The sequence below is a fragment of the Manihot esculenta genome, chromosome 7 (assembly GCF_001659605.2).
Source record: "Manihot esculenta cultivar AM560-2 chromosome 7, M.esculenta_v8, whole genome shotgun sequence".
Taxonomy (NCBI): domain Eukaryota; kingdom Viridiplantae; phylum Streptophyta; class Magnoliopsida; order Malpighiales; family Euphorbiaceae; genus Manihot; species Manihot esculenta.
Genome location: NC_035167.2, coordinates 13,430,486 through 13,502,574, shown reverse-complemented (window position 1 = coordinate 13,502,574; position 72,089 = coordinate 13,430,486). Strand labels below are relative to the sequence as shown.

The 72,089-nt window shown below is 33.5% G+C and overlaps 7 protein-coding genes across 9 annotated transcripts; 4 read left to right on the top strand and 3 right to left on the bottom strand.

Moving 5' to 3' along the window:
• Positions 1-5,399: 5,399 nt before the first annotated feature.
• LOC110607409 (secreted RxLR effector protein 161-like) lies at positions 5,400-5,858 on the top strand. Its single transcript, XM_021746514.1, has one exon. The coding sequence runs from the start codon at positions 5,400-5,402 to the stop codon at positions 5,856-5,858; it is 459 nt and encodes a 152-aa protein (XP_021602206.1).
• Positions 5,859-7,737: 1,879 nt separating this feature from the next.
• LOC110607407 (zinc finger CCCH domain-containing protein 1) lies at positions 7,738-16,464 on the top strand. Of its 3 annotated transcripts, none has more exons than XM_021746512.2 (5): positions 7,738-7,874; positions 8,325-8,417; positions 14,229-14,520; positions 14,654-15,483; positions 16,065-16,464. In XM_021746512.2, exons 3-5 carry the CDS (start codon positions 14,484-14,486, stop codon positions 16,167-16,169), a joined length of 972 nt encoding a protein of 323 aa, XP_021602204.1. In that variant the 5' UTR covers positions 7,738-7,874; positions 8,325-8,417; positions 14,229-14,483; the 3' UTR covers positions 16,170-16,464. The 3 variants fall into 3 exon arrangements, with proteins under 3 accessions (XP_021602204.1, XP_043813911.1, XP_021602202.1); XM_043957976.1 differs by having other exon boundaries at positions 7,744-7,984; positions 14,336-14,520; XM_021746510.2 differs by having other exon boundaries at positions 7,744-7,984.
• LOC110607408 (pentatricopeptide repeat-containing protein At2g36240-like) lies at positions 9,497-11,184 on the top strand. Its single transcript, XM_021746513.2, has one exon. The coding sequence runs from the start codon at positions 9,834-9,836 to the stop codon at positions 10,347-10,349; it is 516 nt and encodes a 171-aa protein (XP_021602205.1). The 5' UTR covers positions 9,497-9,833; the 3' UTR covers positions 10,350-11,184.
• Positions 16,465-28,330: 11,866 nt separating the features above from the next.
• LOC110607414 lies at positions 28,331-29,172 on the bottom strand. The gene has a single exon (XM_021746517.2). The coding sequence runs from the start codon at positions 29,111-29,113 to the stop codon at positions 28,436-28,438; it is 678 nt and encodes a 225-aa protein (XP_021602209.1). The 5' UTR covers positions 29,114-29,172; the 3' UTR covers positions 28,331-28,435.
• An 11,892-nt stretch (positions 29,173-41,064) lies between these two features.
• Positions 41,065-41,841, bottom strand: LOC110607415. Its single transcript, XM_021746518.2, has one exon. The coding sequence runs from the start codon at positions 41,834-41,836 to the stop codon at positions 41,132-41,134; it is 705 nt and encodes a 234-aa protein (XP_021602210.1). The 5' UTR covers positions 41,837-41,841; the 3' UTR covers positions 41,065-41,131.
• An 8,806-nt stretch (positions 41,842-50,647) lies between these two features.
• LOC122724038 (tropomyosin-1, isoforms 9A/A/B-like) lies at positions 50,648-52,494 on the top strand. The gene has a single exon (XM_043958270.1). It carries the CDS (start codon positions 50,693-50,695, stop codon positions 51,947-51,949), a length of 1,257 nt encoding a protein of 418 aa, XP_043814205.1. The 5' UTR covers positions 50,648-50,692; the 3' UTR covers positions 51,950-52,494.
• Positions 52,495-59,377: 6,883 nt separating this feature from the next.
• LOC110607410 lies at positions 59,378-59,881 on the bottom strand. The gene has a single exon (XM_021746515.1). It carries the CDS (start codon positions 59,879-59,881, stop codon positions 59,378-59,380), a length of 504 nt encoding a protein of 167 aa, XP_021602207.1.
• Positions 59,882-72,089: the final 12,208 nt, after the last annotated feature.

Here is a 72,089-nt window from a genome sequence, read left to right as displayed (position 1 = left end):
TTTCAAGCTCTTCTACTGGTTGAGTGCTCTACTCATTTTTCTCGTCTCTTACTTTCATAATCTCCAGGCGCACCACTTCCTCTCCTTCTCTCACCATCATTGCCAAATACACCACCCGTGATTCTTCTTGCCTTCCTTTCACTGTGGCCACTCCTCCCTCAGTGAGAAACTTCATGCATAAGTACCGAATGCTTGTGGCCACCTCAAATTTCATATAAGACTAGTCGACTTAGGATTGCATTGTATGTTATTAGCAGTTTGACCACCAGGAACTGAGCATACTGGGTCCAGGTGATGGGCAGCACTCCTAGAGTCGGCAATAGCTTAACTTCCCTTCTACTGGCAAGGGCACTCTGGGTTGAGTTTATTAAACAATTTCCATATGTGATTAAGTATAAGCATGGGAAAGATAATGTGGTTGCAGATGCTTTGTCTAGGAGGTATGCTTTAATTAATGTTGTGAGTTCTAAATTGCTTAGTTTTGAGCATATTAAGGACTTGTACATTAATGATGTTGATTTCGACAATGTGTTTGTGGCTTGTGAGCATGGAGCTTTTAACTCTTTTTATAGGCATGATGGTTACTTATTTAAGGGTAAGAAATTGTGTGTGCCTAGATGCTCTATGCGTGATTTGCTTGTGCTTGAATCTTATTGCGGGGGTTTGATGGGGCATTTTGGAGTACATAAGACTTATGATACCTTATTTGAGCATTTTTATTGGCCTTCTATGTGCAAAGACATTGAGAAAGTGTGCGCTTCTTATATTGCATGTAGACAGGCAAAGTCTAAGTCTATGCCTTATGGTCTTTATATGCCTTTACCTATTCCTAGTTCACCTTGGATGGATATTTCTATGGACTTTGTGCTTGGCTTACCTAGGACTAGGCGTGGTAGAGATAGCATATTTGTTGTTGTCGATAGGTTTAGCAAGATGGCTCACTTCATTCCTTGCCATAAAACTGATGATGCCATCAATTTAGCTGACTTATTCTTCAGGGAAGTGGTTCGACTTCATGGAGTGCCAAGGACAATTGTGTCAGATAGAGATACAAAGTACCTTTCGCATTTTTGGAAAGTATTGTGGGGTAAGTTGGGTACTAAACTCTTATATTCTACTACTTGTCATCCACAGATAGATGGCCAGACAGAGGTGGTGAATAGAACTATTGGTACCTTACTCAGAGCTATAGTGGGTAAGGATTTGAACACTTGGGAAGATTGCTTGCCTTTCATTGAGTTTGCATATAACCGTAGCATACATTCTTCCACGGGATTTTCTCCATTTGAGCTTGTTTATAGTTTTAACCCACTGACTGTACTTGATCTTGTTCCTTTACCTTTACATGAGCTTGCTAGTTTAGATGGTGCTAAAAAGGCAGAATTGGTGAAGTCCTTACATGAGAAGGCTCAGTCTAACATAGAGAAGAAAAACAAGGTGTATGCTGACAGGGCAAATAGGGACGGAAGAAAGTAGTGTTTGTCACTGGTGATTGGGTTTCGGTGCACTTCCGAAAGAAACTATTTCCAAATTAGAGGAAGAATAAGCTGGATGCTCGTGGTGATGGTCCATTTCAAGTCTTAGAGCGAATCAATGACAATTGATAGCGGTTGTCGAAGCCATAAAAAATAAACCTATTTTCAATCAACAAATTAATTTGTAGATAGTGGCAATAGGGTCGAACCACAGGGATTTAACACTACGGATTTTCCTAATAATAACTAAGGTAAACAAATAAATTAAAAAGAGGGGGGTTTGATTTGATGAATTAAAACTAAATAGCAAGAGAAAGCAATAATTTAAAAAGATGAGAATTTCAATGGGAGAAGAATTCTAGTCAAAGCATGGATCTATTTTAGTTTGTTTAGAATTGATCATTGACTCTTTAATACTCCTATTTATTTCAATAAATTAGTTTAGGATGTGGAAGACGCTTCTCACAATCCAAATTCCTCCTTAGTTCTAGTTTGATTAGGAAACGTTTGCTAATCAAACACTAGTTAACAAGTTGCCAAGAAACGTCCTTGGGGATTTTTACTTTTCAATTTTTAACTGCCTTAAGACTTAGAGAAACCTAATTCTATTCTTGCCAACCGCGTGGTCAAGTTTAGATTATGCAACCGATTATACTTGAGTTTAAACAACCTAAGCAATTACGAACCTAAATCATTCAAACAATATATTACTTAAGCAATTAAAAGCAATAGGCCTTAATTGATCTTAAAGGCAAAGTAATAATAATAGAAAGATCAAGTTGCATAAATATTGAAAATAAAGAAGAGTTTAATAATGGAGATTTAAATCTCCCAATTCATCACAAACTGAACTTTTCCAACTTCAACTAGAAAAGACAAGTGTTTAGCCACTCATGGTGGACAAAATACAAAAGAGAAGAAGAAAAGTAGAAGAAGAGAGTGGCTGCCGAATTTCTGCAGTGATTCCCAAGGTGGAGAGATGATTCCTTACTGGTTTGAGGCTGCCTCCTTTTATAGGTGAAGAGTCCTAATCCAATTAGGACTTGGAATCCTAATTTGAATTGGTCCTTTTGTGGTCTTTTACTCCTTCTTTCCTTTTGTATTTAATTATGGATGAATTCTTCTTCTTGAGAAAGTCTTTCTTGGAGTGACTCTTGGAGATGTCCTAGGATTGATCTTGAAGTGTTTGAAGTAGGATAGGACTTCAATGCTTTTGAATTTTGAATTTTGCCTCTTTCCCGCGCTGCTGTTCGCCTCTGCTTCAGTTTGATTTGGGCAGTTGATTTGCCCAAATCACTTGCCCCAATCGCTCGCGCAAGTCAGTCCCAGTTTTCTACTTCAGCTTGATTTGGGTAGTGATTTAGCCAAATCACTTTGACCCAATCACTTTTCCAGCTTTTTCTGCACTTTTTCTCCAACTTTCCATTTTCTTCCTTTTCTGTAAAAACATGACAAAAACCATAAATTAAGCTGGCAAATATGTAATTAAGCAGTAATAAAGATAATAAAAATGTGGCTAAATTATGTTTGATCAACAATGCTTATAAAATAGACTTGCCAGGTGAGTATGGGGTTAGTGCTACATTTAATGTGTTTGACTTGTTTCCTTTTGACCATGTTGCAGATTTGAGGACAAATCTTTTTGAGGAAGGAGGGAATGATACGAACTAGCAAGCACAATCACATGAGAATCGAGGAAGCAAGGATCCATTGGTGCTCCCTAGTGGACCAGTGATAAGGAGCAAAGCTAAGAAGCTTGAAGCAGCTATGAACTTACACATTCAAGAACAAGTAACACAAGAATTTACTGAGTTTGCCATTGGCAAATGTCTCGTGAAGCTTGAAGACTCACCTAAGCTACTCACCTTACTTAAGGTGTGTAATGGAGATAGCGCTGTCTAATTTATTCGGCATTGTTATGATGGGCTTGCTATATTTTATTATTTAAACACTTGTTTTATTTTAACTTTGTTTGGGCTTGTATTCTGGCCAAATTTTTTCTTTTAAGTTTTAGAGTGTTGGGTCATGTTTTGAGCTTATGTTTTAATACTTATGTGTTTGATGTGTATTTTAGTGTGTGATTGGGCTTGAGTCTTGTGTGTGGTTTGGCCAGCCCTAAAAAGAGTGTCTTAGAGTTTTATTTTCTCTCCTTACTATATAAGGATAAGAAACACTTGTAAGATGAAGCTTTTAATCAAAATTATCAGAATTCTTTTTATACCTTTGGCGTGTATTGCTTTGAGTGAGAATGAGGATTTTCTTTCATCAATTGCACCAAGAATCTTGGCTAACTTATTAACTATTCATTGTGGCGTTTGTCAGATTCTCATCTAAATCCTTCAATCATTGGTATTTCAGCTTCTCTAATTGTGGGGTGCCATAGGAGGTGGGTTTATCAAATCTTTGGATTCCATATCTATTTGTGCGTGTGGGTTTGAGACTTGTGCCATAGGGTTCCGCGTCAAATATGCTGCAGGGCAGAATGGAGTATTTGAAAAAAAAATAGAATAGTTATAGAGATGGAGCGATCAATGCTTGAAGAAAAAAGAATACCAAGAATATTTTGGACAGAAGCTGTCTATACAGCAGTCTATTTGCTCAATAGATGCCCAACAAGAGCAGTACATAATAAGATTCCTATTGAAGCATGGAGTGAAAGGAAGCCTTCAACACAACATTTGAGAGTTTTTGAAAGCATTTGTTATGTCCACATACTAGAAAGGAAGAAATACAAATTTCAAGAGAAGACTGAAAAAGGGATCTGTCTCGACTATAGCTCACAATCAAAGAGTTATAGAATATATAGCCTGAAAACAAAGAAACTAATTGTAATTCGAGATGTCGAGTTCGACGAGAATGCCACTTGGAATTGGGACAATAACAAAGTTGAAAGATAAGTCATTACTCTAAGAATATCAAGACTAGAAGAAAGTCAAGAAAAAGAAGTGGAGACTTCACCACAACAATCACCAAGGGTTGATTTACTTCCAACAATAGTAGATGAAGATCCATCTCCAGAACCATCACAAGCAAGTGCAAGCCAAGATGGAGATAAAGATGTACAACAAGCAAAACAACAACAAAGAAGATCTACAAGGTTGAGGAAGCCAAATCTGAAGTATGCAAATGTTACTACTGAGGTAAGAGAAACTCACTATTGCAAAATTCACCATAGAGCCAACAAGTTTTCATGAAGCAATCAAACAAAAGGAATGGGTGGAAGCAATGAAGAAGAGATTAAGATGATAAAGAAGAATGAAACATGGGAGCTAGTTCACAAGCCAAAAGATAAAGAAGTTATTGGACTAAAATGGGTCTACAGGATCAAGTACAATGAGAATGGTTCAATTCATAAATACAAAGCAAGATTAGTGGTGAAAGAATACTCTCAACAGCCTAAAATAGACTATTTTGAAATATTCTCACTAGTGGTCCGTATGGAGACAATTAGAAAGTAGTGCTTGTAGTAGCCGCACAACTCAAGCTCCAAGTATATCAATTAGAACTCAAGCTCCAAGTACATCAATTAGATGTCAAATATGCTTTTCTCAATGGAGAGCTTGAAGAAGAAGTATACGTTGAGCAACGCCAAGGCTACATCATTCAAGGAAAAGAAGATATGGTTTACAAGCTTAAGTATTTGCTTGACAACAGCTTCATCAAAAGTCCTAGCGAGCCATCACTCTACATCAAGGTACGAGTTTCGAAAGATTTCTTAGTCTTATGTCTTTATGTAGATGATTTTATATACAAAAGCACAAACACTAAAATGGTGGAGGAATTCAAGAAATCTATGATGGAAGAATATGAGATGACTGATCTTGGCCTCATGAAGTTCTTCCTTGGAATTCAAGTGAAGCAAGAGCCAGGACAAATATTTTTATCTCAAAAAAATATGCAGAAGATCTACTCAAGAAGTTCAACATGACAAATTGCAAACCATTAGCAACACCTATGACGCAAAATGAAAAGCTGACAAAGGATGATAATCGAGAAAGGGCAAATGAGACAACCTTTCGAAGCCTACTTGGATCACTCATCTATCTCACAAATACAAAGCCTGACATAGTTCATACTATGAGTATTGTATCAAGGTACATGAGCCAACCAAGCAAGGCATATTTCACGGCTGCCAAAAGGATACTCCACTATATCAAAGAAACCAAGAGCTATGGTATTTTCTATAAGTCCGAGGAAGCATCAAATCTCATTAGTTATATAGACAGTTACTGGACAGAAAGCATCGATGATAAGAAAAGCACAAGTGGATATGCATTCTTCCTTGGAATAAAGATAATCTCATGGTCATCAAGAAAGCAAAAGACAATGGCATTATCGTCAGTTGGAGCCGAATATATAGCAACTACAAGCGCTGTATATTAAGCAATTTGGCTAAGAAAAATTCTGCAAGATCTGCAATAAGAAATCAAGCCGCCAATGACTATCTACTGCGATAACATGTCAACTATTGCGTTAATGAAGAATTCAGACTTCCACAATAGAATGACGCACATTGAGTTATGACATCACTTTATTCGAGAGCTCGTTGATAAAGGAGAAATATCTATGCAATTTTGCAAGACTAAGGAGCAGATTGCATATATTTTCACCAAGGCAGTCTTAAGTTCATCCATTTTCGAGATCTACTTGGAGTTAAAGATTTTTCTAATTTAAGGAAAAGTGTTAAAAGTCAATCTAAAAAAATCTAGATAAGTAAATATAAAGGTCTAATCTAGACTAAGTACTATTATTGTAGAGCATTCTAGAAAATTGTAAATTAAAGTATTAGTGTAGAAAGTTTTTATGTATAGAAAATTCTTTAAAAAAAATTTCAAAACCGACTTATGGAAAGCGGTTGTGCAGCCTGTAAATAGGCTTTATAGGTGCAAAATTATAAGTAGAAAAACAAAGTACCCATTAGCTATATTATCTTATAGTCCTCCTCAATTAATAAAATTTTCTCTTTAGTCCACAAACTATTCCTTATTTCATTATTATCCAAATTTCTCCACCAAGTCTCATATACTTTTAATCATTAATTTTTCTTTTCTAAATACTAAAATTAACAAAGTAAGCACTCACATATTTAATTTTAATATGTGTATCTAAGTAAATCTAAGAGGTCTCAAGTTCTACTTTTCCAATCCCATTTTAAAAAAAAAAAATTAACAAAATAAAATTACCAGAATGTTTCTCTCTCTATAATAAAATTAGTTTTAGCGTTGATTATTGAATTTTATATATCTTTCTTTTTGCATACATGTTTATACTTTACAACTAATTAAACCGGCACCCGTTAGTGCTGACATTTACATATTTGATAAATTGGTATTGTATTTTTAGCTGGGAATGAATAACTTAAGGATGTGTTTGGTAACACTATATAATTTACTATTTTTTTTATTTTTTTAAGATTGAACGCAATTTTTTAATTTTTTAATTTACTTCTTAAAAATTATTTATGTAAAATATAAATTTATAAATTTTTATATAAAAATAAGTAATAAATTATTTTTTAGATATAATATTTAATATTAAAATTAGGATACAAATAAATAATTGCATATAAAATAATAAAAATTATTTTTACAAAATATATTATATTATAATAAAAAATTACTACTTAATTTATGTGATATATTAAAATTTATTAGTTAGTTTTTTAATTTTAAAAAATATATTTTAATTTTATAAAATTTATTAATTAATTTTTTTATTAATTTTAATTATTAAATATAATGAAAAAATCTAAAATACCTTAACATGAAATAAATTAGTATATTTTTATAAAAATCAACTAATAAATTTTTTTATATTACTGAAATTAAATTATAAAATATTTAATAACTAAAATTAATATAATGACTAATTAATATATTTTTTAATATTTTTTAATATATTTTTTAAAATTAAAAAATTAATTAAAAAATTTTCTGTAGAGACTAAATAATAAATTGTTTTATATTTATAAAATAAAAATAATTTTTCATAAATTAATTTAATGAAAGTACGGTTAAAGAAAAATAAATAAATTTAATTGATGGAAATAAAATTTTAAAATCATTAACATTAATCTTATAAAAATTGTAAATAAAAATAATAGTTTGAAAATTTTTAACAAGAAAAACAACAATTTTTGGTTTTCGATTTTGAATTTTTTGATTTCAAAAACTTTTTCTGGAGATAATAAAAATGCACATGTTTTTTATCAAATAAAAAATGAAAAAAGCAACACAATCAACTCAGTTCGGGTACTTGAAATTTCGCGGGTAATTCTAGCAACCCGTTCTTCTCTCCCTCTCTTTGCTCATATCACCGTGCTCCTCGCCGTCGCCACCATCTTCGTTCTTCCCTCACTCTCTTTTCCCCTCTCTTTATTCATCGCGACCGTGCTCCTAGGTATTCCCTCTCCCTCTCTCTCTATTATTGAGAAGAACTCCAGCCCTAATTTTCAATTTAAATGTTCTTCCATTTGACTTCTTCTGTTTGGTTTGGCAGAAATGCATCAAGTAAGTTCACTGCTTACACTTAGTTAATTGGTTTTTCTTTGTATTAGATTACAGTAGTTTATGCCATTCAATTGAGATTTGCTTATTAGATTATTGAATACTTTGAAATTTGATTATACGTTGATAGATTAGCATATCAGGCACTTTGATTATTGAATGCTTTGAGATTTGAAATTAGGCCACAAGAAATGTTGTTGTTAGAATGGAAACCACGTAAAGAAATTTAAATATTCAAAGTATTTTTTTTTTATTGTGGCCATATATATATATAATTCTTGTTCGTAAATTTTCTTTGTAACACTGATATTTGCTTACTGGCTGCTCGTTTGGGTTGATGCAGTGGTCCTCTGTTATGCAATTTTAGCATAGTTCTTGGTCTTGGGAAACTTTCAAATCCATCAAGAAGTGGGGCACTTACTTTTTGCAAATTAAGGTACATTTAGCATGTGGGCTTTCAATATAGTTCTAAGTAATTATATGGTTATGATTAATGATCAAGCTTGCATGACCATGGATTACATCTATGTGTTTAATGTTCTCTTTAGAAGGTTATTAGGTCTTTGGTGTTTAAGTGAAGTATTTGCTATTGAAGATTATACTTCAATTATTTATTGGGTGATTGTTATTCAAAAAACTTTTGATCTGTTTATTTATTACAATATATTATTGCAAGTATTTGACTATAAGTAATAAGATTTAGAAATACTTGCAAATATTTGACTATAAGTCAAAGAATGAAGACCTGGCATTGGCTTCCAAACGCCCTTTCCTTGCCTGATAAATGGAGCTTTGGCTTCATGTGATTGTCTATTATTCCAGAACTGTATGCTTCAGTTTGAGGGGGCTCTCATTGTCTGTTTTTGGTATCTCATTTTTCCTTTCCTTTGTCATATCAGTTTTGGTTGTGTGGATGTAATAAGCCAGAAGCTTAAATACTTGTCTGTTCTGATTTAGATTCTGTTGATGGATATGTAGAATTCTATTTTTGGATTGCTGCTTATTGATTACTGTAAATTGACACTTACAAGTTCATGAAACTCCAGATAGAATGACCAGAATTAATGGACAATAACTTGAATATTTCAATGAAAATTTGCTAGTCAGCTGTGGAAATATGAAAGATAAACACATGATAATTATCAGAACAAGTGGGGAGTTGCAGTTCCTGGAACCCATGTTGGGATGTGGGAAATGGGAATATAAATCTCATGAGAGATTAATCATCCTTTGGAAATTGGACACTTGTTAACTCTTACCTGTAAAACGAGTAACCTTATGTTCTCATGAAAGCACACATGTCCTCTTTTCTACACAAGAAGTTTAAGCTATGAGTGGTTTAATTATGTCTGCAGGTTCATTAACTGCAGATTCTGCAGGTTTAAGCCACTTGTGATTCTGCAATTGGGATTTCCATGTTGGTAAATACTTTTAGTTGATAAAATAAAATTATTGTATGAAATTATTGATAAAAGAACTGAAATAATTGTATGCAATTGGTAAACTTGTATGGGATCCATAAGACATGTAGGATTAACCTCCTCCTTCTTCTTCTTCTTCTTTGCTCATCTATCTTCTCCTTCTATTCTCTGTTTTCCCTTTAACATCTCCGGCCGCTATTACTATCCCTCCCTCTCCCTCCACCAAACTATACCTTTCTTTAGATCCATGGAAATTTTGTTTTGTAAGCATCTTTCATGGACCTCGCCACTCTTCTCTCTTTCATGGCATTCAATGCCTGCCCTTGTTCTGAAGGTATATTTTATTGTCCTAGGAGTGAACCCATATTTTAGTTTGCTATTAATGGTTATTGTAAAGCTGCGAAATTGGATGATGCCTTGCTTTTGAGTCCATGAGGAAATTGATTGATGGGAGGCCTAATATTGCTGTTTATAATATTTTGCTTCATGGTTGTGTCAAATGTGGGCAGCATGATAAGGTTACAGATATATGTAATAGGATGTTGAAGGATAGAGTTAATCCTGATGTGTTTACTTTTAATATATTGATTAGTAGCTATTGCATGAATAAGAAGTTTGAGATGGCTTTGGAGTTGTTCAGGGAGATGAGGGAGAAGGGGTGCAGTCCTAATGTGGTTAGCTTTAATACATTGATTATGGGATTCTTTAGGGAGAGGAAGTTTAATGAAGGGATTAAGCTGGCATATGAGGTGATTGATTTGGGGTGTGAGTTTTCAAGTGTGACTTGTGAGATTTTGGTTGATGGGCTCTGTAGGGAAGATAAAATCATGGAAGCTTGTGAACTGTTGATTGATTTTTCAAGAAGAGGAGCTTTGCCTAGTAATTTCGATTTCTATATACTTGTGGAGAAGCTATGTGGGAAAAGAAACACTGGAGCAGCTTTGTAGTTGTTGAATCAGTTGTGGAGGAATGGTAATGTTCGAAGCGTGATTTCTTTTACCACTTTAATAGAAGGATTGAGGAAATCGAGGAAAATAGAAGAAGCATTCAGATTGACGGAAAGAATGTTGAAAGACAGTATTATTCCAGAAGAAGGAAAATTGCAAAATGTTTTCAAAATTCGGATTATTATGTCAAGAAAAAAAATTTGAGATTAAAATGCAAAAATGCTAAGATTTGGATTTTTAATGCTAATACCCTTTAATTTAAAGACACAAATTGGGTCAAATTAAAATTTTAAGTGCCCAATTACTTTGTCAAAGATATTTTCTTCTAAGCGCAATCATTATCAAAATGAGTATCAATATACAATGAAAATCCTTATTAAGTTAGACAAGATGAAAAACAAACCATATGAATGACCTCAAAAACAATATTATCTTGCTCCGCCAAAGGTACTAGAAGAATAAAACTTATATTTATATTTAAATATTCAGAAATATCAAAATAAAATAACTAATGTATTGATTTAAATACAGTGAACCTGTATTATGAAGTTAATTAATCTACTATAATAATGGCATTGAAACATTGAAAATTATATAAGTTGAATGCAACATTATGATATTTTATTATTGCTTATATTGTACTATTTGCCTTTTCATAGTTTTAAATAAAACAAAATTTTTAATATTGTACTAGAAATATACTCTTGCGTTGCCTTTGGGTAAAAATTTTTTTCTTAAAAAGTTTCTAATAATATTTTTATTTGGGAGATTTACAATTTAGTCCCTGGGTATTGCCATTATTAACAAGTCAGTCCCTGTATTTTTAGATACCTATTAAAACGTCTTTATCTTTTCTTTCCGTCAATGAAATAGTCCTTCCGTCCTCTTTTCCGTTAACATTAAAATCCAATTTTACCCTCAAGTAAAACCCCTTATTTAGTCCTTGGATATTGCTATTATTAACAAGTCAGTCCCTACATTTTCAAAAATCTATTAAAACGTTTTTATCTTTTTTCATATCTATTAAAACGTCCTTATCGTTTCTTTCCGTTAATGAAATAGTCCCTATCTTTTCTCATATCTATTAAAACGTGCTTATCGTTTCTTTCCGTCAACGAAATAGTCCCTCCTCATCATTGCTTTCTATCACCGAAATCGTCCCTCCCTATATTTTTAGAAATATATTAAAACATACTTATCTTTTCTCACATTTATTAAAACGTCCTTATCGTTTCTTTTTGTCAACGAAATAGTTCCTCCTCCTCCTTCTCCTCAAAAAAGAAGAAAAAAAAGAAGAAGAAGATGATGATGATGAAGGAGAAGAAGAAGAAGAAAAAGAAGAAGAAGGAGAAGAAGGAGAAGAAGAAGAAGCAGAAGAAGAAGCAGAAGGAGGAAGAATTGATGAAGAAGAAAAAGGAGGAGGAGGAGGAAAAGAAGGGGGGTAATTTGGTCTTTTACTATATTTTTAACGGCAAAAATAGACGGAATGACTATTTCGTTGACGGATAGAAAAGATAAGGATGTTTTAATAGGTTTCTAAAAATACAGGGACTGACATGTTAATAATGGCAATACTCAGGGACTAAATTATAAATCTCCCTTTTTATTTTCATTAATTAAATGAGGTTGATTTAAATCACGGACTCAAAAAAATATCCATATTTCATGGGGAAATTTTTTATTTAGTCCACGTGTTAATTAGGAAATTTATTAGTTGGCCTCAATTTTAAAAAAAGACATTAAAACATCCCGAGGTTTTAAAAATTGTACTAATCAGTCCTTATGTTAGTTTTAACCGTTAAATGCTTTAGTATTTTGTCCTTGTAGTATGAAAAATCCATTAGCCGGTCTCTCAATTTTGTAAAAATGTCTACTAATTAATCCCAACGTATTGAGAGTATTTTTAGACTTTTCTTTAACATGTAAGAACTAAAATTAATGAAATAACTAATTAGTAGATTTGTTAAAATTTCAAGGACATTATAATATATTTTTCAAAATTGAGGAACCAATTAATGAATTTTTTTATCACAGATATTAAATAGTAAATCTTTACTATTTCATGCTGCAGAATTAGCATGCTAAAGCACATAACAAATGAACTATAATTTGGGAGCTCAAAATCCTACACTTCCAAACAATTTCAATTTGAACTAAATGTAGAACAAACGTACAGGATAGGCTACTCAAAAGAGCAGAACTGTCAACTTATTGAAGCCAAGTCAGTGAGTAAGGAAACAACCAAAAAGGAAAAAGAAATTCAGCATAATCATCAACTTAGAATGTGTTAGTAAGTCACTTTTCCATTCATATAAAGTACAGTGCTAGCTGAACCTCTTTACTCCTCATGAGCCATTGCACCAGAAATCCAAATCATTAACTACAAGATTAGGACTGGATGCAAGATTGAATAATTTGCTAAAAGAAATTTTCATGGAAAAAGGGAAAAAAGGTGAAAGCAAAATCTCAAAAAGGAAAATAATCCTTTACTTTGGTAATCAAAACAAAGTTGGTATGTATTCAACATCATAGTATTCAACAAAAGATTTAATATATAATATTGTTTGCAAATATAAAAGCAATACAATTATGATGATCTTACCTCCCTCCTCAAAATTAATTGAGAAGATAACTCTTGGCCTCTTAGACCTTGTAATAGTTTGGGTAGAATTCATCATTGTATCGCATACCACACCACTTTTTGATCCTGAAAAGGATTTTCAATACATATCATTACTTCTCATTCCAGTACTATATTATAGCAATAAGTTTGATGTCATATTTTCTGCAATCCGTGTAATCTCTCAAGTCTCAACTCTGTCACATTTCAATCTTCTCATACTCGCTCTCCCTCCCTTGCTGAATGTCTTTGCAGATATGATTTTACTAACAAATATCACTCCTCTCATCCTTTTATCTTGCCTGACACAAATTTACCAAATTTCTTATTAATTTCAATCCTATTGTATCTAACACCTAATATAAAATAAATTAAAAATTCCCGGAATTCACACCACCTACACTACAAAATTAAATAGGCGTTAAACCTCCCTGCATTATTTATGCAACAACCTGATCTCTCTAATCACTTTGTTAGTGGAATGAGATATATACATTTCATACCTTTTGGAATACAAATATTTAATTTGAAATATATACTATTCAATTTAATTTATTAGCTGCTTAAACTCATAGAGTCAACAATAAAGCATCTCAAACAAAGCCATTTGTTATCCATTTCTCTAAGAACTGGACTCAGTTGTGCCTCTCCATCACCCCTGCAAGAAAAATAAAAATAAATGAATTAATTAAAGCATAAGTCCAATTTTAATCCTATAATTTTGTTTTTTCTTCTTATTTATTGAAATTGATTAATTAAGAGGAAGAGAGTATATATACCACTATACCATTGCTTCTGCAAGCTGGGTGCTGCATAGGTTTGGTGAAAGATACTCCCCAATCCGCAAACATAAAAACTAAAAATCCCTTCTTTGACTGAATCCCTGGAAAAGGACCCTAAACCATGCTGACGGCTGCCCCCATCCCCATGCAACCCAAGTCTCAGCTCTTGCAGCCTTGGAAGTTCTTTTCTCCATCTCGTTGAGCCTCTCAGACCAATTTGAGCTCTTGTCGTGGCCATGTGATTCTCGTGTTGTAATTTCTAAGATCTATTGTACTTTTTAGCTCTTTGCTGATAGAAATTGTTTGTAAATTTTTTTTTTGTGTGATTTTGCAATTTTTGAGGATTGTTTGTGATTCTTTTGTGGTTTTGCAATTTTTAAGTTTCATGTTTCTGGATTTTATTTTTGTATTCTTTTTCTTGTTGATGATATATGAATTGCTGAGATTGATTATGCAAATTTGCTCTTTTGCTTCTAGAAATTGAGGATAGTTCTGTTTTCGTTTAACCGAACTGAAGCTGAACTGTTGGCGATTCTGGTGTTGCCTGCGCCAAGCTCTCATCTGCCCCTCCTTTCTCGGCACAGGCCCATTCACCCAGATTTGCCGTGGCTTGGGATTGAACTATAGCTTTAGAGTGTACTGTTCCAAACAAGTATAGTTTCGCCTATATTCCTTCCAAGTTCATCTTATTCAATTAGAGAAGTTGATATCTTTTGTTGTTCTAATCTGAACATGGCAGATTCAGGTGAATCTCAGCAGCCTGAACCAGGTGTATATATATCCCATCCTTGAAAACTTCTCTTCTCTTTTTTTTACATCTTTTTGTTTCCATTTGATGTCATTGTTTTTCTTTGTTGTTGTAATAGCTCAGCAGCGATAATTTTTGTCTTTGGCATTTGCAGTGTGTAATTTTTTCAGAAAGCCTTTGAAGAACAAGAATATTAGAAAGAGAACAGTTGAGGAAGATGAAGATGAGGATTCAAAATCTGGAAGCTCCTTGCTCCAAATTCAGAAAAAAGTCCCAAAACTTGATAATAAGTTGTTCTTTTCTACTGGACCTTCCAAAAGTTCAATGTCCACTGAATCTACTGTTGAATCTAATCGATCAGTCTTTCAATTTGAGTCTTCAAAGGAAATTCAAGTTCAACATGATAGTAGAGCAACATCAACTCTAGAAACTGAGACCGAGTTCTCAAAAGATGCTCGGGCAATTCGTGAGAGGGCTCTTAAGCAAGCAGAGGAGGCATTGAAGGGTAAAAATCCAAGCTCTGGTAATGAAAAGGTGTATAAAGGAATTCATAGGTATACTGATCATAAAGCTGGGTTTCGAAGAGAGCAAACAATTTCAAGTGAAAAAGCAGGTGGAGCTCATGGTCCTCTTAGGGCCTCTGCTCATATTAGGGTGTCAGCGAGATTTGATTATCAGCCAGACATTTGCAAGGATTACAAAGAAACTGGTTACTGTGGGTATGGAGATGCATGTAAATTTATGCATGATCGAGGGGATTATAAGCCTGGTTGGCAGCTGGAGAAGGAGTGGGAAGAGGCAGAAAAGATAAGGAAGAGAAACTTGGCTTTGGGGGAGGATGGTGGTGGTAGTATAGAACAGAGTGATGAAGATGAAGATGATGATGATTCATTGCCATTTGCGTGTTTCATTTGTCGGCAGCCTTTTGTGGATCCTGTTGTGACTAAATGCAAGCACTACTTCTGTGAGCATTGTGCTTTGAAGGTGAGTACTTTTTCTGTGAACACTGTTCTTTGAAGGAGGTGCTGTTTGCATGAATTTATGCTTGTTCTTGAGATAGAGAGAACATATAATTCAAAAATAAACAGCTGGAAGGGATAAATTCATTAAAAAACAGAATATAAATTGGACAATTGTTTAGTGGCAATTTGGAATCCATGTTGTTTCTGGTTATTGTTGTCCAGTGTTCATAGAAAACAATATTTTTAGAACATATTTATTTCTGTTAATTGATGTCTTGAGAAAGAACAAATTGTGACAATACAAGTTCCTTGATTTTAAGATGCAATTTTATAGCATTGGACAACAATCACCAAAAAAGAGATACCATTTACATCCTGAGGATATTACTATTGTAAGTAACAAACAACAACTAACAATTTGGAATTATTGTAGAGTTTTTCTTCCTTTGTCCTAAGTATTGCCTATCTTTTCATATTTGGTAGCCTTTTCTATCTTTTGCGGCGGGTCATAATATCTTCTTTCCATTTTGCATTGTGCTTTTATGTGTTAAATTCTTTTTCCATGATTGTAAACTGATATATTTGCTCCCTTCTGATTCACAGCACCATGCAAAGAACAAGAAATGTTTTGTGTGCAACCAACCTACACTTGGCATTTTCAATGCAGCCCATGAAATACGCAAAAAGATGGCTGCTGAGGGTAAATGATACATTTTCTGATCCAAGATCATGAAGATATGAACATGTTTTAATGCCATTTCTAGGTAATTCTGTTTTCATAGGTTAATGTTGAAGAGGAAGTTTATTTTTCAGGATTCTTTAATGCTCGCACTTCTCATTTTGAAACAGCCACCACCATAGTGTGGTTTTTTGTACTTAGCCTATAAAGTAACTATGAATGTGGTAAACTGTAATGATTGGATTAATTATCTTAATTTGAATGATATACTTGTAAATAGCTCTTCATAGCATGAATTGAGCCTTTTTTTTTCCTTTGTTTTCATCTACTCAAGTTTTGGTGTTTGCATTCCCTTGCCCTTTTGGGAGGGGAAGGGTCTGCCTTTTGTTTTGTTTTTTGGGTAGCCTTTCTAGGGGAGGTTTCCCTCGCCTGTACCAGTGGTATAGCTGTGTTTCTTCTTTGTTTCTTTGGTCTTGTCTATGTTTCATAGATTTTGGGCTTGCATATGGGGAGGGTTTTGTTGGTATGTGGCTAGAGTGTGGGTTCCAGAAATTTCCTTAGGGGAGACTTTGTTTTGTTTGTTGGCTAGCGCTTTAGGGAATTTAGAATCCAAGATTCTTCATGCTTGGTTTCGCTAATGGCTATATGAGATTGAAATGCCGGTAAGCAACCCATCACTGTTTGTAGCTGTACTTTTTCTATGAAGAATCTGGCATATATGTAGCCTGTTTGTCCATTTTGTGGTTCTCTTGGATTGTGTTCTTTGTTTTACAAGAGTTTTGGGCGGCATCTGTGGATGTTGGCTTTCCTTCTATGAAGCATGGTTTCAAATTGCGGCCGCGTTTGCGAATAATAGAAACATGCTACATGCCTGTAACAATCATGATGTAATGTAATGATGATATGTCATTCGCAAATTATTTTTTAAAAAATTTATAAAGTTCATAAAATTAACAGATATTTACAGATGCAATCAAATAATTTAATAATAAATATAAATATATCAAATAAGTATAAAATTTATAATTTTAAACATCATGTATAATACTTAACCTCAATTATCACTAGAATGAACAGTTTAGTAAGTTCCTGATCCACTTTGATCTTTTTCATAAAAGTTATTTAATATTTCAAATTTTAATAATTTTATTCACTATAAAATAAAAATTAAAAGGTATTCAAAAAAAATTTCTAAAAATTATTGAGAAAAATTGAAGTTTTGAATTTCTAATCAAAGTCATTTAACATTCTAACTTCTTATTATTTTGTTTTTGCATTAATTACAAAATAATTCAAAAAATATTTAACATTTGTTGAAAAAAATAATAAAAACTAACTTTTCTGTCAATAGCTTTTAAAACCACTTTAAAATTTAGAATTCTTGATTCTTGAAGACTTGAAAATAGAAATATGCAACCCTTGTTCCTTTGTAGTGAAACTTAGAGAGATTTAGGAGAAAGTTGAGAAGAGAGCTTGAGAATTGAAAGAAATCTAGTGTATTTTTCTAGTTTTGGCAATTTGGCTTAGGAAAATGAAGTGATAAGGCTGAAAGTAGGTTTTCAAGCCTTCAATTATTCAAACATTAATGAAGAAAGCTGTCCCAATAAGAACATAACATTTTTTGCAAATTCCTATAAAGAAAAGAAAGTAATGGCCGTTAAGTCACGGTCTGCAACGGTCGTGACTGTTGTGTAACAGCCATCACTCATACAAAATGTTATTGCTGGTCTTTTTCAAAAATTGTAAATTGTGCCCTTATTTAAAACCATGCTCTGAAGCTGTTAATGATGCTAGGGTTAGGGTGCTAGTGGTGGTTGGGGTAGTAGATGGAGCTAGTGGGCTTGGATCTCAACGGTGCTTGTTTCTTCCACAGTCTTTTGGCCCTGGTGGTTTCTTGGTTCAGATTAAATTGGGTTGGATTGTGTTGAGCTCCTATGTACTTGGTGTTTTGGAGTGGGTCAGTTGTGTGTACTTTAGATTCTAACTGCACTTATAATTGTTACTCATGCAAAGATATAGTCCCTTCAAATCGTTTTGCAATTATCAACTAATCTATTTATGGAGAGAAATATTGGATTCTTGATTGAGCACATGGATGAATTGTCAATTGAATAGTAGAAGGTTTGAAGATGAAAATGATGCTCAATATATCTTTCTCATGCGACATTGGCTAGTTTGCAACAATCTTCTAGTTTTGAACCAACGGCCACACAATATTGCCTTTGAGGATATTCATTTTAATGAGTCCCCTTAATCAAGTAATTATAAAATGCAAAATTTATCAGCAATTTCTTAGGTAAGTTCATAAAGATAGACAATGTTTTTAGAAACCAACCAAGCAATGAGGCACAACTAAGAGTCCGATCAATGATCAATGGAGGAACTTTTTATTACTAGATTCCATTTCAAATGATATGATAACACAATAAACTAGATATCACTATGGTATGAAAGGCTTTCTAACATTTTTTTAATTGTAAATCCTTATGACATTTCAGTAACAATTATTCATTTTCGAAAATACAATTTGTCGTGAACTCCACTAAAAAAAGGATGACATTTGGTCCTTGGATGTGAGCCTCATCTCTAAAAAAGGGTTAAGTGATAAACATGAGACCCATCATTAATCTCTCACTAGTTGATACAAGACTAGTAGGTCCAAATGAGTTGAGGCTAGATTCAAATTTAGCCATCTCAATCCATAATCTCAATTCTTAACAATGGATGCTATAAACCCAGTTCACCAATAGAACAACGGCCAAAGCTCTATTGGAATTCTCAGCTAGTGCTATACACTCAGGCACATCAACATTTAATGTCTAGTACGATAAAAGATAAAGAACAAGTTTCGAAGGCTTTTAAACAGAAGGTTCTTATCCAACCCATCTCTCATGTGTCAGTTTTGATCGATAAGTCTTTGATATTTTAATCATCTCTTCTCACCAAAATCCCAACCAAAGAAGAAATTTCCCAACTTTTTAAGTAATATCTCTACTCGATCGACGATGACAAATTGACCCATATCTCCTTTTCATGAGTTTCCATAGTTGATTGACCATCAACAGCTGAAGGTATTTAATGCTTTGGTATAAGGGCATCTATATACAATTTTTGAAGAATGCCAATTTCACGATTCTCATGGAAAGAAGACTCGTCAAATACAACTTGGGCTTTCCTTGTCTTCATTTTGAATCATAAGTGAGCCGGCTGTGACAATTTTACTAAATCGAAAACCTTATAAAGTCCGGTTAAAAGCTCCACAACATCTTTTCTAATAGAGATAGGCCTGGAAGCCCAAAACTAGATGGATCATTCCTAGGTGTGTAAAAATAACCCTGCCTAAATGGACTCCTTCATTTCTATTCCTTCTTTACACACCGATGGGGTCTCTTAATTTAAGTCTAAAAGTAATTTTACAAGTTTATGGTGACTCCTTTCATGTTGGTGCCTCAATCCAACCTCAAAAACCTATTAATAGAGGCAGTAACAAAAAGCTGAAGCAACTTCAATAGCTCTTTAAGCTCGAGAATAAAAGAATGGTTCTAGGTCCTAAAGCATTGCTACTAATGGATGAGCTTATTCAGATTGTAAGTATTCTCCAAATCAAGTCAAGACATATGTGGATAAGGCTAGCTAGAACTAAGAATGTCGAAAATACTCAAATGGTGATTAGAGAGATTATGAATATGATAATACAATCAGAGCTATCGAGTAGCTGAATAGGAGAAAATAACAAAAAAAGGTTGTTGAAGTTCTTGTTCTAAAGATTGCCAAAGACAAAAAAAATTTGTTTTGACGTTTCTCCTTCCTCTGAGGTGGCGGCGGCCAACCGGGAGTGGCTTTAACAGGACAAATGAGACTCCTTAGTTGGAACTATCATGAGTTGGAGAATCTCTTAATAGTTTACAAGCTAAAAGGATGTGCAAATCCCTCTCTTCTGATCTAGTTTTTGTAATCAAAACAAAGAATAGGGATATTTTTGTATGAAAAAATTACAATCCTATTGGTTTATAATCATAATTTTAGTTGGTTCCTTAAGAACCTGTGGAGGCTTAGCGTTAGCTTGGAATGATTTTTTTTTTTGTCTATCAATATTATCAAAATATGCCTTCTTTTTTATGCATGTATCTATTATGGATTATTTTAGTAATAAAAAATGGTAAGTGTTTTTTGTGTATGCCAGTTGTATTGATAATGTGCATGCAGACCAATCTTTATTCCTATTGGATTACAAAAAGAATTTGGATGATGAATTTATTATTAAAGTTGATTTTAACAGTATCCTACACTCCTAGGAAATGAAAGGGGGGAACAGTTTGATTGTAGTTTAATATGGGTTATTTAGATATTTCATTCATGTATGATGGTCATGGACTTGCATTTTAAGGGGCATCATTTTACTTAAAACAACCACCAGAAAAGTGAGGCAAATATTAAAAAACATTTCGACTATGCCTTAGCTTCGTGTAGTTGGCTAAATTGTTTATTGAGCAATTGGAAGAAAGGGGTTTTGACCACAAACCTAGTTTGATAAGTACTTCCCCTTCCCTTTCAAAGGTATTTTGAGGCATGATGGGTGACTAATCTAGTTGTTTTAGATACTATATATTTATCTTGGAATGACTATGGATGGGGGCACACTCAAAATTAAAAAGTTGTAGAAGAGCTTTAGTAAATTAGAACAGACACGATAGATTGCTCACCTACAAGAGCAATTGGATGCAACAAAGGATAACTCCTCATGGGACTCAAGTTGATTAGAAGCATTTAAAGAGAGTTGTTTGGAGAAATTTAAAAGGAAGAGAAATACTGGGAACAAAAAGTCAAATTAAATTAGCTTAAAATGAGAGACTAAAATATAGCATACTTTTGTTCCAAAGTCCTCAATAGAAGAAGACAGAATTTCACAACCAAGCTACAAGATGATCATGGAAGATAGAAAATAGAATTAGAAGATATAAATGGCATAATCTCTTCATATTTAAGCAATATCTATTCATCCTAGCATCCTAGAGATCTTCATCAAGTGACTTTGAGTATTAAACCTAGAGTGTTGAAGGAGATAAATAATACTTTTATTGCTCGTATTTCTTTGGAAGAGGTGAAGAAAACCGTTTTTTCTATTGATCCTAGAAAGGCACCAAGAGAGGACGGTATTACAACTTTATTTTTTTTCAAAAATTCTAGAATGTGATTAGGGCGGATGTGTTTGAGGCTGTGCTAGAATTCTTTAATGGGATAGAATGCTCAAGAATGCTAACCACACTATGATATCCCTTATTCTTAAAGTAAAAGCAGTGCAGACTATGAAAAATCTTTGTCTGATTGGTTTATGTAATATGTTATATAAGATTGTGGCGAAGATTCTCACACTCCGGCTCCAACTTTTTATGGACTTTATTATTGGGGCAAAGTAGAATCCATTGACCAAAAGAAGAATAATTTTTTTATAATATTTTAATCTGTCATGAGATTCTTAAGTCTTAAAATGAAAAAGAAGGTTTAAGTTTTCTAGTATGACAATAAAACTAGATGTGAGTAAAACCTATTAAAGTGTAGAATGACCTCTCCTTTAACATATGCTTCAACACTTAGATTCTCATCATAAGTGAATATCTTGGATCATGCATTGTGTTACTTTGATGTCCTTTTTCTTCTAGGTTAACGAGCATTATTTTGGCTATTTATCCCTCATTAGAGGCTTAAGACAGGGGGATCCCCTATCTCCTTTTTTATTTCTACCGATATTTGAAGGCTTTTCTCATGCAATTAAGAGCTCCAAAATTTCTTGTCTAAAAGCTTCTAGACATGGTCCATCAATATCTCACCTCCTCTTCACTGATAATCCAATTCTTTTCCTATGAGCATCAATGGATCAATTAGAAACTATCAGGTCTACTTTGCATCTTATTTACAGGAAAATGGTTGATCAAGTAACATGACCAAATCAGCTATCATTTTCAATCTAAACATTCATCCTTCCCTTAAAAGACAAGTAGTTGGTGTTTTATGAATTGACAATCTAGATGTTTAAGATCAGTTTCTTGGTTTGTTGGCTTATATTTACAAATCCAAGATACATATCTTTGATCCTTTCAAAGAAATTGATAACAAATGTGTAAGATGGAAGGAGAAGTTGCTCTCCAAAAGTGGTAAAGTTCTTATGCCATACCAATAAATGTGTTGTCTTGCTTTCATTTCTTTCATCATTATGATCTAAAATTAATAGTATTGTGGCCAATCTCTGGTGGGGTAAAAAAATGGAATGAAAAGAAGCGAGAATAATTTTCCTAACACATTCTTTTTTAGCTCGAGTTTTGAAAGGAAAATTTTTCTTCTTCATCCTTTCTTTAAGCGATGTAAGAAAAGTGGATGTCATGGGGTTGGTAGAGCATTTTGTGGGGGTAGAGAAACCTTAAACATGTTATTCAATGGCATGTGGGAGAGAGCATTGTTTGCAAAAAGGAGAATTGGGTTTTGCAATCATTTCCTCAAAAGCCAAGGGTTTGAGCTACTCATGAAAGTATAATCATTTGAATCTCTCAGTTAATTAACCAATTATGGAATAAAAATATTTTATTGAGAAACTTTGAAAGTCAATATGTAGATAATATTTTAGTTATTCCTCTTAGCACCTTTAATAGAGAGAATCATTTCATTTGGCGCTTCAAAAGAAGAGGAGAGCATTCAATTTATTCGAATTACAAAGTAGCAAGGAGGATGAGGCGAACTAATTGGGAAAGGAGAGAGAGATATGGGTTGAGTTCCACAGCTTAATCAATTAACTTTTTGTTGCATTTGTCAAACATTAAGATTTTTATCTTTAATGTTTACCTTGCAATGAAGTGCTTCATAGAAGGATTAATCACTTTTTCATGGATTGCTCTTTCTCGATATCATTGAATCCTTGGACCATTTATTCTTCTATTATCCTCATGTGACCATGGTATGGTTTAATTCTCCATTGAGACTTTGTTCTCCCCAATTATTAAGTACTTTTATGAGGAACAAAAATTGTTAGAAATTTACAATGATTTTTTTTTTCTGTTCTCCAATGCAAAAGACTTTATTCAACTTCTTGTGTTTTTTCTTTGGCATATGTGAAAGGATCGTAACGACTGCATTATTAGCTAAATATTAGAATTAGTGGAAGATGTGGTTGCAACAACAATTAATACTTTGGATGATTTCGGGAGGCGTTGGCTAACACAGGGATCAGTGAGGGACAATAGGTACCTCCGCTTTAAAGTTGAAGTCACCCTTTACTAGATTGTTTTAAAGTTAAATTTTGATGCTATCATAGATAAACATTCCATATTGCTATAGTGGTTGTGGTGTGTGATCATAATGGGAGATTTCTTGACTAATGCTGCCATTTATAGTATTTCACTATGGATCTCTTACTTTTAAAGAGTATTACATGTCAGGAAACTTTGATTCCTACTAACAATAGACATTTTACAAGATGATTGTGGAAGGTGGTTTTTCTGTAGTGATTGATGCTCTTAAAGATGTTTTTATCATATATGGTAATTCAAAATGGTGAAGACTTGAGTTTCACCTTTAACAAGTAGTTAATTTCTCTTTAACCAAGCAACTCATAGCTTATATAAGAAATTCATTAATAATAATGCATTCAAATGTAATTTTGCTTTGTAGAAAAATTTTGTAATCATTGGTTTGCCGGTCTAATGGCTTTTAATATTATCTTCACATATTTAAAGAAAACTTAATTTATTTAAAATTTATTATTAAGAGTGAATATTATGTTTATGATATTTAAAAAATATTTTACCGAAGATGGATTTATTACTTTAAATATTTACTAAAGACTTTTTTTTTTTTTTTTTTAAATTGAGAGGTTTGTGTTTTACCTTCGTAAAATTAATAGGTGCTTTTGATAATGAAGATTTTACCAACTTAATATATATATATATATATATAGTCAAGTTTGGAAGAAAGGGAGCTTAATTGTTTAAATTTTAATTGATAAAATTTTGTTTAGGCGAAATCAAATGATGATGATGATTGAAATATATCAATTGAGAGGAAGTTTTCCCAGTTTATTTTATATTAAAAATTAAGGGAAAATGTTATTAAAATATTTTAAAATTTTACAATTTTTTACAATTATACACTAACTTTTATTTATTTATTTTTTTTCAACAAATCTAAACTGAACGATTAACTTGATCAAATTATAGAAAAAATAGGCTTAAAGATTAAGGGAATAATATTTAGTATAAATAACAATGAAAAATAAAACATTCAATGGTGAAATTATTTAGAAAGTTGGACAGTGAAACATAATAAATTTATTTTTCTTATGAGTATGTGGGAAGGAGATAAATCTGGACAACTGGCTGACTCTCATTGCCAACTTATTTAAAAAGTGACTGGCAGATAATAATTTAATTTAGGCCAATAAAAAAATTTAAAATTTTATGAAATTTTAAAATTATATCCTAAACTTAAAATTTTAGATAATAAAATCAATTTTTTCATAATTATTTTAATTTTCGTTATTAGTTTCAATTTTAATTAATAGTCTCAATCAATTTTGACTAAAAATTTTTTAGTTAACATGTTATACTACATAAAATTTTTCTTTTGAAAGGATTATTAAATAAAAAAGTTTAAATATTTACATTAATTATAATTATATCCAAAAATTTAAATTTTGAATAGTAAATTTAAATCTTTTTTAATTTGTCACCATTATAATTAAAATTAAAAAATTAAAATAAATTTGAAAAGTTAATGAGATAATTTTTAAAGTTTTATTAATAAAACATGTCGTTTTTTAATTTAAATTTTTTATTGAAGTAAATTTATTTTATATTTATAATATATAATATTAAATATATTATATTAAATAAATATTTATTGTAAATAAATTTTTACTATATAAAATATTTTATTAAATATTTATACTCACCATTATAAATTATATACATATTTTTAATGTATAAAAAACTATATTTCATATTAATAATCTTAAATAAAATAAAATATTATATATATTTATATATAAAGTCACCCGTATGATTTTGATAAAAACTCAAATTTCTTAACTATTTTTCGTAAGTTTGAAATTTAAAATTTTATTTTACATACTTATATATATAAAAAGTAAACTTATAATATATATTAATTTATTGATCTATCAGACAAAAATTTTTATATTAATAATATTAAATAAAATGAAATATTATATATTTTAGTCTATAATTTTTTTATATTTTAAATTTTTATTAATTTATAATATGTGTATAAAAATGAGAATGAGAAATAAATAGTGAGAATAAAAAAAAGATATTATTAAAATATAAATATATATTTATGGACTATTTTATCAGTCAAATAAAATTTTAAGGACTACATTATAATTTTTCATTAACTTTTCAAATTTAATTTAATTTTTTTAGTTATAATTGTCACAAATTAAAATAGGTTTGAATTAATTATAATTTAAAATTTAAATTTTTGGACATAAATATAATTGACGAAAGTGTTTAGTTTTCGTTGAGTCACACTTATCGTTTCGGATTGTGTTTATAAGTTTATAATATTATTTGTGTTTTTGTGCTGTAGTGTTGGTTGGTGATACCGTCATTTATGGATTGTGCATTTTCTGTTTTGCACTCCAATGAAGGATGAATGATATTGCTGCACGTGTTAAACAGATCTAGATGATAGATGTAGGTGGTTTGAGTTGTGGATTATCTGAATTTATTTAGGCTATGAATGATTTTGATAGTAAGTTGGTTTGAATTGTAATTGTATTTAGTTAGCCTATTTTTTCTTTATTAGACTCTTAGATTGAATTTGTAGACCCATTTTGAATTCTGTACTTGTCCAATTGAGCCTTGCAAATCCAAATCTTAATTTGTATGGTAAACAAAAATACAATTTATCTCAAAATATATGCTTTTAATTTTTTATTATAAACTAAATTAAACTAAAAAGATATCATTTATATCGTATATCTTTCGACAAATTTTACATAATATTAAGTGTATCAGCGGCAAAGATACTGTTTATATATATATAATAGGAACCAATCATTTTAAATTTTGAAATTATTAGAAAGATTTATTTATATAATTACAATTCTACTTCCTTAATGATTAAGAATATTTGCCTTATAATTTTTTTTTTTTTTTTAAATATAGAGTTTAAAAGTATTATAAGTGAAGCACAGAAGGAAAGTAGAAAGAAAATAAGTTGAAAATTTTCGCATTAGCATTAGTGCATTTTGTTTTTAATCTTTAATGAAAATCCTAACTTGGTCACTATGCCTATGGGTACTTTTCCTTGGCAATTTAATTTAATCCTTTAAATTTTAAATTTTAGCATAATGTTTAAATTTAAAAATTAATTGTAATTTTATCAATTTTAAAACTTAATTTTGGGGAGAGTATGTACAATCCTACATTGATTTTATTCTTTATATATGGGTCCTGCATGAAACTGGTTAATTAATTAACCAAATATAATTATTGTAAATGCTTAATTAATTAACAAAATATTATAATTGTAAATTTTTAATTAATTAACCAAATTTTATCATTGTAAAATAAAAAAAAATTCTAATTTTACTATAAATTCTTTACACTCCTTATATTTTGATAAATCTTTTCCTTTTCCTGGTCCATGATAGATCTGGTTTTCTTTTGGGTCCCTTCTTGCTGGGCTCCCTGATGGGTCTCTCCATGTTTTACCTGGTGAAAGGACCTGTAAAATAAGAAAGAATGGTCAGGGGCCTACCGGGGGTGCCTCAGTGGAGGCCCTCCGACGCTCAAGTCAGATTTTATGGCTCAGAGTAGTATATTTAGGCAAGAGTTGCAGAAAAAATAAAAATGGTGTCCAGGAAGGAGAAAGAAGAAGAAAAGAGTCCCCTCTGCGTGGCCTCTACCGTGATATATATATCTGTCTCTCTGCCACAATGCTAGCTGTCTTCTGCCGTCTAGCTCCGTATGTACGGATGTGTCAGGCGCCTGCTCCACGCGTAACGGCAATTAATTCTCCTCTGATACGCATGCGGAAGGACCTACCAGCGGGGCATCTTGGTCATTTTCCCCTTTTCGGACTGGGTTGAATGGTAGGGCTGAAGTTGAGTTTGGTGAGGGCCTGATTACTGGGCCGAGAGGTTTGGGCCGGCTTGATTGAGGAGTCTAGGCGGAGTCCGGCCCTGTGACTGAGCGGGCTGGACCTGACTCTCGAAGGGAATATTGAAGTTTTCGGATCATGGACTGTTTTCATGAGTCTAGCCTTTTAGACCGGGGTGAAGAAATCCAGCGATCATCATATTTTATAAAAAATATTTTTTAATAGAGATTGAAAATTAAAAATTTAAGAGAGTAGAATTTAAAATTTCTTAAATTTACTTAAATGTATTTACCACCAGATTATATATACGAAGGCAATTATATCAAAATTTAAAGAATTAAATTAAATTCTGAAATAACATAATATTTTAATTTTTTAATACAAATATGCCCATTTTATAATTGGATTTTTGTTGTTATTTTTTAATTCTTAAAATTATTAAATGTCATGTGTTTTAAAGGAATAATAATACTTACATGCCTGCAGCATGATAAAAAGCGTTTAAATATTCAAATGAAAATGGAATCTTTGAAATGTCTCGACAAATGTACTTTTAGTTTAATTATGTAGCTCATTCAAATCATTAATTTTTTAATAATAAAATATTTTTAAAAAAAATTATTATTTAATGACAGAAAAGCTTAATTTGTTTTTTAATTTTGAAAATTTATTAAAAAGTTATTAAGATTTTATAAAGTCAAATAATTAGTCCTTTTATTATTATAAAAAATTTAAAATATTTTTAATATAAAAAAATTAATTAATAAATATTTTAATAAAATTAAAAGATCAAATAATAAATTATTTTATATATCAACCACTAAATAATAAAATAATTAAATTAAAATTAACGAAATTACTAACAGATTTTTAATATATTAATGCGTTTTAATAAGAATAGTTGAAAGTTATATGAATTAATGATTTTCTATCTAAAAAATAAAATAATAAATTTTTCATAATTTTATTATTTTTTAACTGAGACTTCTAGCTTTACCATTGAATATGAGAGATTCTAGTTAGAAATCTGGGTTTTCCATTGGCATGGCCTTATGTTTAATTATTAAATTCACAAGTAATTTAAATATATTTCATAAAGATTGCACAAAGGTTTAATCAATACATATATTAATCATGCAAACAGAAATAAAAAGTTTTTATTTTCTTCAAAATCCAAACAACCCTATTGTGCATATTTAGCCTTGTAATCACTCCAAAGCTGATCAACAGTCTTCCCTAGCAGATCAACAAAGTACTGATCACCATAACCATCTCTCATCTTCTTGTTAAGTTCAGCCACGAACCCATTTCTCAGATCATTACAGTAGTCCAAAAACCTGGCTGTAACATCATACCCTTGATCCCACCTGTCACCCTGTCCAGGCTGCACCCAGTGGCTCGGAGCATAGTTAGCCTTCAACCTCACAAAATCAGCAACTCCTTCAATCAACCCACCTGGGGTTTGCCCATTACCATTCCATTGCCAGATGTGGGTCATTTCATGGTAAAGAACACCTGTGTATTCCCTTTTCAGATCACCCGTGTAATTTCCGATGTAATTTGCGCTGAAATGGATTTCGTTGTTTATAGCATAAGCAACTCCATCCATGTCGTCGATGAACAAGCTGACCTTGTCCACAGCTTTTCTGTCTTCTGCATTGGGTTGTTGAAACACCCTCCATATGAAATCTGTTGCTGCAGATAGCGTTTGTTTGCTGTAATCTTCACCGATTTCAGCGGCGAAGCGTGCCCCGCCGGCTGTTGAGCCGGCGGTATTGGTGACTGTGTACTCGACGGCTTGGTTGCCTTGAATGGTTGCTAGGATTACTAGCGTAGAGAGGAGGAGAGCTTGGCGAAACATGGTCTAGAGTATTAATTTTCTTTTTCAATTTGCTTGAGATTTTGCTTGAGAAATCTGTTGTTCCGCTGTGCTTTATATAGAGTTGATAGATTATTTTATACATGAGGAGCTGGAATCATTCTTCAGGGAAAGTCGTCTTCATGGACCCATAATTATTTATTAGAGAAAAAATATCTGAAGCTTTTTTTTTTAAATAAATAAAGCTTTGAATGAATAGTTTACCGGTCAAATAATCAATGAATCCGGCCCAATGGAAGGATAAAATTAGCGTAAATAAATTAAATTATTTTTGAATTATTTAAAATTTGGTTTAATAAAAATTTAATTGAGTTCCATTTCAAAAAAAATAAAAATTTAATTGAGTTTTAAGTTTTAGAACTAATTTATATATATATAACTAAAATTATTTAATTTTAAATTTATTAATTTTATATTAAAACTTATTATAAACCAGTAAATAAATTAAATAATTCAACTATTTAAAAACTATTTAAAATTAGATTCAATAAAAATATGACTCTTTAAACTCGCTTACTAAATAAATCAAATTTGAAATAACTAATATTTGATTCGAGTCTAAAATAATAAAACTCAAAATAGACTTGAATTTGAAAAAATTTTAATAAATAAAATTTAAATTTTTTTAAAATTCGACTCGACTTGATTTATTTACCAAATATATTTTGAGAAATAATTTATAATCTTTAATAATTTATAAAAGAATTATATTCTTTATATTATTTTTTATTATTAACTTTCCTTATAGCAATTTATATAAATTAAAATGAAAATTAAAAGAAAAAAATTTATTTAATGGTTGACATATAATTTAATTTGAAATTAAAGAATTTAGTTTTTATGCAATTATTAAATGATAACTAAAATATTTATTAAGAAATTGAAGAAGTACTTATTAGTTAACTGTAGAAATATAAATATTATAAAATCTCCTTTTTTGTACCATATTTTAAAATTTATTCACTTAAATGAATTCATATAACTATTTTTTCTCTTAAAAAAATTATTTTAATACTGTAAGGTAATGTTTTAAAAATAAATATTTAAAACACAAACATAAGCAAGATATAGATATAGCTTTTATTTCTCTATATAAATATATTTTGTTATTTCTGTATATTTATGTGAGGAATATAAAATAACAAACTATCTGTGACGGCTTTCTCTGTCGCTGATAGTAAAAAATCCATACTGAAATTTATAGGCGATGGATTTCCAACGGATTCAAATTTATCACTTAAAATTATATCGCTAATTTTTTCAGTTGCGATAGATTTTTTATGAATCTAAATGAATAAATTCACGACGGCTTTTTCGATGAATAATTTCATTAGAAATTTTTACTATGAATATTATTCATCGCTAAATTCATACAAAATTTCAAATTTATCCAATAAATAATTCATTATTAACCTATCAAAAATAACTAACGATGAAAATTTTTCATTAAAAATATTAACACATTTTAAGAAATATTTTCACCAATTCATTGGAAATTCATCGAAAATCTGAGAAATTTAACTTTTAATGTCTTAATAATAATAGTTAATTACTGTTAAAAATATTAATTATCACTTTAATTTATTCGTATTGAAATTATTTTTAAAATTATGACATTTTAAATTTATTTCACTTAAAATTATGATTACTAGTAAACTAATTAATAAGAGTATTAAGATTGAGTTTTTTCCTTTTATAAAAATACTCTTTTTTTTCTTAAATTTGGTTTTTCTAATTAAAAATATTTTTTCTTAATTAAAATTTTTAAACATGTTGAACACATTAAAAATGTTTTTAAAGAGTAAATTCAGCCCTGCTTTTAAAAAAATAATAAAAAAAGAAAATGATTAAAAAACAATATGCGTTGTGAAGTTCCAAGCAATTTAAAAATCTAACAGATTATTAAATAATCAGTTTGTTGATCAATTTATAATCGATTAATTTAATAATAATATTTTTCCCTTATTTGACATTTATTTATTGTAAAAAAATAAATTCAATATAATTCAATTCATTAAAAGAATCTTTTAATTTTAGAATAAATTTTAAGATAATTGAATTCGATTGAATTCATTTATTTTAAATAATTAATAATAAATTTAAATTAATTTATTTTATTTATTATCTCTATTATTTTTAAACTCATAAATACTTTTTATAAATAATAATTATTTTTATCCCATCGAATATCATTATTAATATTTTCATAATATTTAAAATCTAAAGTTTGCATTATTTTTTATCATTAAAATATAAATTAAAATGGATACTATTTTTTAAAAATTAACAAAATAATATAATAAATTTTTAATTAATATCAATTTACTAAAAAATAATTTATTTAAATTCTTTTAAAATTTATCATTCCAAATAAAAGTTTTTAGAAGTTTAAAATGTTCTATTTTTGTATCGTAATAAGTTTATAATAAGGCGATTTCCAAAAAAATTCCCCAATGTGATAGTATTTAGTAATATTTCTAAGTATTTTAGTTCTTATTTTTATCTTTTTTTTTTTTTTTTTGAAATGGAGTTCTTATTTTTATTTAAAAGAATTCTTAAGAATAATATTTTATATCTACTTCTATTTGAAGTTAATGTTTATTTTTCTTTAATATGACCTTACAAAATAGAGAATAAAAGCTTGATCAAGATCCAGAAATTTAAATTAGGAAAACTTAATTCTATTTTTTCAATAAAATTTTTTAATTTTATTTATTTCAAAAAAAATTTAATTTATATAAATATTAAAGATGCAGTTCTCGTTTTAAAATAACAGCAAAAAATTTACATTCATAAAATTTTATAAATTGAATTAATTTGGCCACTTTGTATTTTTATTTTAAATTTGAATAATTTAACTTATATTAATATAAATACTATTTAATTTTATATGTATTTAAGATTTAAAAAATAAATAAATAATTTGATTCATAACTTATTAAATTCATTTTTTTTTAATTTTTTTTAAAATTTAAATTTTTTGTAAAAGCTATTAAATAGTTTAATTATTACTAGTAGAATCTTTTTTCTTAAAATTTAAAATTTATTTTCATAAATTTAAATAGTTTAGTATATAATTTTAATTATATAAATAAATGTAAATAAAACTATCACTTTTTAATAATAGAAAGTTATTTTATAAAAATAAATTAAATAACAAATGTATAACTTACTTTATAAATATTTTGAAAAGAAAAAAATAATTAAAATACTTAAATTTAAAATCTTAAAAATTAGAAAAAAACAATAGATTAGAAAATAATAAAGAAGTAGGATGGATGTAGTAAAAATAATATTTAGACTTAGTGGTTTTATAGGACATAATTATTATCAAATTTCTAAATTTTTAAAAATTTTACTAATTTATTTCTATATCAGAATCACTTAAATAAAATTTATTATGTCATATAAAATTAAAATTTTCAATAATTTATTAAAAATTATTAGTTAATTTTCTCTGTTTGAGTTAAATAAACTAATTGACATTTATATTTAAATTTATAAATATTAAATAATATAAATATTTCAAAGATAAATTAATAAATTTTTAAAATTAAAAGTACGAAATAAGTTAATAGATTTTTAAAAAAAATTAAAGAATTTAACTTTATAAAGTATAAAAAGACATTTTAATGGTATAGTTTTCAAATTTTTAAAAATTTAAGAATTTAATAATTATTATTTATTTATAATTAATATAAAATTACTTAATATTGCTTGAAAATTTTAAAAAGTTGAGGGGTCATGGCTCCTTGCACCTAGAAAATGTTTATAGATGTTTCAATCATTATTGAAAACATTAAATATATATATGTTTTCGTAATTTGATAAATTATATAAATTGCTAATTTCTTATTAAATCTCAATATAGATTATGAGAATGTATATATATCTTTAAATTTTTTGTTGCGACATAGTGAATTTAAATCTTTTTAAGATATCTAAATTAAATTTATTTAATTAAAATTTTATTTAATATCATCGTATATACATATGGAAACATTATTTTTAACCTATAAATAATAATTAATAATATATATATAAAAGTGAGAAGGAACCGAATTTCCAAAACTAGCCTTGATAATTTTGTTTTATTGTTGTGTAAGGTTAAATTTAATTGGTTATTCGAAATAAAATTATTTTAGTTTTTATATTTAAAGTATTTTAGAGTTTATATAGATTTAATATTTTTAATTCTATTTGTACTTGAATTTGTTTTACCTATTAAAGTTGAATTTTTATTAAAAAAATAGATAACGAAAATTCATTATTTTAAAAAAAAAATAATAATGTATCCGTCAAAAGAAAGAATATTATTAGATTTAATATTACAAAATACTTATTATTTTATTTTTTTTATACAATATTTTGGACATATTATAAAGTTAAATAAATAAATTATTATTTTAAAGAAAGAAATTGTCATATAACTTAAAACATATAAGAAATCTTATCTTTGTTGGAAAAATAGTAATATATTTTAAAAAATAAAATAATAATTTTAAAATAAAGAATATAAAAAAAAATTAGAGATATATATAATAAAACAATAAATACAACTAGTAGAAATAACATTAAAATAATTAGTTTATTAAAATTTGCAAATACCTAATTAATAAAAAATTAATGTGAATTTTCATATAAACTTAAATAATATTGGGATTACTCTCCCATTGACTTTGACCAAGACTTATTATACAAATATAGAAAATTTAAACATTTAAATTAAAATATAAAATAATATGAAATATTGGATATTTTTAATTATTAAATTATTAATTTACATAAATAATAATAATAATACACATGACATATTAATTAAATTATTAAATTATTATTAAATTTAAAAATTTATAAATCAGTTAAAATTATAATAAAATTTAAAATTAAATTTCTATTTCTAAAAAATTATGTTATAAAAATCAAGACATTTTTTGGAAGATTTATGTATGGAATATCTTTTATCAATGAACATAATATTGACAAACAATTAATAAAATATAACACAAACAAATGCAAGAAAACAAGAAAATAAAACAAAACAATAAAACCAAATGAATAAGACATGAAAAATAATAATAATAATAATCTACAATTACCTTACCCACAAATTCATCTATTGACTAGTAAATGTGTCTAACTATTATTGGTTGACTTCAATTGCTTAATAGACATGAAAGGTTGGGTCTAAGAAATCGGCTCCACGCTATAATATTCAAAGTGCTAATGTAAGAATGGATATGAGACTTTAGGTGGAAAAAATATATATATAAATAAATCAAATAAAAAAGAAAAAAAAAACTTTTCAACGGCTCCACTCCCTATGTTCTTTTCTTTAAAAAAAAATAAAATTATAAATACTATTTGGATAATTTATTTTTTAATATTTAATTTAAATACTATTTATTTTAGTTCAAATTTGAACTAATTATATATTATTAATGTGTTTTGCAAATTATTTATTTTTTATTTTTAATGATGCATTTTAATATTTATTTTCTATATTTTAAATTTTTTAAAAATTGTATAAATCTAAAATATATGCTATTTATTTGAAATGTTAAATCTAAATTAGATATATAAGTATCAAAAAATAAATAGAGAATTATTAATAAAACTAAAATGAGAATTATATGCCAATTGGCAATCTTTTAAAGCTTACTATTAAGTGAAGAATTATTGTTGAGAATGCCATATGGCAATCTTTATTTTTTTATTTTTAATGAAGCATTTTAATAATTATTTTTTATATTTTAATTTTTAAAATTATAATATAAAAGGTATTAATTATGTAATTTTTAATTAGTCAGCGATGTTGTATAGCAGCTATTATTCAAGAGAGTTCATGTTTGATTTGTTGAATTTTCAAAGAAGTTATAATAATTCTATCTATATATATAATTTCTTTCCAGTTTACTTAAAATATCAATTAACATTCTAATTCTTTTTTATTTCAAATTTTTAACTTATGCACACTTTAAATTTTTATGAGTTAAATAATTATATTTTATAAGGTGTATATTTATATTTTATAAAATTTATGTTAAAAAATTATATTTTAATAAAATTTAAATATAAAAAATTAATGAAAAAAAATTAAAATGATATTTGATTTGTTTATAGTGGATAGAGGTTAAATTATGTATTTACTCTAAAATAAATCATAGGAAGATTGAAGCTCTTCAAAGAAAATACATTTTTTTTATAAAAAAAGTAAAAACTTAAAATAAACATATTAGCTATATACGAGTTGATAGACTTTTCTACACACTCAATCTTAAATTTTTCGTTTGAAACGATTTATTTTGTAGAAAAAATTTAAATAAATTATTATAAAATTATGCATAATTTTTTTATTTTCAATGAAACTTTTTTATATTAAAAAGAAATTCTTTCATTAGAAATAAACAAATTGATAAAAAATAAATATAACGATCCTAATTTGGGATCGCTATCTGCGCTAGAGTTTAAATAGACTTAAAGTTACCAGAACCCATAATAAGTCTAATATATACATGATACGTCTGATAAAATTCCATTATATTCTTAAGACATCTATAAGAATATGATCATAAAATAAACTAAGTAGGTTACAAGCATATTTGTAAAACATAAACATGCACAAGGACTGCTCATCAAATAGTCAATGCATATATCATACACATACCATATAGTTTGATAAGAACACAATCGTAAGAAACTAAAATTTTTATATACATTAAAGATCACTTAGAAATTAGGATACATAATTAACACTACGGGCATTACACAATTCTGATCCATTAATCAAAGATTATATGTCCATTACAAAACTACTATATAAAAGAAACATACTCTAAACTCTATGGTCCCCAACTCCATCTCTGAACCTGCAAACTTAGGGAGTTAGAGAAAAAGGATAAGATATATGGATAACCTAGTGAATAGAAATATGATATAAATCAATTTAATATAAAAGGTGTTCATATGTATGCTCCATATCACAAATAATTCATATCATGATGGACTTGTCATTAGTAGCCTTATCTAATAGTTCCTATCCTACAATGAATACTCCTCAAGACTTTCTCTTTAAAACATAAACATAATCTATAGTGTCAATGACGTAGAATGGGTTAACCTTGTCTCTCTCTTAACATAATGCTAGGGGCGTAGAATAGTTATTAAACTAGACTTCCATATCTGTCATGCCATAAACATTTTACATACATATCCTGATAGTTGGTGGGTCATCTAACATCCATCTAACGTCAAAAGGTAAGAAAATATAATATAGCATATTCGTCATTCTAATGTAAGCAACTTATAATAATTCATAACATTCATGATGTATAAACATGCTTAAAATAAGTCATTTAACTTTAAATACTATTTATTTTAGTTCTACTCACCTCTTGTAGAAACACTCTGAACTGAAAAATAGTTACCTCACTGTTGGCCTCGATAGTCTTCCAAACCCGGTCCTACACAGATGAACTCAAATAAGGGAGCAAAACATAAAATCTTAAACTTTAGAATTCTTCCATGAAACCTCTAAAACCACATAAGAAAACATATAAAAAAAGGACTGAAAAGTGGTCAAAAGACTTTTGGCATCACTTTCGGTGGTCTAAAGTCCCAAACAGATCCAAAATATAACTTTCAGAAGCAATTGTAGCAACAAAACATTACTGTCTTAAGTGTAGGTTCGGTGACTGAAGGTGGGTTCGACACTTGAACGTGGGTTTGGCTTCATGTTAAATCTGATTTTACTCTAATCTGTTTTGCCCAAAACATATCCAAACCAACACAAAAGCTTAAAAACCACTCAACATCAACTCAGGAGTCTCAAAATAGCTTAAAACAAGTAAAAAGAACAATATGCATCCATCGAACATTCAATATTCAAACTTACAAAGAAAAAGAATCAATCCCAAACTCAAAATCTCTATGCAAGCATCTAAAGTCCATACTCTCATATGCAAGAACATAAATACGATTTTTATACTTTAAAGTCAAGGAATCTAAGGATAGACCCTTACCTCCTGATGAATTTAACTCAGATAAGACTTTAAAGAGGAAGAAGAGAGAGCTTTAAAGGAATCCAAACTCAAAACTAAGCTTGATGTTTAAATCCAATTAAAACCCAAATAAACTAAGAGTTGAGTTGAACTCACCTCTGCCCCAAATAGAGAGAAACTTCTCTTTATTTTTGTATAAAAAGCTTTTTAGAGGTGGACTGTAAAAATCACCTTCTACGACCTAAGGTGCTACATTTAGTAGCCTAACATTAAAATAATATTTTTCAAACACCTTAAAATCCATTTAAATTATTAGTAAAAAAAAAAACTCTTTTTATCCTTTCATAAAAATTTTTAGTTCTAAGATTCTGAATTCTAACAGAATTCCGTTGGAATTTTGAAATTTCGATAAAGAATTTGGACGGATATTACATTCTTCCTTGAATATTCAAACAACATGCAAAAACACGCAGAATTAATGTAACACTAACACATAACCAAAGAACACATCAAGCACATAGAATTATCTAGATACTTACTTCAAAAGTGATGAGTATACTAACTAAGCATGGATTCTCTAGTTTCATATGTACACTACTCCATATTATAGTAATTCTATAAAACCTTCATTATCAGGATTTCTTTGTTTCTCAACTTTTTTATCTAAGTGTCCACAATCCGTACTAATTGCTCAATATATGTGAAATATTCTAGAATCTCCATATCAAATTTACTAAAAACCTTATTCGGATCAGACATGAATTTTCTTAGCATAGAGAAAAGTGAAAAATCAGAAGGATTTTCTCTATAAAAGCATATAAATTTAAATTATAAGATACATTTTTAATCTTTTTCAAGACTTTAAAGGATTTTCAATGTATCTCGAAATTAGTTTACCTTTCTTTCCAAAGTAAATAAGCCCTTTCATGAGAGAAACCTTAAGCAATATCACATCTCCCTTCTAGAAGTCCACTTGTTTTCTATAGATATCAATATAATTTTTCTATCTACTCACAACAATTTTGAGCATTTCTTTAATGATGAGCATCACTTTGTTAGTGATCTTTACTATCTCAGATCTTATTAAAGCCTTTTCTTCTACTTTTTTTGAATAAACAAGTGATATGCACTTTCTTCTATATAAAACTTCATAAAGCACCATCCTGATACTAGTATGATAACTTTTATTGTAAGCAAACTCTACCAATAGTAGATTTTACTTTCAAGAGCCACCACAGTGTAGCACACACATGCTCAATATATCTTTTATCGTTTGGATAGTCTTTTTTGACTATTTATCAATCTGGAGATAGAAAGCAGAGCTAAAATCTAACCTAGTGTCCATAGCATTTTGCAGTTCCATAAAAACCTGGAGATAAATTGGAATCCCCTATCCAATAGTATAGAAATTGGAGCTCCATGCAACTTGATAATCTATTCTATACAGATCTGTGTCAATTTATCTACAAAATAACCAATCTTTCCTAGGATCTATCCAGTATCACCCATATTGAGTTATATCCATTGGACATCACTAGTAACCTAATTACAAAATCCATAGCTACGTGTTCATATTTTCATTATGAAATCGATAATGGGTTAAGCATTTCAATTAGCTTTTGATACTCTAACTTCACCCTCTAACACACTTGACATGGAGATACAAACTGGGTTGTCTCCCTCTTCATAAAAAGCCACCAGTACACCTTTTTCATATTCTGATATATTTTGGTGGCTAAGGGTGGATATTGTAAGGAAATCCAAAGATCACTGCAACCCAAAATTACATAGTGAAAAAATAAAAGATCTTTGTTTCTCGTTTTAAGATTTGAGTCTTCGTTTAATTCGAAAGTAAGAATAAAAAGACTAACCTTTTAGACTTGATAAAAAAAAACTGTTCCGAACTGATGGTGCTGTTTCTGAAATGAACACACTCAATGGTATCCACACGAATGTTTTTGTTTGGAGTGCTAACTCTCTCAACGGATGGATTAGCTATGTGCTCCCAATTTGTAACCCGGAAAGACGATCACTCAAAAACAACCTTCTCCCACGCAACTCAAAGAAGGTGTTTTATGATCACTCGTTTTCTCTCAGTCTTTTCGTTTTTCCACACTTCTTTTTATAAAAGAGTTGTGTTCATAACCAAACGTCACAATATCACATATACTAATATATCTATGCGATAAGTCCTTTTCAAAAGAAAATAAAAAGATCTTTTATCTGTAACAGTTACAGATAGTCTGCAGATCTTTTAAATATTATTATCTTATAATAATAACAAATAATTAATATTAATAATAATAACAAATAATTAATATTAATAATAATAACATCTTTATTATTATTAATTATACTAACGGACTCTTAGCCCATTAATATGACATACTATCTTCAAAGGAGTCCAAACTCAAAAACAAGCTTATCTTCAAAACCAATTGAAATACTATAAATATTTGAAGAATTTTGAAATAAAATAATCTAAAAATACTTAGAGTTAAAGTTGAATTCACTTCTGTCCGAAAGGAGTCAGTCAGAGAGCCTTTTATAAGCAGACTGTAAAAGCCATCTTCAGTAGTGTAAGGTGATAACCTTGGTGGCTTAACATTAAAATTATATATTTAAAGTTCATTTAAAATTATTAGTAAAAAATCCATTTAACTCTTTTCTAAAATTTCTAATACCAAGATTTCATTTCAGATTTCAACAGAAATTCCCTTTAAAATTTGCTTCTCTTTACTACCACACATATGACCCTCCTCTGCCCCTTTAGGCAGGAACTGTCATCCCTTTCCCTGCCAATAGAAGTGGGTTTACACCCTCCCACTTTTGGGTGGGGTTCGCAGATAAATAATTACTTTTGATTATTTTGTATAGATCAATTCCTAGTGTGAGGGTGGTTATTTTGGATCTGTTGTTCTTTGTTTTTTTTTTTTTTTATATATTTTTTATTGTTTGCATACAGGTTGTAATTATAAGTGAATATGGAGAGATCTTCACCTACATACATCGGAGGAGTGGTTGTTCTATTTGGACAGCTTCCTTCTCAATTTCACCCTCTTCATCTGTTGATTTTCAATTGGTAGAAGATCTATCTTTAACTTGGGAAGGATTCCTCTTATGTTTGAAGAGGAGTACCTCAAGGATCTTTAGCCATTTCCCTTTGGCTGAACGATTGATCTCAAGATTAGACATTGCCAACGAGTTCTCTCCTCATCTCATTTCTCAGCTTAAGTGAAATTTTGGGTAAGTTTTTTTATTTAATTGATTTCTAAGGTTTTATCAAGTGTGGGCTCTAAAGGTTGTGAGCTGCTTTTTTCTTCTTTTCTTTTACATGATAACATGGTGTTTCTAGAGAAATCTTCCTATCTCTAAGTTTGGATTAGAAAGAATCATAGGCTTGAGTTCAATATTTATGGGCTTAGGCTTTCGTCTTGGACTTTATATTAGCTTATATTTTATAGAATGTATGTGTGAAACTTCTGACTTAAAGCTGTATAATATTAAGAATATACTTCAAATCCTTTTCTAATATGAATGTACGTGTGTATTTTAGAGATAGGCAAGCCTTATAACTTCTCAATAATTTGCCACCTACTTCAATAAACATTACTTAAAAAAGTGATATGTGGCATACTTCTCTTTTTATTCTTATTTATTTGAAACTATTTTTAAATTTTAAATGCTAAAATCTTATTATTTAGCAAAATTTAACAATAATTATCTAAAATTTCTTTCCCACTCTCTCCATATATTAAAAATTGTCCATTAACAATTGGAATAAAATTATATTTAATTAATAAATTTATTATTAAAAAATTTAACATTATCAATTTAAAATATAATATAGAAATTATTATTTTTTATTTATATTATTGGCAATACAAACTTTAAATTATTTTTTTCCTATCGTTTTATTTATATTTTAGCTTTCAATAGCTTTTATTCATATGCACATCAGTAATACTTGAAATTAACCCATGAAATGCATGCTAGCTAGTTAATTCTTGCCATACTTGGCCTTGTAGTCCTTCCACAACTGATCAACACTCTTCCCAAGCAACTCAACAAAGAAACTATCACTATAAGTATCTCTCATCTTCTTGTTAAGTTCTGCAACAAACCCATTTCTAAGACCATTGCAGTAATCCAAAAACCAAGCTGTAACACTATAACCCTCATCCCATCTGTTCCCATCACCCGGTTTCACCCAGTTAGGCGGAGCATAGTTAGCCTTGAGTCTCACAAAATCTGCAATTCCTTCAATCAACCCACCAGGAGCTTTGGTCCCAGCAGATCCATCCCACTGCCAGATGTGTGTCATCTCATGGTAAAGGACTCCATTGAAATCCCACTTTATATCACCTTTGATTCCATTGATGTAAATGGCTCCAACATGGATCTCGTTGTTGCTTGCATAGGCGATCCCATCCTTGTCGTCCACGAACAGGGACACTTTGGCTACTTTCTTCTTGTCTGCTTCTGTGTTTTGCTGGAAAAGCCTCCAGATAAAGTCGGTTGCTGATGCCATAGTCTGTTTAGTGTAGTCTGCTCCAAGCTCCTTGTTGAAACGGATGCCACCTGGGGTTGTTTCAGCCCTGTTGGTGACTGTGTACTCTACTGCTTGGAGGCTATGGAGGGTTGTTAGAATCAAAACAAAACAAAGGAAGATGGTTTGGTAAGCCATGGTGTTTTTAATTGCCATGTTGTTCTTTTTGAGAAATGCTTCCTTGTGTATGTGTAGAAGGTTAATAGTATAAATAATATTATCAATATCTAAAAGTTTCTTTTTTTAAAAAGAAAAATAATGTATTTCCAAAAAAAAATGTTTAACTCTTTCATTTAATAGAAATATATTTTTTTTACTAATCAATTTGTTGAATCGTTCAAACATTAAAATTTGAAAATATTTTTCATAAAATAATGAAAGCTTATCCATCTGCTTTATTTATTTATTTATTTTTATTAATTTGTCATAATTACCGACCTAACTGAAGGATGCGTCAACTTGTTGGACTATTAGGATTTGATTGTGACCGGTGATATTTGTCCCGACAAGAGCAAATTCCAGGAGTTTATTTATTTATTTATTTATGAATAATTACTTTTGTGATCTCCTGATTTACTCTAACTAATTAAATATTTTTTATAATTTTAAAATTATATTAAATTATTTTTATATATTTATTTTGTTAATTAAAAAATTTATTAATTTTATCATTAATTTATTAATTAAAATTAAAAATAATTTAAATATTATATATTTATACTTTATCCTAATTAATTAGAAATGTTTTTAATTTTAAAATTATATCAAAATATTTTTATATTTTATTTTATTAACTAAAAAAATATTTATTAATTTCTATATATTTTTATCGTTAATTTATTAATAAAACTAAAAATTTTTTTATATGTTCAAATTAGCTTTTTATTAAATAAAATTCATCGTTGACTCATTATTTACTATTCACTAATCTTATTGATTAATTTGTAATTATTTATATTGTCAACACTTAAAATATATATTTTTTTGAATATATACTTTTAGCTATTAGTTAGATGAGACTTTTATGTTTTAACTTAAATTGATATTTATGAATATGCAATTTTTAAATATCATAATTTTATAAATAATTTTAATTATTAATCAATATTTATTGATTAAAATACGTTAAATATTAATTAAAAGCTAATTAATAAAAAATGAAGTACATTACTCAAAAACTATTCTACTATATTATATAATTAATTAATTAATTATTATATATTGTTATCACATATTGTTTATTTCTTAGGATGTAATTTAGGCCTTTATCTTGGATTAAAAAATAAATAAACACATCGTATTTATATGTACGTATATAAATCTGATTACTTCTTTAACTTTTTTAAATTTAACTTCACTAATTCATTTAATTATCATATTAAAAAATACTTTAAATTCTAAAATATTTTACTTTTTGTTATTATTGTACAAGGATGAAAATTTTCTAATTTTAAAATAATAGGAATTAAAGTGAATAAATTTTATAAATAAAATGTTAATAAACATCTAAAAATGACTTAGGTTTAATTTTTTTTATTAAGAAAAATTTTGTTTCACTATTTTTTTTATTGTTCTAACTATTAAAAATATGAAAAATATTTTACATATAAATATTTTTTGCAAATTAAACATAGTCTAAAATAAATTCATGATTACTCTAGAATTTTCCAAATTGTGGTGTACAAGTGCATCATCACTCTTTTATCAGGAAAAAAGATAGCGAGAGTGGAGGTTCGCCAAACTGATTCAAATATAAAATAAATATATATTTTTCCTTAATTAACTCGGTTAAGTTTTGAAATTTGATGCAAATGAAATAGTGTATTTCGCTTAAGGTAATTAAAGTCTTTTTTTTTTTTTCTCTAAAATTAGGTAAAAATCAATTGCCTTTGAACAAATTTTGAAGAATAAATAAATTCTAGTGTTCCTTTTGAAATTGAACTTTCTAAGCCTAAATCTAAGTAAAATACAAATGGCGTTATTGGAGACCGTGTCTAAAAAATAAAAAAATTTAAAATATATTTTAATTATTTGTATTTTTACATTTTAAATACTAAAATAATTTTTATTGCTGGTTAGAGCCTGAAATTTCATATTATTAATATTTTGAGAATAAAATTATTAATGACATAAATTATGCTGATGTTGTATGTTAATGTCATCGTATTTAAGGTAGCAGACTGACGTTTTATTATGTCAATAATTTTTCGTTTTATGATTTAAAAGTAAAATTTTAAATTGTAAATAAAATAATTCAAATTTTGATGAAAAAGTTCAAGGTAAAATTTATTTTGGAGATTTTTCAATAATTTAAATTTATGGTAAATATACGATTTTAATCTCTTCAAAAGATGGGGCATGGACTGATTACTGATGTATTTTGTATTTAAATTCAAAATTAATATTTTGAATTTAGATTAATTTCTTAAAGAGATATGAAATTCATATGAAAGACTGTTTTCAAGAGGTATATATAAAAATATAAAAATAACACTTGAATTCTCATGTCTCTTGATATTCAAGGTAATTTTTTATATTTTAGATTTAATTCTTTACATTCTAAATCTCAATAAATAACCGATTATGATTATGAATATAGATATACAATGAACTTAACCATACACTCGTTTAAACTCAAAATTATAAATTATTATTCAACCAGTTTCATAATAAAATCAAATGCAAAACAATGCTATATTTGAGGATGCAAACTGTTTTCAAGAATGTTGATGACAGTAGATGACAACTATAACACAAGATTACACATATAAGAGATCACCTCTAAAGTCCCAATAACATTTTCAAGAAAATATGGCCATCAGAGAATTTTAAAAACAAAATCTCTAGAAATCATATCATACAAAATGTCCTTAGCATCATGTATTTGCCCACGCTTCTTGTAGATAACAACATATTGCCAATGAAAACTGCATGTAATACTAAGTTTTATGACAATGTGTTTGAATTTTTTTTTTTTTTTTTTTTTTTGTTGCATTTAAAAACCTCACTCAGATAGAGACGGTAATTTGGTTTTACAAGTCATTTGGTATGGATGCAAAATACAATTAAAAGTTATTATAAGTACAACCATGACATGATAAATGAATTCTAAATATGAATATGACCCTTTTATCATATAGGTTAATATTAAATTTTATTTGATTAATTTTACATGATATGAGCTCATGATCAGATAGAATTCATTCATTCAATATAATTTTTGAAACAATTTAACTCATTTGATACAATTCCATATGAGACAAAATATCATATTTAACACATGCATTCTAATATTTTTATTCTTTATAAAATAACATATTTCATTAAAAATTACATAATAGTTTTAATCATACAAAAAATTTAATAATTAATATTAAAAGCATAAAAATTTAAAAAATTAAAAATGCAAGTAATTACAAAATAATGTAATCTTCCGCCTGTTACGCAAGTTTTCAAATTAAATAAATTTTAATAAATGAAACAAGAATAAGTATTATAAAGTAATAAATTTCTAATATAATAAATACTTAGGTTCTTAATTATTAATGAATAATTTTCCAATGACATTTTATCGTTTGTTGCATCAAAATGGGAGGGGTCATAGATTAGTATGTAAAACAAGTAATAGAGCCTATACATCATAAATATTTTAAATCAAACTAGTGGATCAACTCATAGTATCACACAATTATTAATATATCATAAATGGGTAATACAGTTTACTCTACCACGAATAGGTCTTATTGTAATGTGAAAAATATTCTAAAAGTAATATTTTTTATGTCTTATATATGGTTTATATCTAAAATTACTAATCTTATCTTTAATAAACAAAATAAAACATTGATAAAAATGAACTTGTAATACTCAACTAAAATTTGATATCAGAATTCTGAATTTCTAATAGAAATCTCTATTTAAATTTAGAATAACGAAGCCAAATATTCTAAACAAGGGTAAATAGTCTTTTAAAAATATTTAAATAGGAAAATAATATTTACCATCTAATAGGTACCTTTTGAATAGGTTTTGGTTAATCAAGATCTATAAATTTTGAATGGAGAGCAATTGCTTAGGAAGGTCCTTTGAGTCATTTTAGTTAAGGTTTTGAAAGTTGAATATCAATGGATACTAGATGGAGACCTGCGCTACGTTCAGCTATTGCTTCTTTTTTTTTTTTTATGTTTATTTTATAATTAAATCAGTAACAATTTTATTTATAATTTTTTAAATTTTATTTTTCATATATTCTAATTTTAACTGCGATTATTTTATTTTTTTACTTGAAAAGTATTTTACTATTACTTTCTGATGATCTGAGATCCAATGGAATAGGGTTTTACAAGGGTTTCGTATTACACAACAATGGTTAATACAACTTTCTCAGACTCCTCTCCAAACTTGGTTTGTCTGGGGACGGTGCTCCCCTTTTATCCTTTCTGCTTTGCTCATGGTGACGTGTAAAGGCCTCTCCGTGATTGGGACACGCGTCTCTGGCATGCAGATTTGGGTGTACGAGGGTATCAGCCGCCTGCTCCATGCGTAACGGCCTCTGATTCTCCCCATGCGTACATCCGTACGGATCTGCCAGGCTGTCTGAGTTGGGTCTGGACACTGGGCTGGGCTGAGAGTCGGACCAGATACTGAGCCCAAGAGGAGAGGGCTTGCTTGGCGCGGGTTGGGCCGGCCTGAATGGAGGAGATGGGTGAGCCCGGCCTTTGAAGGCATATGGGTCCGGCTTGTCTCACGTGTGTGGGCCTCTGCTTGATGGGCTTTTGGCTATGGTCGAGGCCCTGGTTCGGGGTTAAGAAATCCAGCGGTTATCAATTGCCCCTTCACCTTCTCGGCAGTTATTGCTCCGACTGTCGAGGGGGTGAATATCAAAAACCATTAATACCGCGTCTGTTTGTGTTCAGATGCCTCCATAAAATCCTTTCACCTTTCTGGCGTTGCGCAGTCTTTGAGTCTCATCTGCCTTTTCCATTTCTGGCTTTTCTCTATTCTTTCTGTTCTTCGCGGTTTTTGCTTTTCTGTCATCATTATCTGGGCTTGTCTTTTCTTTCCTTTCCGAGGGACGTCTGGCCTGGCTAGCTTAGAGTCTAGTATAACTCTATTTTGTGCCTAGGCCTCAGACTTCGAGTATATATCAACGCCAGTTTTTCTTCGTTTTCAAACTTTCTGTTGGTATAAGGGTTGCCCTCGTTGCAATTTTCTGTCTGCTCCCTTCTTTCGGCGAGATCGTTCTGCTTCATCTGTGGAGGATCCATTTGACGCCTTCTTTAAGTGGCTGGAGGTAATCCTGGGTCTTCGTGTTATTTTGTTTTTCTCTGATAAGGATTTGTTCTGACTTGTACCTGTTTTTGAACTTTTTGTAGTGCCTGAGATAAAAATGGGTCAGTTCAAAAATTTTAAAGATTTAAGGTTACCTTCAGGGGGTCTGAACGAGGCTTTGGAGGTTCTGCTGCTAGGACAGTCGCTGGGTGAGGCTGTTCGGCAAGTTGCTGAAACGGTTTCACCCAGGTCGACTGGCCGGCCTCCTCCTCTGCTTTTTGTTCGGGCTCCTGAGAGGGTGCTGGCTCCATATATGTTTCAAGACGTTGAGGGTTCTAACTTGTTCCATTGCTCTTCAGAATGTTTCGTTGATTTCCCTGAATGTGCGTGGTTGTATCAAGCCTCACATTCGGGTGTAGGTTTGCAACATTCACTTGTTCCATTGCCCTTCAGAATGTCTATCTATGATGGAACAGTGAAAAATGTTCAATACCTATATCCTGCGTGGCCTTGGTGGGAAGTACCAGTATTATGCGGAACCAAGGTCCACCGCGCCTTCTGCATCGCATTTGGGCAACCGAATGCCGACCTATGGGTGAAATGTTTTCCGTGAATCAACGTCAGGAGTTTCCCTATAGTGTTGAGACAGATCCTGGCTTTTCTGCCGAACTCACATATCGAGCTGGAGTATCCTCCGGACTGAAGACTTGAGTGCTGAGGTCGGTTAAGGCGATGTAATCGTAGATGACAAAGTACCCGGATATGTAAATCCATTAAGAATAGTCTTCCATTCTGTAATGTAGGTCCGGATATGTAGATTCTTAAAGGATAGTCTTCCATTCTGTAATGTACTTTTCTTTTAATGAAATTCCTATTTTTCGTTCATACTTGAACCTGTTTCTTTCTTTGTTTTGGATGAAGTACTGGTACTGTCTTCTTTGTAGGTCTAACTAACTGAACTTTATTTCTTCCGAGCTAAAATAATACTTGGGAACTCCCGCTTTTAGTCGACAATCCGAGCTCCGGACTGACCCAACTTATTGGGAGGTCGACTTGCTCCCCCGAGATATGCTGTCCGACCTACGAGCTCGACCTTAAGATATAACTGACTGGGAGGTCGGTTAGCTCTTCCGAGCTGTATTATCCGGTCTATGAGCTCGGCTTTAAGACTTACTCAACTGACTGGGAGGTCAGTTAACTCCACCGAGCTGTACTATCCGACCTACGAATTCAGACTTATCGGGAGCTTTGTGCTTCTTTGGTTGACCGAGGTCTCAAGTTACGCTTTCCGAACTGTACCGACCGATCTGCGAGCCCTATTTGTTCGAGCCAAAATACTTAGTCGTGAGCTTCTGCTTTCGATTTTCTTTTTTCGAGCTAGAATACCGAGCTGTGAGCTCTGCTTTTAAGTTGAACTCTGAGCCTTTAGCTCTGTATGACTCCGAGGTGTCCTTAGCGCCCCGGTCTCTCAGTATTTATTTTAATAACAATCGCGTCAGAACTTATAATTTTCTAAATAATAAGCAAGTCTGACCTGGATTGTGCTCCTGTTCGCTTGTACTGTTGAGTCTCTTCACAACTTGCCCCTTTTATCCCCTTTATTGATAAAGAGGTAAATCTTTGTGGGCTAAGTTACTTTGACTGACGAGTTGGGCTTCTTATGCGGCGCGTGGGCCCTTGAGCGCTGGGCCATTGTGGTGGACTTGGCCCCTGTTGTGTGCAGAGAAGCCCAGCGGTCATCCTTTTTCCCCTCTTTTTGCCCCCTTTACCTTCCCATCGGTTAGCCAACCGTCGGGAGGGTAAATTTCGAGGGTAATCAATGATCGCGCCGCTCCAAGACAAAACTGTACAGATTAGAGTGCTGTTTCATTATTTGGCTGTCATTTCGAATTCCTTCTGTCTGCTGAGGAAAACAACTCCTTTCTGCTCTCTGTCTTCCTGCCATTCCTTCTGCGTTTTTACCTTATTTCATTCTCAGGTACGCTTCCTTGTTCTTCTATGGCGATTTCAGAACTCCCTGATGTTGGTAACCTTGAGTCCCACATTACGCCTGCCAACATAACTAAATACCTTTCTCGGAGGTTTTTGGATACTCCTTTGTATCTGATTCGAGCCCCTCACCCAAATGAGAGGATAGTCCTGCCTTATCCTCCTCCTCCGGGTTTGGTGGATCCTCAAGAGTATCGTAGCATAGTATTTTTCTTGAAGCAGAAAGAGTTTGGCCTACCCTTGCCTTTTACTCCTTTCTTTGTTGAGGTTTTTGATTATTTTGGGGTAACTCCTCGAATGTTATCCCCAAACTCCATTTTGTTCATGTCTTGTTTCGAGTCTGTTTGCCTGGGTTGGGGTTTTTCACCTACGGCCTGTCTGTTTGTGACCTTCTTCCGCCTTGTAAAGGCGGTCCAGAACTTCTACTATTTTTCCCCTCGTAGGGGATTATCTCTTCTTACGGGCTACAAGGATTCCATAAAGGGGTGGGTAGAGAATTTCCTCGTAGCCGAGCTAAAATTAGGGACTGGCCGGTCGTGGGAGGTAGACCTACGTTGGGGAGGGATTGATCCGGGCTCCAACGACCTGCCCAACTTGAGTATTGTTGAACAAGTAGGGTTGCTTCGACTGACTTCCGTTGATAGGAAGTATGACGTCGAGAAGTGTTTATACGTGTCCAATCGTAGGGACGTCCGGTCCATGGGTATAGCACTCTGTCCAGTTATGTGGTTTCTACTTTGCTTGTAATATCGGGATGTATGCTAACTTTCATGATTTCGCATTTTTGCAGCTTCGGAAGTAAAAATGGACGAGATCAAGTTTCCCAAGAACTTTGTCCTATCTCGGGACAATATTCATGCAATCTATGACGCCTTTTCAGCTGGTCGTTCAGTATCTGAAGCTGCTATGGAAGTGGTTCAAGCTACTTCCTCCAAGAAGGTTAGCCGATCTCCAGCCAAAGTTCCCTCTCAAGTTGCAAAGCCGAGCTCTCGCAGCTCCAAGTCATCCAGGCCATCTGGCCGTGGCGGACAGAGCTCGACTTTGGAGTCTGCTGAAGGGTCTAGGTCTGCTCCAGCCTCCTCAGAGGCCGTGAGAGAGGCTTCCTTGGTTATTACGGAGCAGACTTCTGCTGTCGAGCAGGTGGAGCGGGGTACTGCCCACTCTCCTGAGAAGGTATCTGGGGGTAAAAACAAGGAGGCCTCCGGGACGGGGTTGGAGATTGTCCTTATAGAGGACCGAACTCCAGAGGATCTTACCCAAGATGCCCCTGCCCCTGTGAGGGCTGAACCTGAGGGTTCTGAGGGCGTTTCAGCAAAGACCGGGGAAAAGCGCCCAGCTCCTGCTAGAACGTCTGTCCCATCGCCAGCTAGGAAGAAATCCAGGGTTACTACAGGGTCTGCCCCGGCTCTTCCTCCCATTGGGAAAGGAAAAAGTGCTGTTGCCGAGCTTCCGTTGCCTTCCTCTGGCAACGCTTTGAAAGCGTCGGACATTACCTTTGAGTCTCCAGCCAGTGCTGTTGCTGACCTTCTCAGAATGCAGATGTTCGGCGGGGTTACACAGGCTTCGGATCCCCGTCTTCTCGCCCTGACTGGTCTCTTAGCCAGTTCTACTGAGGAACAGGTATCATTCCGATCTCGTTCTCGTGAAGAGCTCGGGAACACAATCAGGGAGATGTTACTGATGGTAAGTCATTTTTCCTGTCTTTTCAGTTTGTTCTGTTTTGTTTGCTTGACTGTTGTTCTCCTGTGCTAGATGACGGGTCTTGTCACGGAGGTGGATATCCGTGATCGTTCCTTCCGGGAGTCTGTAGACCGCCGGATTGAGGAGGCGCGTCAGGAGGAGAACATATCTGCAACTAATGATGTAAGAGGGAATCTGGCTGCTGCTCGAGAACAAATCCAGACCCTCCAGGCGGAATTGAACTCTTCATTGGAGGCCCTTAAAAAGGCTGAGGAGGAAACAGCTGAGACAGCGAAGCATACCTCGTCTTTAGAAAATGAGCTGTCTCGGACTCGCAAAGTTCTCCAAGAGTCGGATGAGAGGGCAACTGCCTTGGAGGCTCGCTGCAAAGGAGTTTCGGAGCAACTGTCCTCTATGGCGAATGCCCTTCAGGAGAGGAATGAGGCTTTGGGCCAAAAAGCGGAGGTCCAGCGCCAGTATGATGCCTTAAAGGCAGATTTTGATGGACTTCAAGCTCATATGAAGGAGGAGAAAACTCAGAAAGAGGCAGCCCTAGCTCGGGTGCAGGTCCTCGAGCAGGAGTTGAGTGCAAGTTCTGACCGTATCAGAGATCTGGCTTCTTCGGCTGAAGAATTCAAACTTCGTCATGATCAACTTAACCAGGAAGTCAGGGCTTTGGAATGCAAAGCTCAGCTGGTACGTGAGCAATGCATAGCGGAGTATCAGGAGTCTGATGAGCTGAAGGAGAAGATCATTCAGGCCGGTGAGTTGGCTGTTCAGGACTACAGGGACTCTTCTGAGTTTAAGGAGTTTGTAGCTGAGGCCTGTGAAGCGCATCTTGCTAAATATTTAGCTTCTGATGAAATGAAGAGGGCTATTGTTAATAAAGCCCTTCATTTTTACTCATCCGGCTATAATCGTGGTTTAAGAGAGGCTAGGCAGGCTCCTGATATCCCGTTGTCAGAGCTTCGCAAGCGGGAGGTAGATTCAGATGGCGAGCCGGTAATGTATGGAGAGGATGATTTCCCTATGCCCCGGGGAGATTGCCGTGTTGGTGGCCGGGCAACTGTGTCTTCCTCGGATGAATCCGAGCTGGAAGAAGAGGACGTGGAAGTCCTTGGGTCGAAGGATGACGACCCTGTTGCTGAGGAGGAGGACCCCAACCTTGGGTCAGAGATTGCTTCTGCTGCTAACGTTGAGAGCTCTGATCCAAGGGATGCTGAGCTTCCTGCAGATGTCACTGCAAATAGGGATAATGTGGGCGAGGGAGTTTTAACTGATGTAAGTCCTTTAAGGACTATCTATCCTCCTACTTCGCCTGAGAGGTGAATTGTAATGTTTTGTTAATTTTTCATATGCCCTGTAATGTGTTTTTATAAGTGCTGTATTGACTTTTAGCTTTTAGCTAATAGTGTGATCAAGATCTTTGGAAAACTGACTTGGGCTTTGGATGTAACTTTTTTCTTCTTTATTTATGCCTTAGACGGTTTAGTCTCTATATGAAGAGAATTTTGGTTTTTTCGTTGGCCCTCATGCCTTTGGGTTTTTAAGGATATATGTTTATCCGAGCTGGAAGCCCGTTCTTCTGCCTCGGCTAAACTTTTAATCATTAGCATGCATTTTGAGTTCGGCACCCTTTTGCCATCGTGCCCCCTGCCTCTTTATGAGGTCGGAACATGTTTTTTACTGGTAACTCTTGGTTCCTTATTTCTACTTAGCCTCTATTTTGAGGTCGTCGTTTACTTGCTGGGGTGCCCCGAGCTTTTCCTCGAGGTCGGAACCTTTACTTGGTATTTTTTCGGGCTCTCCTCTTTTGTGAGGTCGGAACCGTAACTACTGCGAGGTCGACACTGTTATGCCCCGAGTTTTTTTTTTTTTTTTTTTTTTTTTTTTTTTTTTTTTTTTTTAGATCGGATCTTGAGTTTTACGAATTTGTCCCTGCATATGATATGGGAAAGTTTCATTTTTCGGGGAGGCTCTTAAGTCCTTCACCGACCATTTTTGTTTTCAGGAGATCTTACGAGATCCTGTCTGTTTTTTGCTCCGGGGTGATCTTGGGGCCCCACCGGCGGCCTTTCGCTTTTTTCCGGGAGTTTCTAGGGGATCCCGGTCTTCTTTATTTTATCCGGGAGATCTTGGGGATCCCGGTCGTTTTTTATTTGCCCGGGAGATCTTGGGGATCCCGGTCTTCTTTATTTTATCCGGGAGATATTGGGGATCCCGGTCTTTGTTTGGTTACCCGGGAGATCTTGGGGATCCCGGTCGTTTTTTATTTGCCCGGGAGATCTTGGGGATCCCGGTCTTCTTTATTTTATCCGGGAGATCTTGGGGATCCCGGTCTTTGTTTGGTTACCCGGGAGATCTTGGGGATCCCGGTCGTTTTTTATTTGCCCGGGAGATCTTGGGGATCCCGGTCTTCTTTATTTTATCCGGGAGATCTTGGGGATCCCGGTCTTTGTTTAGTTACCCGGGAGATCTTGGGGATCCCGGTCGTTTTTTATTTGCCCGGGAGATCTTGGGGATCCCGGTCTTCTTTATTTTAAGCCCTGCTCTTCCTTTGGAATTTTATTCACAAGAACAGTCACACGTTGTAAACAAATGTATTTTTTAAAGAATACAACGTTTTTTTCTTTACAAAATTTTTCAGGGAAAATACCTCTTTAGGTGCTGGATATTCCAAGCGTGAGGTTCAGGATTTCCTTGCATATCTTCTATTCGGTATACCCCTGGCTTGACCACTTTCGCCACTCTGAAAGGTCCCTCCCAGGTCGGTGCTAATTTCCCTGCAGCTGCTCTTTTCCCCGTAGCTTCTAGGTTTCTTAAGGTCAAGTCGCCTACCTTCAAGCTTCTTTCTCTGACCTTTTGATTATAATACCTCGCTGCTCGTTGTTGATAAGCAGCAGTCCGGACTTGAGCTTCTTCTCTAACTTCTTCCAGAGCATCCAGGTTGCTTCTCAGTTTGTCCCCATTAGTGTCTTCACTGACGAATTGGACTCGATGAGTGGGCACCTGTAATTCGACTGGGACTACGGCCTCTGTGCCGTAGGCAAGTGCAAACGGAGTTTCCTTGGTGGGTGCTCTGGGAGTGGTTCGAAGTGTCCATAGGATGCTATTGAGTTCTTCTGCCCAATTCTCCTTTGCTCCATCTAACCGTTTCTTTAATCCTTGGAGGATAGCTCTGTTGGTAACTTCTGTCTGACCATTGGTCTGGGGATGAGCTACGGAGGAAAACTTATGCCATATTCCTATGTTCGTCGTGAAGGCTTTGAAAGTGCTGCAGTCAAATTGTCTACCGTTGTCTGAGATAAGCACTCTGGGTATGCCAAATCTGCAGATAATATGCCCCCACACGAAATCTATCATTTTGCGAGCAGTGATGGTGGCGATTGCTTCTGCCTCTGGCCATTTAGAGAAGTATTCCACAGCCACCACTACAAATTTTCTCTGCCCCGTAGTCTTGGGGAAAGGTCCCAGGATGTCGATTCCCCATTGTGAGAAAGGCCATGGGCTGGATATGCTTGCCTGAGGAGTGGCAGGGGTCCTAATGGCGTTAGCAAATCTTTGGCACACGTCACATCTCCGGACAAACTCCTCTGCTTCTTTTTTGACCGTGGGCCAGTAGTATCCCTGCCTGAATATCTTGTTGGCTAATGTCCCTGCTCCCTCGTGGGCTCCACACAGACCTTTGTGAATCTCTTCCATTACCTTTGTGGCTTCTTCCGGACTCACACATCGGAGCCACGGGCTGGATTTCCCTTTTCTATACAGGGTTCCCCTTATTACCTGATAGTTGGCGGCTCGAGCTACTGTTTTTCTGGCTTCGTCTTTATCCTCGGGGAGCTCGCCCTTCTCCAGGTACCTTAGATATGGGGTCATCCAGTTCGAGCTCAGTTCCACCTGCAGTACCGTGCTAGCCTTTTTGAAAGCAGGGGCATGAACGTGCTGTATGTACACTTCATCGGGGAGCTGCTCTAGCTCTTCTTTGGACAACCGACTCAGCAGGTCTGCCTCCTCGTTTTCTTCTCGAGGTATTCTTTGAAACTTGATGTTGATTCCTCGACTTGTGAACTCGGCTTCTAAAGCTTTTACCTTGTCAAGGTAGCTTTGCATGATGGGGTCCCTGGCCTGATACACCCCCATCACTTGATTGATCACTAGCTGAGAATCGCTATTCACCTCGAGATCGGTTACCCCTACCTCCGAAGCTACTAACATCCCATTCACCAGGGCTTCGTACTCAGCCACGTTATTAGAAGCTTTGAATTCTAGTCGCAAGGCATAACATACTTTGAAGTCCTCCGGCCCTTTAAGCATTATCCCAGCGCCGCTGCCCTCAGCGCCTGATGCTCCATCCACATATAACTTCCAGCTAAACTCTTGAGAAGGTTCTCCCTCTCCCCCTTTCTTCGGCATGCTTGAGGTTGATTCTCCTTTCTCCTTGTTAAATGTGCACTCCGCTATAAAGTCAGCCAGCGCTTGTGATTTTATCGTTGTCCGAGGTCGGTACTCCAGACAGTAAGGGCTGATTTCCACGGACCATGCTAACATCCGTCCTGAAGTTTCCGGCCTGCGTAAGATCTTCTTTAAGGGTTGGTCCGTCATCACAACTCCTTGGTGGCCTTCTAGATAAACTTTGAATTTCCGAACTGCCAACAGCAAGGCATAAGCCAGTTTTTCAATGCTCGAGTACCTGACCTCAGTGTCTCTGAGTACCTTGCTGATGTAAAAAACAGGTTTCTGCTCTCCTTCTTCCACCCTTACTAGTACCGCGCTGACTGCCTGTTCTGAGGCTGCCAAGTATATCAGAAGCTCTTCCCCTTTTATGGGACTGCTGAGCACATGAGGCGAGCTAAGATACTTTTTAAGTTCCGCGAAAGCTTCTTGGCAATCCTTTGTCCATTCAAAATTCGGAACCTTCCTCAATTTTTTGAAGAACGGCAAACACTTTTCTGCCGACCTCGACATAAATCGGTTGAGCGCCACTACTCTCCCGGTTAATCTCTGGACGTCCCTTACGCAGGTCGGCTCTGGCATATTCAATATGGCTTCTACCTTCTCCGGATTAGGCTCAATGCCCTTTCCGCTCACCATATACCCCAGGAACTTTCCTCCCCTGATAAAGAAGGCACATTTCGCTGGATTCAACTTCATTCTATATTGATCCAGTACCCCAAATACCTCCCTTAAATCGGCAACGTGTTGCTGGAAAGTTGAACTCTTGACCACCATGTCATCCACATACACCTCCACGTTTCTGCCAATCTGGTTTTTAAAGATCTTATTCATCAATCTTTGATAAGTTGCCCCGGCGTTTCTCAACCCGAAGGGCATAGCTCTGTAGCAGTAAGTCCCATCTTCGGTTATAAATGAGGTTTTTTCCTCATCCGAGCTTTCCATCGGGATTTGATGATAACCAGACATAGCATCCAAAGAAGACATGTAATCGAAGCCGGCCGTTGAGTCGACCATTTTATTAATATCGGGAAGGGGATAACAATCTTTAGGACAGGCCTTATTTAGGTCGGTAAAATCTATGCACATCCTGTATTTGCCATTGGCTTTTTTGACCAACACAGGATTTGCCAGCCATTGCGGATACATTACCTCCCTAACAAAACCTGCTTCCTCTAGTTTTTGTACTTCCTCCCGGGTAGCCTGTTGTTTTTCCCTTCCCACTACTCTCTTCTTTTGCTTTACTGGTTTAGCTTCAGGGAGGACATTCAGCCGGTGCGTCATTATCTTAGGGTCAATTCCTGGCATGTCTGAGGGCTTCCATGCGAAGGTCGGTGCATGACTCCGGATTAAAGCCATTACTTCATTTTTCTGTCCTTGGGTGAGGTTGGCGTTGAGGCTGAAGATTTTGCTTGCTTCTGCTTCTGACAAGGAGAAAGTCTCCAGTTCTCCAACTGGCTCTGTCCGAGCTTCCTTGATCTCATCCCTGACCTCCAGGACTTCCGAGTCAAGTTCTTCTTCAGTTGAGCTCGGCTCTGCCACTGTAGCCAAGTATACAGCCCTTGCTTCTTCTTGACAGCCCTTAACTATTCCCACTCCTCCCTCTGTTGGGAATTTGAGTGCCAGATACCGGATGCTAGTGACAGCCTCGAAATCGAACAACGCCGGCCTCCCCAAAATCACGTTGTAGCACAATGAGAGTTTAACCACCACAAATATCTCGTAGTGAGTGCGAGTTCTAGGTGCTTCTCCCAAGGTGACAGCCAGCTTCACCTTGCCCTCAACGAGCACCGGCGCTCCTCCAATCCCTTTGATCGGTGATCGGTCTCGGACCAGCTGTTCTTCGGGAATTCCCATCTGCTGGAAAACCCGATATGGCAACAGGTTGACTTTACTCCCATCATCTATCAGGACTTTCTTCACCCGAAAGTTATTGATGACAGCCTCAATGACTAACGCATCATCATGGGGCATCTGAATACCCTGTGCATCCTCTGGAGAAAAAGTGATGGTCGTGGGAGAATGCTCCATGATCTGCATGACTTCGCCGCTGCTGGTCTCCCCTTCTCGGTTTCTTTTCTTGCCTCGACGGTTCATCCGCCCTCCTGTTCCTCCAACAATCATATTGATGGTCCCGCTGGATCCATCATTCACTGGCCCGGCTCCTGTTCTCCTCGGCATCTGGGTAGCCGGTCCGGCCTGAGGCCTCTGCCCCTCCGGTTTTTTCACAAAGTTTTTGAGATGCCCCCTTTTTATCAGCCTCTCAATTTCCGCAATCAACTGAAAACAGTTATTTGTATCATGACCATGCGTCCGGTGATACTGGCAATACTTGTCAGGGTTTCTTTGATCCGCCTCCGACCTCATGGGCTTTGGCCACTGGAGGAATTCCTTATCCTGGACTGCCATGAGCACTTCGGCTCTGGAAGCGTTGAGAGGGGTCGGCTTTTCAGGGACCCAAGGCGGGAGCGTTCTTGGCTCAGGAACCCGCGGATGGGGAGGAGGCCTTTGGTCCCTTCTCTCCCAGGCCTGCTTATACGGCTCGTGCCTCTTCCCATGCTTCTTCTCATGTCTCTCCGGCCTTTTCTCCTCCAGGGCTTTGTCTTTTGCTGTCGTCCCTTTGGCAAATCTGCTCGTTACTAAGGCATCATCCTGCCTTATGTATTTCTCCGCTCTCTTCATTAACTCGGCCAGTGTGGTCGGAGGTTTCCTGCTCAAAGAGCCGAAGAACTCGGCCGAGGTTGTCCCCTTCTGCATGGCCTCTACTGCCCTCCCTTCGTCTAGCTCGGGAATCTGTAAGGCCTCCGTGTTGAAACGGGCAACGTATTCTCTAAGTGATTCCCCTGCCTTCTGCTTCACGGTTTCCAGGTAGCTCGTCTTTCTATCTGCTGGCACCCCAGCTATAAACCGGCTAATGAAACGAGTAGCGAGGTCTCCAAAACTTTTGATACTTCCGGCCTCCAGACTATTGAACCATGCTCGTGCTGGTCCCGAGAGTGTTGTAGGGAATACCTTACACATTAAGGCATCTGATAAAGTCTGCAACTCCATGAACGTCTTATAGTTCATGACGTGCTCCCTCGGGTTGCCAGCTCCGTCATAGGCTGCTGTTGATGGCATCATGAACTTCTTGGGGACAGTCTCTTGCTGTACCATCTTGGAGAAAGGAGAAGAAGTAGGTAAGGAGGTTAGGCTTTGATCTTTCTTACCTAGCTCGGCTAAGAGCTGTTCTTTCAACTTTTCTAACTTTTTGTTCATCTTCTCGTCTCCCGAACTGCATTCCTCTTCCTCCTCCGCTTCCGTTCCGGTCTCGACGGTTGTTTCAGCAGCACAGTTATCCACCTCCTCGTTGTCTATCATTTCTTTGACTCTCCTCGCATGGGTGCGGGCCTGTGGTTCTTCGTCTTCCCCGGTATCATGACTGTTAGTTCGAAGATGGTCGGAGATGGGTCGGGGCTCATTGGTTCTGGGTTCCTCCACTACTGGGAGTGCATTCACTGGGGTGCTAAGACCCCTCTGTTGCATTATCTGCCCCAACCAGTGAGCAGTGGTTTGTAACTGGAGAGCCATGGTTTGAATGTCCTGGTTGGACAGGGTCATAGGGGGAGCATTCCCTACCAGGCTTGGCGAGGGATTAGGGGGAACAAGTGTTTGGTTATTCATCGTTGTTGGGCCAGAAAAAGAGAACTGCTGCCCTTCTTGAGCAGAGCTCAGGTCATTGGGAAGGTTAAGATTACTTTCTTGGTGGTTTGCCATCGTGGATCTCAGTGGGTTTTGAAAGTGGAAACTCCGGGGATGAAAAGATCTCCTTCGGTTTCCCACAGACGGCGCCAATTGATGATCTGAGATCCAATGGAATAGGGTTTTACAAGGGTTTCGTATTACACAACAATGGTTAATACAACTTTCTCAGACTCCTCTCCAAACTTGGTTTGTCTGGGGACGGTGCTCCCCTTTTATCCTTTCTGCTTTGCTCATGGTGACGTGTAAAGGCCTCTCCGTGATTGGGACACGCGTCTCTGGCATGCAGATTTGGGTGTACGAGGGTATCAGCCGCCTGCTCCATGCGTAACGGCCTCTGATTCTCCCCATGCGTACATCCGTACGGATCTGCCAGGCTGTCTGAGTTGGGTCTGGACACTGGGCTGGGCTGAGAGTCGGACCAGATACTGAGCCCAAGAGGAGAGGGCTTGCTTGGCGCGGGTTGGGCCGGCCTGAATGGAGGAGATGGGTGAGCCCGGCCTTTGAAGGCATATGGGTCCGGCTTGTCTCACGTGTGTGGGCCTCTGCTTGATGGGCTTTTGGCTATGGTCGAGGCCCTGGTTCGGGGTTAAGAAATCCAGCGGTTATCAGAGCCAATGCAGCTTTTAGCCTCACATAATCAGCTATTCCCTCAATAAGGCCACTGGGTGCTTCATTGTTGCTAAACCACTGCCAGACATGAGTGGTCTCGTGATACAGAAGTCCAATAACTTCATTCTTCACATCTCCTTGATAATTTGCTATATAATCTGAATTGACGTTAATGGTGTTGGAATTAACATAGGCTGCTGCCCCAACAAAGCTTTGCACCACCATTGTCACCTCTTCATAATTCTTTCTATCACCTTCATTTTGCTTGAAGGTTTGCCATATGAAATTTGTGGCAAACTCTAGGGTTTGCTTGCTACAGGGGATTCCGATTTCGTACTCGAATCTCGTTCCACCGGGCGTTCCGGTGGCATTGTTGATAAGTTGGTATTGAATGGCTTGGATCGGTGCGAACATCGCCGTGACAATGAAGATGTAGAAAAGCTGCAGGGGAGACATTTTGCATGAAATTTGAGTTTAATTATTTGTTTTGGGTGCATATTCTCTATTTGTAGTAGATTAATAATTACTGTTACGTGATGGTGCCAAATTGTATGGACAAATTTTCTAGGAAAATGCTTCCATTATAGATGGAAACAATAGTTTAGGAAAAGGTTAAATATATAATCCACGGTTAACAAGAAAATTTCTTGAAATTGATAGAATTAATATGCTAGCTGCAACAAGATCACATTTTTTTTTAATATATAGTTTCTCTATGTAGCATGTTTTAAACACATACGTTACTTTCGTAGACAATAGTCTGGCCTTAATCGTGCTAATATGGTAATGTATTATAACAATAATGAAAAATTATAAGCTTGTGATGACAATTTACTATGAAAATGACTTCAAAATTTTTAATATTGAACTTAAGCAAAAATATTAGTAATATCATTTCTATTATTATTTAGGTTGCATATCATTTAAGTTTAATTTGTTTGTTTAGAAAAAAAATATATTAGTTCATATGGTTAATGAAAATAAAAATTTAAAGTTTAAAGTATTTGGTTACCATAATTACAAGTTTACTAAATTAAATTTAAATTTCTCTAGACTAATTTTAGGTTTTGGATACAATTTGTCGCATTAGGATTTGTGATTAAAATTAGAATACTTCATGATCTACAATTATAAATTATCACATTTGGCCTTTTATATCTAATTGGAGAATGGATATTAATTTTGATTGTAATTGCACCCGATGCGAAAAGTGATGATACTAAATATAAAATCAATAGTTTGGACAAAATTGCAAAACACGTAAAAATTAAACATTTTATGAGGTTTTTATATATTGAGTGTTGAAAAAAAAAATTTGTAAAAAAACGAGCTGAGTTCAAAGTTCATGATTGCAGGTGCGAAAAGATCCTAATCCAGCTTTATCTTGGACCAAACAAGGAGTTAATTCATACGGTGGGTGATCGATCCACCAAGCACAGTCTTGTCTGGAGATAGTCAATTTGGCCAATTTGTGAGCACTTTCATTAGCTTCCCTGTAGACATGTTTGAGAGTTATAAACCATTCTGGCTGTAATAGCTGCTTAATACTCAAAATTAGGTTCTCGAACACCGGAGGAACAATAATCATATCATGGATAAGATCGATTGCCGTTTTGTAGTCGGTCTCAAGTACAAAGGACCTATGTGGCAAATAAGAGGACACTAGTCGCAGACCCTCCAGGATAACTCTTAGTTCTGCCTCTAAAGCCGAGGTTCTGCCAATTTGTGTGGAGAAACCACCCAACCATTCTCCATTTGAGTCCCGGATTAAACCTCCAATCGAAGCACTCTCATTTGGTCCAACAAGAGCCCCATCCACATTAATCTTCAAGATTCCTTCCTTTGGGGGTGTCCAACTGACATAGAATTGTTGTGGACGGCCTCGACCACCCCAGTGAAGCGGCTTTCCCCAGCAGCTTGGACCTCTTTGGAGCACGATGAACCACTGCTTGAATATCTCCAAAATATTCACCAAGGATACATTCATTGCGATTGTTCCAAAGGCACCAACAAATGACACCAAACACAGTGTACCATGTCAAATCCTAAAGGCTATCCACACTATTCCGGAGATTGATAATAATCCACTCCTGTAAATCGAGGCTATCTGCAAAAAAATATAATCCATGTTTCCCTCGGGATGATACTTTTCCAAACATAGTTTACAGGTTGCAACATCTGTGAGATGTCTTCTCATCCTCTCCTCGTTGGTAAGGAGCCTATTGTGCAATAACAACCAAAGGAACACTCTGATGCCCTGTGGGCTAGGCCATCTTCAAACTAGCTTTCACATGTTGCTTGTCTCAGCCTGGTCCCATCCTGCACGAAAGAAATAAGCAGATTTCAAAAAAAAAAAAAAAAAAATCCAGAACTAGACCATTTCCAAATTACACTATCAGCCCCAACATTCGCTTGAGGTGCAGGTACTAAAGATAACGTCAAAAGGGAAGAATGAGACAGGAAAGGGCTTATCCGTGACCAGTCCTAAGATCCATGCTTTGCAACATAGCTAGAAACACTATCCTAAAGCATATCATCGGGAATAGTTTGAGTAGTTGTATCCATAAGGCACTGGCTAGTATGCAACCAATTATCAGTCCAAAACTTCGCTCTATCTCCCCGGCCCAGTGACCATATAACACTATTACGCACAAAAGGCCACACTGGATGTAAACCTCTCTAGAGACTAGAGCAATTGTTCCCCTTCAAGTGAGTGGGAATGGTATCAATACCAAACTTATATTTTGCTTTCAACACCATAACCCATAGGGGTTGGTTACCACCTATCATTTTCCATGCCACTTTCAACAGGAAAGCTTGATTAGTGATTTTAGCACTCCTGAAACCCAACCCACCCATCTCCTTAGGGCGCTACACTTGCTCCCAGGGGACAAGGTTAATTCCTCTCTTACCTTCCTTGGTGCCCCAAATGAGCCTACTACAAAGTTTATCTACTTCATCACAGACCATCACAGGAAGAAATGCGGTTTGCATAGTATATGTCTATATGGTAGAAATGACTGATTAGGCTAAGGTAATGCGACCAGCAAATGCAAGATTTATTTTTAGATTCTCAGGATTCAAGCTTCTTTCAAATTTTGTCAATGATATACTGATAGGTTCCTTTTGTAACTCTAGAGTGAAGCAAAGGAACTCCCAGATACTTGCCCAAGTCATCCGTTTCTTTAACTCCCAGATGGGTGCTTAAAGCTCTTCTATCCTGGGACTTCACGTTCTTTGAGAAACAGACTCTATTCTTATTCATGTTGATCTTTTGGCTCGAACTGGAGTAAAACACATCCAAAACATTCATTATGACCTCCATTTGTGCATGAGATGCCTCTGCGAAAAGAACAAGATCATCAGCAAAACATAAATGATATAGGAGAAGGCCATTCTTTCCAAGACAGATCGGTTTCCAAGAGTTTCTGACTATTTCCTCACTGATGCCATAAGCAAGTCTTTCCATGCAAATCACAAATAGGTAAGGAAAGAGCGGATCTCCTTGTCTAAGGCCTCTTGTTGGTCGAAACGGGTCCAAAAGTTCGCCATTCAACAGGAGCTGCATAGAAGCATTAGTAATACCAATTATAATGGAATCAATTAGGACCTTCAGAAGACCAACGTCATCAAAGGAGTCCTGAAGAAAATCCCCACGAATCCGGTCATGAGTGACGGGTGTCAAATCCGTCAATTTAAAATTTATTTCCCTTTTCTCAATTGACAAGAACTCGTAGACAGAGTAAGTGAGTATCGATTCCACAGAAACCTTAATCTTGTTTAATTTAAATGACCAAATTAAAATAGAAGAATAGTTTAATTCAAAAATTGAGAAGAAGAAAATTTTTGATAAGAGGGGTTTTGCCTTGGGCAAGCCAATAAAAATAAACTTAAAAGAAAAAATAAATAATGTAATTGAAGATTGAGAAACAAATAATTAATTAAAACTTTCAGCTGAAGGTGATCAAATTGAGGTGTTTTGCAGTTGATCATTGGTTAGAAAAAAAATATTTCATATTATTATCTATTGTTTGGTTACAGTGGTCAAACACGCGAATCCCACCAATTCTTCCTTATGAATAAATTAATCCGCTTCGCGCTTAAATTAATTCCTAATTAACTAACAACCCTAACACGCGTGTAGATTTAATTAGTCAACCGCATTAAGAGAGAAGAACCCAAACTTGATCAATAAAAACAAGCGTTTTATTTAAATCAAATCTACTAATTTCTTAATATAAACCAATATATTAATTGCTACTTATTATTAACCCAATTAAACAATTACGGATTTAATTAGATTAATTAGCAATATGTTGTCTTCTCAAGAGATTCAATGGCCCCATTGAATTCTCAAGAAAACAACAATAGAGGTGGTGTTCCTCGAATTCAGAAATTAATAGAAATGGAAAATAAGATGGAGAGGATTAAAGTGCATAACCTCACAACTTGAACAAATCTCAAATTAAATTAACTTTCAACTGAAAAATAAATGTTTAGCCACTCATGACTATAATAAAATTATAACAACTAAGTGAAAAAATAAGAAAAAGAGAAGAAGGTGGAGGACAACAAGAGAGGAAATGAGAGTGAGAGGTAGAATATGATCCTCTAGGTTAAATGCTAGGAGCCTTTATATAGGCACAAAAAGATAAAATTTAAAATAAAAACTATTATTCCTATCTTATCTCTATCTTCATCTTATCTCTATCCTAATATGATCTCTATCCTCATCCGATTGAGTTTGATTCAATTTGACTTCACTTGAAGCTGATATTATCCTTGCTTAGGTGGCAAAATCTATCTTATCTCCCCATCGCCTCCCATTTTAAAAAATCCTTTAATTCAGTATTTTTTCTTCCTTTTATCAACTTGCTCACAAACCTATACAAAATTAAATTCAAATTAAAATTAAATATTTACATAAAAATTACAATAAAATCAAGGAATTAAATGAGGAAAAAAATTGTGAGTTTTACAACTCATCAGATTCCCCCCACACTTGCACATTTGCTTGTCCTCAAGCACAAAAATTGAAATGAAACAATGAAATACAGCTCTGTACTTAACCAATTTGAAATTTAATTTATTCAAAACAAAGAACCAAATTATTATGCAATAGGATGATAGCAGAAATAGCTTAATTTCACCAAAGTTCACTTCTACAAGTTTCATATTTAAAACATGTTTCTCAACTCATAAAGTTGGTCCTCAATTCAATTTCAAGCACATATAACATATTAGAATGTCATATAATATTAAACTACCTTTTTGAAAGAATAGAATCTTAGAACTCTTGACTAGACCAATGAAATTTAAAGATTTGGGGGCTTATTATTTATTTTTTACACTTCCTACTATATCTTGCCTGAAACCGATAAAGTGAACGTGAAATAAATGGTTACTGAGCCACTTCTCCCAGGTTATTCAGCTCAGGTGGCTACTAGCTCCACTCATAATTACCCAATAAAATGGTATGGGCAAGTTTTTTAAACGACCCAAAAGGGGTGATACTCTCCTAAACACCGATTTCTCCATACATAATTACCTTAAGGGTTACCAAGTACCGCACTACTTAGGCCATCGGGTTGGTAACCAATTGATCAAGCAACTAGAGGAATGGGTCATAGGAGTGCATTTATTTCTTATTTTTATTTTTATTTTTTTTCTTTTTTTTTATTTTTCTATGACACCCCTTAATTTCCACATAAATATATAGTCTAGAAAATATCCTTTAATTCATTCTCAATAAAGGGCAGCAATTCATTTAAAAGAACATGCATTTTTTACCCAACTATTTAAATAAGGACCATACTTCATGAGCTTTCAAAATAAGTCTTAAAAATAAAACTAATAAAATGAACAATGATAAATTTATTCTATTTAAACTAGCATATAAATGGCATAATAACTTATATTCTATGATAAAGGACATATCAGTTTCTTATGGTAAGTAAGGAGCTGTATAAAAAATATTTTTTATTTTTTATTTTTTTGAATAAAATGATGCTTAATATTGGAAATCATAAAAATTAAATATGAGAAACAATTTAAAATGCAAGTGCTGAGAAACTGCTGAGAATCATAATAACAAAAGTGTTTATAGGCTTGGGCAAGCCTCTACCTCAAACACTAAAAACTCAAAGAAAAATGGCAGAAAAAGAATAAAAATTCCCAAAAATTTTCAAAAATTTCAGAATGTTCAATCATCAATCACAAAAAAAAAACTTCAATTTCCATACCACATCTCCCCCCACACTTACTCCTTACATTGTCCTCAATGTGAAAAAATTCAATCAAACGGGGAAGTCCACAAAATAAAATAAAAGTAAGTTAAAAAAAACTTCCCTGAGGAGTAAGTCCATAGAACTCAAGCTGGTGGTGGGTTGCATTTTTCGATCTTGGAGTTGCTTCAGAATCTCATGTTTCATCTCCTCATCATCATAACTCATCACATCTGCAAACGCTGGCGTGTGGTTGCATCCGGCGAGGAAGTGGATGGCGGCGGAGGCAACGCTAGAGGAGACGGCGCTGGCCATCTCCAAAAAGGTTCCCTAAAGTCTCGAATTGCCTAGAAAATCCAATCTGCTCCAAAAATAACAAATAAATTAATTTAAAACTAAAAACTAAATGAAAACTTACTTGTGACTCTACAGGCTTGGACAAGCCTGTAACCTTGGGTTGCCTCCCAAGCAGCGCCCTTGTTTATTGTCCTAGGCTGGACAGTGGCATGTTAAGCTTCATCCACTTCCATTTTCGTATTCATTCAACACCCAAATTAACTTTATTGCTTTTAAAGGATGCGACTTGGAGGAGATTATGATTGAAAATGTGTTATTACTTTCCAAAAATATATATTTCAAATGAGCTGGAAGTAATTTTAACTCAAGTTCTGGTGCCTTATGATTCAAAGTGTCCAATGAGTGGATTATTTCTATGATTTCTTCACTGAATTGCGATGTGCTATTGTCAAGGCAGCCCATTGTCAAGTTTTCGGTTAAAACTACCTCCAACTTGTTTTTCTTACTTAGTTCAAAGACTTCTTGAGCGAAAGGATCAACTACATCTATGCTGCAAAGAGAAAAATTATCATCAGAATGCTTCATTGCATCATAAACATTAAACTTTACCTTTTCTCCATCAAACTCCATTGAAAGTGTGCCTTCGTGCACGTCGATCTTCATTCTAGCTGTGCTAAGGAATGATCTTCGTAGCAATAAATCTGTAGAGTTGGATGAATTGTTATCTTCCATATCCAAGACAAAAAAGTCAGCTGGGAAAATCAATCTTTCCACTTGGACCAAAACATCCTCTAACACGCCTTTAGGATAAACTATTGATCTATCGGCAAGTTGGAGTGTAACTCCTGTTTGTTTCAAAGGATATGCATCCAAAGACAAATAAACTGATAGAGGCATAACATTTATGGAAGCTCCTAAATCACATATTGCCTTCTTAATTTCAAGGTTTCGAACTTTACATGATATTGCGAACATGCTTTTGTCTTTACATTTTTGTGCAACTTTTCTTTGGAGTACAGCTGACACATTCTCCCCTACTCTAATCTTTTCATACCCATACAATTTTCTTTTATTAGTGCAAAGGTCTTTTAAAAATTTTGCATACCTAGGTATTTGCTTTATGGTTTCAAGAAGGGGTATGTTTACCTAGACTTTTGCGAAAAATCTCCAAGATCTCTCTCTCTTCATTTTCTCTTTTTTGATTGAGCAAATCTTTCGGGAAAAGGAGGACGTATTACCTGCATTGGGGATTGTTCTTCCTCAGATTCCTAGGGTTGTTTCTCTTCTAGAATCTCTATTTCTGCCTCTGCCTTCTGGTCTGTCGTATTGCCTTGGGCAAGCCTCTTCGGGCTGGCAGAGTCTAACTCCTTCCCACTTCGCAGCGTAATTGCGCTTACGTTCTGTTTTTGATTTGGTACGGTTTGGGAGGGTAGTTTCCCTTGTTATTCTAGCTTGCTTACTGATGTAGCAAGTTGGCTCATTTGATTCTCCAAATTCTGGATGCTTGACTTTGTTTCCTGTTGAAAAGCAAGAGTGCTATTAGTAAGGGATTGAATAATGTCTTCTAGAGACATACCTGATTTTGCAGCTTGATAGTTGGTTTTTGGTTGGTAGTTCTGCTGTCTATTCCCATAGCTAAGGTTTGGATGATCTCTCCACCCGGGATTATAAATGCTTGAAAATGGGTCATACTTCCTTTGTTGTCCATTGAATTGTTGTCCATTGAACCCTCCAATGGTGTTTACCTGTTGCTCTCTTTCTTGAAGGATAGGACACATATCTATGGGATGATCTGCTTGTTTGCAAATGCTACAAGTTCGTGCATTATTCCCTGTAGCCAATTGTTGAATTGTAGCTGTTAGTTGAGAAATTTTAGAATCTAAAGATGCAATACTTACTTCATTGGCATTTCTTGGAATGTCCTCTTCTTGACCATATTGTCTAGAATTGGCAGCTAGTTTGGAGATTAAAGTTTTATCTTCTTCGGGTTCCATTTCTGCAATGGCTCCTCCACTAGCAGCATCTATTATTCTTCGTTCTAATGGCAAAAGTCCTTCGTAGAAGTGAAGATTAAGTTGTTTTGGAGTGATTCCATGTTTTGGACAACTTGCAATTAATTTCTTATACCTTTCCCAATATTCATGTAAAATTTCATTTTTCTTTGTTTAATTCCACTTATTTCCTTTCTTATTGATGATGCTTTGGTTGCTGGGAAAAATCTTTCTAAGAATAAGTCTCTAATTTGCACCCAAGTGGTGATTGAACCTGGGGGCAAATAGTAGAGCCAATCCTTAGCGGATTCAATTAAAGTGAAAGGAAAAGCTACCAACCTTATTTGTTCGTCAGTTATACCTGGTGGTCTCATACTTGAACAAACCACATAAAACTCCTTTAAATGATGATGGGGTCTTCATTCTCCAAACCTTGGAATTTTGATAACATATGAATCATACATGTTCGTAATTCCAATGGTGCATTCAGTATTGGGTATGTGATGCAAAGGGGTTGCTCTTTAGTGGCAGCAGCTGCGGCCATACTGTCTCTTTGATTTGTGTCAATTGGAGGCTCAGTTGGTGTTGAAGATGAGGTCTCTTCGGTGCGCAAAGGAGATCGGGCAGATGGTTGAGAGGCTCCCGAATTGGCCTGTTTTTGCAACTTGGTTGCTTTTCTCAACCTTTTTGCAGTCTTCTCGATTTATGGATCAAACTGAATTCTACTATTCTCAGATCTAGTCATAAAAACAAAAACAAATTGTTAGAGGTCCCCGGCAACGGTGCCAAAATTTGACGGGTGTCGAATCCATCAATTTAAAATTTACTTTTCTTTTCTCAATTTACAAGAACTTGTAGACAGGGCAAGTGAGTATCAATCCAACAGAGACCTTAATCTTGTTTAATGTAAATGACCAAATAAAAATAGAAGAATAGTTTAATTCAAAAATTGAGAAGAAGAGAATTTTTTGATAAGAGGGGTTTTGCCTTGAGCAAGCCAATAAAAATAATCTTAAAAGAAAAAAAAATAACTAATGTAATTGAAAATTGAGAAACAAATAATTAATTAAAACTTTCAGCTGAAGGTGATCAAATTGAGGTGTTTTGCAGTTGATCATTGGTTAGAAAAAAAAATATTTCATATTATTATCTATTGTTTGGTTAGAGTGGTCAAACACGCGAATCCCATCAATTCTTCCTTATGAATAAATTAATCCGCTTCGTGCTTAAATTAATTCCTAGTTAACTAACAACCCCAACACGCGTGTAGATTTAATTAGTCAACTGTATTAAGAGAGAAGAACCCGAACTTGATCAATAAAAACAAGCGTTTTATTTAAATCAAATCTACTAATTTCTTAATATAAACTAATATATTAATTGCTACTTATTATTAACCCAATTAAACAATTATAGATTTAATTAGATTAATTAGCAATATGTTGTCTTCCCAAGAGATTCAATGGACCCATTGAATTCTCAAGAAAACAACAATAGAGGTGTTCCTCGAATTCAGAAATTAATAGAAATGGAAAATAAGATGGAGAGAATTAAAGTGCATAACCTCACAACTTGAACAAAACTCAACTTAAATTAACCTTCAACTGAAAAATAAATGTTTAGCCACTCATGGCCATAATAAAATTGTAACAACTAAGTGAAAAAAGAAGAAAAAAAAAAAGAAGATGGAGAAGAAGGTGGAGGACAGCAAGAGAGGAAATGAGAGTGAGAGGTAGAATATGATCCTCTAGGTTAAATGCTAGGAGCCTTTATATAGGCACAAAAAGATAAAATTTAAAATAAAAACTATTATCCCTATCTTATCTCTATCTTCATCTTATCTCTATCCTAATATGATCTTTATCCTCATCCGATTGAGTTTGATTCAATTTGACTCCACTTGAAGCTGATATTATCCTTGCTTAGGTGGCAAAATCTATCTTATCTCCTCATCGCCTCCTAGTATAAAAAATCCTTTAATTCAGCATTTTTTCTTCCTTTTATCAACTTCTGCTCACAAACCTATAAAACTTAAATTCAAATTAAAATTAAATATTTACATAAAAATTACAGTAAAATCAAGGAATTAAATGAGGAAAAAAATTGTGAGTTTTGCAACTCATCAATGAGCTTTCTCAAGGTCCACCTTGACAGCTAGGAACCCCTTCTTACCCGTCTTACTTTGCATCGTATGCAGCACTTCCTGAGCAATGATAACATTATCTGTAATGTTGCGACTAGGAACAAAGTTGGTTTGAGTACTTGATATTTTCAGAAATTGAATGCCTAGATAGCACTTTCTGCACCTCTTCGCAGAGACTTCTACCATAGAGGTTCCAATGCACTTCAAAAAAATCGGCATGAAAACCTTCTAATCCCGGGGCTTTCCAAGGTTTCATGTTAAAGAGTGCATTATGAACTTCCTCTACATAAATAGTAGAAGTAATGTTAGAAAAAACCATATCATCCAAATGAGGGAACTTACCTTGTATGGGGTACTGATCCACTCTCTAAGTATCCAACAAATACAAATTCTTGAAGAAAGCTCCTGCAAGGTTTTTCAAGTCATCCTGATTCTCAATCCAATTCCCATGTTCATCCTTAAGAAGTTCAATTCAGTTCCTTTTTCATCTTGCAATAGTTCTGGAATGGAAAAAGGTTGTGTTTTAATCCCCTAAGTTAATCCAGTCAGTACGAGCCTTTTGATACCAAATGATCTCCTCTCTATTGAGAATGATGTCCAGCTCATCTTTTAATTTCCTCTCTAGTTTTAGTAGATTATTCATACATTTTAGCTCAAGATTTTTCTGGACACCCTCTATTCTGGCCAACAAGGTTTCCTTCTGTTTGAACACATTATTGAAAACCTCCTTATTTCAATCACTTAATTTATAAGTTAAGGCATCCAATTTCTCCACTATGCTTCCATGATTTTTCCAGTGCACTTCCAACATAGATTTAAAAGAAGCATGTGTCATCCAGGCGGCTTGGAACCTAAAGGGTTGAACACTCTTCACATTCTCAACACTTAGAAAATTAACAAGGATACCTGTGATCCGACTATAGTTTGGGGGAGATGATGCACACTGCCTTCTGAAAAGGTAGGCCTCCCAATTTGCGAAATAATAATTAGGAGGAGAAAGAGAGTGAATCTAGCACTCGACAGTTTTTTTTTTCCTAATCTAAATGAATAGTTTGCCAAGCGAGGCTGCCAATAGGAATGTAAACGGATAGGGTACCCACAAAATTGAGAGTACCCAAACTCAAATCCAATTACATATAAAATTTTACTATACATACTCATTCCAATTTTGTATCCAGTTTTTTTTACTTCAATTCAATGATAAAAAATTTAAGAATTTGGGTATTATAACCCAAATAACAAACCTAAATTAGCATGCATAAAATTATATAAAGAAATTTAAATATAGTTAAACAAAATAAATATATTACAAATTCATCATAGCACAATCATTAATTAATTTTCTATCCAACATAATTTTGAACAAATAAAAAGTTCATTAAACTACATTGATTGAATATAAAATATATTTCATTGGCCATTTCAATCTCCAATATTAAATTATATTTGAGAACCTTAAAAAAAATAAATACAAAAAAATTAGAATATTACAGTTGCAAAATAATACACATTATCATAAAAAAATAATGGAATAAAAAAAAGAATAAAAATTAAACTTATATATTAAAATTGTGAAATGTATGATTTAGTTCACATCATCCTTAACATCGCATAAACAAGATATACTCTCACTTGAACAATAAGCTACGTAGTAATATAGAAAAAAATTATTAACATTTATAAGCTTTACATTAAAATAAAGTAAAATAAAAATAAGAGTTTATTGTTATAATTACCTTCCATTTCTGACCATAACCAATTTTGTAGGCACGTCAATACTTCAAAAGTATCTTCATGAAGTCTAATTTGAAAAATAGTAACAACTCCCTCCAGTACTAAAAAGCAGACTCAGATGCAACTGAAGACACAAATACAACAAAAAAAGTCTCTATCAATCATTTCTAATGTATGATATTTTATCTCATTTGTCTTCTAGCAATTAAGAATATCAAATTCTTACATCCATGGCAAAACAGACTCTTCAAGATAATGATCTAATTCAGATTTCA

Bases quoted from the DNA above. Each gene is read 5' to 3' on its own strand.
- LOC110607407 (XM_021746512.2), top strand. From the start codon at position 14,484: ATGGCAGATTCAGGTGAATCTCAGCAGCCTGAACCAG. The intron at 14,521-14,653 runs GTGTATATATAT...TGGCATTTGCAG, and splicing joins ATCTCAGCAGCCTGAACCAG to TGTGTAATTTTTTCAGAAAG. The intron at 15,484-16,064 runs GTGAGTACTTTT...TCTGATTCACAG, and splicing joins GTGAGCATTGTGCTTTGAAG to CACCATGCAAAGAACAAGAA.
- LOC122724038 (XM_043958270.1), top strand. From the start codon at position 50,693: ATGACGGGTCTTGTCACGGAGGTGGATATCCGTGATCGTTCCTTCCGG.
- LOC110607410 (XM_021746515.1), bottom strand. From the start codon at position 59,881: ATGTCTCCCCTGCAGCTTTTCTACATCTTCATTGTCACGGCGATGTTC.
- LOC110607414 (XM_021746517.2), bottom strand. From the start codon at position 29,113: ATGTTTCGCCAAGCTCTCCTCCTCTCTACGCTAGTAATCCTAGCAACC.
- LOC110607415 (XM_021746518.2), bottom strand. From the start codon at position 41,836: ATGGCAATTAAAAACACCATGGCTTACCAAACCATCTTCCTTTGTTTT.
- LOC110607409 (XM_021746514.1), top strand. From the start codon at position 5,400: ATGACAAATTGCAAACCATTAGCAACACCTATGACGCAAAATGAAAAG.
- LOC110607408 (XM_021746513.2), top strand. From the start codon at position 9,834: ATGAGGAAATTGATTGATGGGAGGCCTAATATTGCTGTTTATAATATT.